The following is a 60,948-nucleotide window of genomic DNA, read 5'->3' as shown; positions in this document are numbered from 1 at the left end:
TTGATGTCAAGGGCAGTCACTCTCACCTCACCTCTGGAATTCAGCTCTTTTGTCCATGTTTGGACCAACGCTGTAATGAGGTCTGGAGCCGAGTGGTCCTGGCGGAACCCAAACAGAGCATCGGTGAGCAGGTTATTGTTGAGTGAGTGCCGCTTGATAGCACTGTCGAGGACACCTTCCATCACTTTGCTGATGATTGAGAGTAGACTGATGGGGCGGTATTGGCAGGATTGGATTTGTCCTGCTTTTTGTCGACAGCACATACCTGAGCAATTTTCCTCGTTGTCGGGTAGATGCCAGTGTTGTAGCTGTACTGGAATAGTTTGGCTAGAGGCGCAGCTCGTTCTGGAGCACAAGTCTTCAGCACTACAGCCGGGATGTTTTCGGGGCCCAAAGCCTTTGCTGTATCCAGTGCCCTCAGCCGTTTCTTGACATCACGTGGAGTGATTCGAATTGGCTGAAGACTGGCTTCTGTGATGGTGGGGATATCGTGAGGAGGCTGAGATGGATCATCCACTCGGCACTTCTGGCTGAAGATAGTTGCAAACGCTTCAGCCTTGTCTTTTGCACTCACGTGCTGGACTCCGCCATCATTGAGGATGGGGATGTTTACACAGCCTCCTCCTCCCGTTACTTGTTTCAGTGTCCACCACCATTCACGACTGGATGTGGCAGGATTGCAGAGCTTTGATCTGATCCGTTGGTTCTGGATTCGCTTAGCTCTGTCTATAGCATGTTGCTTCCGCTGTTTAGCATGCATGTCGTCCTGAGTTGTAGCTTCACCAAGTTGACACCTAATTTTTAGGTACGCCTGGTGCGGTACCTGGCATGCTCTTATGCACTCCACATTGAACCAGGGTTGATCCCCTGGCTTGTTTATTAATGGTAGAGTGAGGAATATGCCGGGCCAAGATATTACAGATTATGCTGGAATACGATTCTGCTGCTGTTGATGGCCCGCAACACCTCATGGATGCCCAGTTTTGAGCTGCGAGACCTGTTCTGAATCTATCCCATTTAGCACGCTGATAGTGCCACACAACACGTTGGATGGTATCCTCAGTGCGAAGACGGGACTTCGTCTCCACGAGGACGGTGCGGTGGTCACTCCAACCAATACTGTCATGGACAGATGCATTAGCGACAGGTAGATTGGTGACGACGAGGTCAAGTAACTTTTTCCCTCGTGTTGGTTCTCTCACCATCTGCCGCAGTTCCAGTCTGGCAGCTATGTCCTTCGGGCCTCGGCCAGCTCAGTCAGCAGTGATACGACCGAGCCACTCTTGGTGATGGACATTGAAGTCCTCCATCTCGAGCACATCCTGTGCCTTTGCTACCCTCAGTGCTTCCCCCAAGTGGTGTTCAACATGGAGGAGGATTGATACATCAGCTGAGGGAGGGCGGTTGGTGGTAATCTGCAGGAGCTTTTCTTGCACTTGTTTGACCTGATGCCATGAGATTTCATGGGGTCCAGAGTCAATGTTGAGGACTCCCAGGGCCACTCCCTCCTGACTGGATATCACTGCACCGCCACCTCTGGTCGGTCTGTCCTGCCGGTGGGACAGGACATGCACAGGGATGGTGATGGAAGAATCTTGGACGTTGGCTGAAAGGTATGATTCTGTAAGTATGGCTATGTCAGGCTGTTGCTTGACGAGTCAGTGGGACAGCTCTCCCAATTTTGGCACAAGTCCCCAGATGTTAGTGAGGAGGACTTTGCAGGGTCGACTGGGCTTGGTTTGCCTTTGTCGTGTCCGGTGCCTAGTGGTCCGATGCCGGGTGGTCCGTCCGGTTTTATTCTTATTATGACTTTTATTAGCGAGATTTTACAACTGAGTGGCTTGCTAGGCCTTTTCAGAGGGCAATTAAGAATCAACCACATTGCTGTGGCTCATTTATACTCACTCACAGTTCACATATAAACATCGCATTCATATATACTCACCCACAGTTCATATATAAACATCGCACTCATATTTTTACACCCACATTTCACATATAAACATCGCTCTCATATATAAACTCATTCGGTTTATAAAGCAACAGCGCGCTCATAAACCCACACCCAGTTTATAGTAGCAGATCGGTACCGATCGCCGATAGAGCTCTCAGATTCCGAGAGTCCGAAGTAGCAGCGACCGAACAAATTCTGGATCTCATCCTTAACACAGACCGGTCGATCCACCTGTAAAATTACATCGCACTTGGATATCAGGGAGGGTAATGGTTTCTGAGAATGTATCAGGGAGCCTAATGGCTTCTTAGTGGCGATCCATCGGGGCAAGGGGATCTCAGAGAGGGGAAGGGACTGTCAGAGGGTATCAGAGAGTGTAAGGGGATCTCAGAGCGGGGAAGGGATAGTCAGATGTCATCAGAAAGTGTCAGGGGGCTCAGAGAAGGGAAGGGACTGTCAGAGGGCATCGGAGAGTATATTAAGAACTGAGAGAGGGGAAGGACTGCCGAGTCTGAGAGAGTGTAAGGGGGCTCAGGGCAGATCTGTGCAAGGGGCACTGAGTGGGTATGAGAGAAGGTAAAGAACGCTGACAAGGTTCAAAGATGATCATGGACTCTCTGAGGTCAGAGACAGAGTGTATCAGAGAAGTTAAGGAGCTCAGCGAGAATCAAAGAGGGTAAGGGGGGCTCAGGATGTATCAGAGAGGCGAATGGATCCAGAGATATCATCTTCTAAATATTACAATTTCGAACATTCAACATTTTTGATAACAGCAATAAATGAAGCCGATTGAACCGATAATCTGCCGTGTCCCATCTGGAGGGAATGAGAAGGTAGAATCGGGAGGGACTGGATATTTGGCAACGCTCAAGGTTTCATTTCACACAGCTCAGTGTTGTGTCTGTTTTTTAACTGGATTTCATGAACTCGAGAAAAGAGGTTGCAATTTGAAAATTTTATTACCCATTGTGAAAAATAGAACACAAATCGCCCAACGTGGGGCTCGAACCCACGACCCTGAGATTAAGAGTCTCATGCTCTACCGACTGAGCGAGCCGGGCTGGTTGCTAAAATTTTTCCCATTCTATTATTGTAGAGAGACAGCTGTTGGCTTTGCTGCAGGGGTTCAGTTCTTTCTGCAATCTCAGGGTTTCTCCTTCTGTGCACCTGATTTTCATTCTGGAGTCAGTCTGATGTCTTTTGCACGTCATTCAGCACCACGCTGAGCTGAAAAGGAACATCGGAACAGGAGAGGGCCATTCAGCCCCTCTTCCTGCTGTGCCATTCAATTCGATCATGATGTGATCTGCAACTCAACTCTCCTTCCCCGCCTTGGACACAAATCCCTTGGAACCCAAACCGAGAAATGATGTATCAATATCAGTCTTGAAAATTTGAATTGAGCCACAATCCACATCATTTTGGCCGAGAGAGTTCCAGCTTTCGGCCGTATTTTGTTTGCTAAAGTAATTCCTGATTTCTTGCCTGATTGGTCTGTCTCCAATTTCAAGATTAAAACCCCTCATTATGGATTCCGCCAAAATAGAGAGAGATGACACAAAGATAGACAGAATTATAAGCAGTGCAGATGGAAGAATGAGATCACAGAGTAAATGGGCAAAACTGCGGCAAATGGATTTCAACGTAAGCAAGTTTGAGGCCGTCCACTTTGGACCTCAAAAAGTTAGATCAGAAAACATATTAATGGATGTTACTCCAAAAAATTTACCTCATGACATTTTGTGTGGATTCGCTTGTTTCTCAAGTCTGCCAAACTTTTAAAAGTTACCAAAATATTGCAATAGGAACCTTATGGCCCGTACGGGTATCGAACCCGCGACCTTGGCGTTATTAGCACCACGCGCTAACCAACTGAGCTAACCGGCCATGTATACAGTTCAGCATTATGGGCTTACCCGCGTGCTGGGTAGTTTGTGTTTATTTTTACACCAGCTGACAGGGTTTTACAACGAATATTGAATAAACCACATCCCTTAAACATTGTTACTTGTTTCTGTATATAATGTCGAGGATGTAGATCAAAATTAACAAACAAAGAGCACTTTAATGTAACAAATTAAATTCCGATCAATATTATTTTACGAACAATCAACAGCCCATCCATAAAACACTGCCCCGCTATCAAACCTGTGGGAAGGACCCTGAGCAACTGTGAAAATGATATCACCGCAACGTGATTCGATCACGCTGCGTTTTGACGTTGAGTCAGATGTCTGTCTGTCTATCTGTCTGTCCGTTTATCCGTCTGATTGGGTCTCGACCTTATTCTCAGGCCAGGCTTTTTGTTTGCTGGCTGCAGGCCTCGCTCCCCGACTGACTGAACAACGACCGAATCAATGACTGTGACTGACTGTCTGCCCATTTATGGCCACATTTCTGAGTTCCTGCCTTCGCTCTGTGTCGCAGGCCTGTCTCTGTCCCTTAGGATCACAACACACCCACAAGCTTCACGACTGAACGCAGGTTTGGTCAGTCTGTCCTCGCAGGTCCATCGGAAGCGAATGATTTTGAACTGAATTATTTTTTCCTGAGTGACTTGTGAAGTTTTGTTCAGTGATATGTTTGCGAAAGAGAACGAAGGAAATAGTTAGTGTGCAATTCGACATTTCTCTACATCGGAATAGAAAACGTGTTTGGATGGATAGAACAGTTCTGAAAGGATGGCCGATCGGCTGTGGGTGGCACCGAATTCTGCAGTGGCTGCAGTGGTTCATTACCGGTAATGAAAATGAGGTAATATACTACCACAAGCTGCCGCTGAAAATCATTCAATTTCCCAAACTTGACCCACCGAATCAAATGAAGCTGCTGGGAAAGCTACAAGACAACGCCGGTCTAGCGGGCATCGTTTGAAGCAACTGGCAGTTTAAAGTAGCATCTGCAGCCATGCAAGTACTGCCATGTGCCGCTGCGATCGCCGAGTGGTTGATGCGTTAAATTCAATATCAAATGGAGTTTTCCTTCGCAGGTTTGATTTCTGCTCGCTGAATTATTGTTTAAAGATCCGTTCAATGCTCAAGTGAATGAACTGGATCTAATTCACTTCATTTATCTCTCTCAGAGCATGAGAGATACTCGAGCGTGGCCGGCGCTTTCAATTGGGTGCCCAATGTACTCTTGCAAAATTTAAATACACAAGAAAGAATCTTGCCCAATCTGCAACTAAAATTCTGCTACTTTGCAGAACCACCCATTTATAAGCGACTTTATTTACATGAATCTCTCTATCTCTCCTTGTCTTTTGTCTCTATGTTGTCCCCTGATGGACTTCTCAGGCTTCCTGGAACGGTAAAGGCTGATCTAACCTGCAACACCAGCAGGGAAAGGTAAAGTAAAAAAAGACTGAGACGGTCGGAAAAGTAAAGGTGCAACCCAGCTGATAAATTCGTAGCTAATGTCTCCACATTTTTGTCTCTTCGCCCTCACAGTGAAAGAAAACAGCAATGTGAGTAAAATATACTTCTGGTAGCTTGTATACTCTGACGATGCCGAGACAGATGCCAATGCAGCTTCAGATTAACTAATTCTGAAAAGTATTATTTGAAAAAACAAGTCGTACATTGTAAACGAATTTAGTAAAGAGAGGCTAATATTGGTGACTGGAAATAGGTCGTGTACAACTTGATATTGCTGCAAATAGGAACAGAAAACGAGATTGGGTGGACAGAAGCGGTTGGAAAGGATAGCCGATCGGCTGAAGACTATGGTGAAATTTTAGACCGGATGCAGGGCTTTCGAGCAAGCGGCTCGTTGGTCTAGGGGTATGATTATCGCTTTGGGCGGTTTTCTAATGGAATATGCGAGAGGTCCCGGGTTCAAATCCCGGACGAGCCCTGTTATCTCATTGCTTTTTAGTGAAAAGTCACCAATTGGATTCTGACATCTTTGCAGTTGTTCGAATTGAATGATATTTGAGCTCCAGAGGACAAAGTGCAGAAGTTTCCAAGGCGCAACACACACGGAGCAAATAAAATGTCTCAAGATGATGTGGAGATTGAAGCTGAATGTGAATTTACCCCAATTTAGGCGGTCTCATTGATATTAGATGACGGGATCGAGAACCACATATTCAAGTTTGCCGATGACACAAAGATAGACAGAATTATGAGCAGTGTGGATGGAAGAATGAGATTACAGAGAGATATTACTTGATTAAGTGAATGGGCAAAACTGCGGCAAATGGATTTCAATGTAAGCAAGTTTGAGGCTGTCCACTTTGGACCTCAAAATGATAGATCAGAAAACATATTAATGGATGTTACTCCAAAAAATTTACCTCATGACATTTTGTGTGGATTCGCTTGTTTGGAAAGTCTGCCAAACTTTCAAAAGTTACCAAAATATTGCAATAGGAACCTTATGGCCCGTACGGGGATCGAACCCGCGACATTGGCGTTATTATCACCAAGCTCTAACCAACTGAGCTAACCAGCCATGTAGACATCTTAGCTTTATGGGCTTACCCACGTGTTGGGCAGTTTGTGTTTATTTTTACACCGGCTGACAGGGTTTTTGGACGAATGTTGATGACACCACATCCCTTGAACATTGTTACTTGTTTCTGTACACATTGTCGAGGATGGAGATCAAAATTAACAAACAAAGAGCACTTTAATGTAACAAATTAAATTCTGATCAATATTATTTTACCAACAATGAACAGCCCATCCACAAAACACTGCCCCGCTATAAAACCTGTGGGCAGGACACTGAGCTACTGTGAAAATGATATCACCGCAACGTGATTCGATCACGCTGCGTTTTGACGTTGAGTCAGATGTCTGTCTGTCTATCTGTCTGTCTGTCTATCCGTCTGATTGGGTCTCTGCCTTATTCTCAGGCCAGGCTTTTTGTTTGCTGGCTGCAGGCCTCGCTCCCCGACTGACTGAACAACTACCGGGCCGTGTGTCAGAATCAATGACTGTGACTGACTGTCTGCCCATTTATGGCCACATTTCTGAGTTCCTGCCTTCGCTCTGTGTCGCAGGCCTGTCTCTGTCCCTTAGGATCACAACACACCCACAAGTTTCACGACTGAACGCAGGTTTGGTCAGTCTGTCCTCGCAGGTCCTTCGGAAGCTAATGATTTTGATCTGAATTATTTTTCCTGAGTGACTTGTGAAGTTTGGTTCAGTGATTTGTTTGCGAAAGAGAACGGAGGAAATAGTTAGTGTGCAACTCGACATTTCTCTACATCGGAATAGAAAACGTGATTGGATGGATAGAAGAGGTCTGAAAGGATGGCCGATCGGCTGTGGGTGGCACCGAATTCTGCAGTGGCTGCAGTGGTTCATTACCGGTAATGAAAATGAGGTAATATACCACCACAAGCTGCCGGTGAAAATCATTCAATTTCCCAAGCTTGACCCACCGAATCAAATGAAGCTCCTGGGAAAGCTACAAGACAACGCCGGTCTATCGGGCATCGTTTGAAGCAACTGGCAGTTTAAAGTAGCATCTACAGCTATGCAAGTTCTGCCATGTGCCGCTGCGATCGCCGAGTGGTTGAAGCGTGAAATTCAAGATCAAATGGAGTTTTCCTTCGCAGGTTTGATTTCTGCTCTCTGAATTATTGTTTAAAGATCCGTTCAATGCTCAAATGAATGAACTGGATCTAAATCACTTCATTTATCTCTCTCGGAGCAAGAGAGATACTCGAGAGTGGCCGGCGCTTTTAATTGGGTGCCCAATGTACTCTTGCAAAATTCAAATACACAAGAAAGAATCTTGCCCAATCTGCAACTAAAATTCTGCTACTTTGCAGAACCACCCATTTATAAGCGACTTTATTTGCATGAATCTCTCTATCTCTCCTTGTCTCTTGTCTCTGTGTTGTCCCCTGATGGACTTCTCAGGCTTCCTGGAACGGTAAAGGCTGATCTAACCTGCAACACCAGCAGGGAAAGGTAAAGAAAAAAAGACTGAGACGGTCGGAAAAGTAAAGGTGCAACCCAGCTGATAAATTCGCAGCTAATGTCTCCACATTTTTGTCTCTTCGCCATCACAGTGAAAGAAAACAGCAATGTGAGTAAAATATACTTATGGTCGCTTGCACACTGTGACGATGCCGAGACAGATGAAAATGCAGCTTCAGATTAACCAATTCTGAAAAGTATCATTTGAAAAAACAAGTCGTACATTGTAAACGAATTTAGTAAAGAGAGGCTAATATTGGTGACTGGAAATAGGTAGTGTACAACTAGATATTGCTGGATATCGGAATGGAAAACGAGATTGGGTGGACAGAAGCGGTTGGAAAGGAGAGCCGATCGGCTGAAGACTATGGTGAAATTTTAGACCGGCTGCAGGGCTTTCGAGCAAGCGGCTCGTTAGTCTAGGGGTATGATTCTCGCTTTGGGCGTTTTTCTAATGGAATATGCGAGAGGTCCCGGGTTCAAATCCCGGACGAGCCCTGTTATTTCACTGCTTTTTAGTGAAAAGTCACCAATTGGATTCTGACATCTTTGCAGTTGTTCGAATTGAATTATATTTGAGCTCCAGAGGACAAAGTGCAGAAGTTTCCAAGGCGCAACACACACGGAGTAAATAAAATGTCTCAAGATGATGTGGAGATTGAAGCTGAATGTGAATTTACCTCAATTTAGGCGGTCTCATTGATATTAGATGACGGGATCGAGAACCACATATCCAAGTTTGCCGATGACACAAAGATAGACAGAATTATGAGCAGTGTGGATGGAAGAATGAGATTACAGAGAGATATTACTTGATTAAGTGAATGGGCAAAACTGCGGCAAATGGATTTCAACGTAAGCAAGTTTGAGGCCGTCCACTTTGGACCTCAAAAAGATAGATCAGAAAACATATTAATGGATGTTGCCCCAAAAAATTGACCTCATGACATTTTGTGTGGATTCGCTTGTTTCTCAAGTCTGCCAAACTTCTCAAAGTTCCCAAAATATTGCAATAGGAACCTTATGGCCCGTACGGGGATCGAACCCTCGACCTTTGCGTTATTAGCACCACGCTCTAACCAACTGAGCTAACCGGCCATGTATACGTCTTAGCTTTATGGGCTTACCCGCGTGTTGGGTAGTTTGTGTTTATTTTCACACCAGCTGACAGGGTTTTCCAACGAATATTGAATAAACCACATCCCTTAAACATTGTTACTGCAGAATTCGGTGCCACCCACAGCCGATCGGCCATCCTTTCAGACCTCTTCTATCCATCCAATCACGTTTTCTATTCCGATGTAGAGAAATGTCGAGTTGCACACTAACTATTTCCTCCGTTCTCTTTCGCAAACATATCACTGAACCAAACTTCACAAGTCACTCAGGAAAAATAATTCAGTTCAAAATCATTCGCTTCCGAAGGACCTGCGAGGACAGACTGACCAAACCTGCGTTCAGTCGTGAAGCTTGTGGGTGTGTTGTGATCCGAAGGGACAGAGACAGGCCTGCGACACAGAGCGAAGGCAGGAACTCAGAAATGTGGCCAGAAATGGGCAGACAGTCAGTCACAGTCATTGATTCTGACACACGGCACGGCAGTTGTTCAGTCAGTCGGGGAGCGATGCCTGCAGCCAGCAAACAAAAAGCCTGGCCTGAGAATAAGGCAGAGACCCAATCAGACGGATAGACAGACAGACATCTGACTCAACGTCAAAACGCAGCGTGATCGAATCACGTTGCGGTGATATCATTTTCACAGTAGCTCAGGGTCCTGCCCACAGGTTTTATAGCGGGGCAGTGTTTTATGGATGGGCTGTTCATTGTGAGTAAAATATTATTGAACGGAATTTAATTTGTTACATTAAAGTGCTCTTTGTTTGTTAATTTTGATCTACATCCTCGACAGTATATACAGAAACAAGTAACAATGTTTAAGGGTTGTGGTTTATTCAATATTCGTTGTAAAACCCTGTCAGCTGGTGTAAAAATAAACACAAACTACCCAACACGCGGGTAAGCCCATGAAGCTAAATTGCATACATGGCCGGTTAGCTCAGTTGGTTAGAGCGTGGTGCTAATAACGCCAAGGTCGCGGGTTCGATCCCCGTACTGGCCATAAGGTTCCTATTGCAATATTTAGGTAACTTTTAAAAGTTTGGCAGACTTTGGAAACAAGCGAATCCACACAAAATGTCATGAGGTCAAATTTTTGGAGTAACATCCATTAATATGTTTTCTGATCTATCTTTTTGAGGTCCAAAGTGGACGGCCTCAAACTTGCTTACGTTGAAATCCATTTGCCGCAGTTTTGCCCATTCACTTAATCTAGTAATATCTCTCTGTAATCTCATTCTTCCATCCACACTGCTTATAATTCTGTCCATCTTTGTGTCATCGACAAACTTGGATATGTGGTTCTCGATCTCGTCATCTAATATCAATGAGACCGCCGAAATTGGGGTAAATTCACATTCAGCTTCAATCTCCACATCATCTTGAGACATTTTATTTACTCCGTGTGTGTTGCGCCTTGGAAACTTCTGCACTTTGTCCTCTGGAGCTCAAATATAATTCAATTCGAACAACTGCAAAGATGTCAGAATCCAATTGGTGACTTTTCACTAAAAAGCAGTGAGATAACAGGGCTCGTCCGGGATTTGAACCCGGGACCTCCCGCATATTCCATTAGAAAAACGCCCAAAGCGAGAATCATACCCCTAGACCAACGAGCCGCTTGCTAACAAGCCCTGCAGCCGGTCTAAAATTTCACCATAGTCTTCAGCCGATCGGCTATCCTTTCCAACCGCTTCTGTCCATCCCATCTCGTTTTCTATTCCTATATGCAGCAATATCAAGTTGTACACGACCTATTTCCAGTCACCAATATTAGCCTCTCTTTACTAAATTCGTTTACAATGTACGACTTGTTTTTTCAAATAATACTTTTCAGAATTAGTTAATCTGAAGCTACATTGGCATCTGTCTCGGCATCGTCAGAGTATACAAGCTACCATAAGTATATTTTACTCACATTGCTGTTTTCTTTCACTGTGAGGGCGAAGAGACAAAAATGTGGAGACATTAGCTACGAATTTATCAGCTGGGTTGCACCTTTACATTTCCGACCGTCTCAGTCTTTTTTTCCTTTACCTTTCCCTGCTGGTGTTGCAGGTTCGATCAGCCTTTCCCGTTCCAGGAAACCTGAGAAGTCCATCAGGGGACAACATCGAGACAAGAGACAAGGAGAGAGAGAGAGATTCATGTAAATAAAGTCGCTTATAAATGGGTGGTTCTGCAAAGTAGCAGAATTTTAGTTGCAGATTGGGCAAGATTCTTTCTTGTGTATTTGAATTTTGCAAGAGTACATTGGGCACCCAATTAAAAGCGCCGGCCACGCTCGAGTATCTCTCATGCTCTGAGAGAGATAAATGAAGTGAGTTAGATCCAGTTCATTCATTTGAGCATTGACCGGATCTTTAAACAATAATTCAGCGAGCAGAAATAAAACCTGCGAAGGAAAACTCCATTTGATCTTGAATTTAACGCTGCAACCACTCGGCGATCGCAGCGGCACATGGCAGTACTTACATGGCTGTGGATGCTACTTTAAACTGCCAGTTGCTTCAAACGATGCCCGATAGACCGGCGTGGTCTTGTAGCTTTCCCAGCAGCTTCATTTGATTCGGTGGGTCAAGTTTGGGAAATTGAATGATTTTCACCGGCAGCTTGTATATTACCTCATTTTCATTACCGGTAATGAACCACTGCAGCCACTGCAGAATTCGTTGCCACCCACAGCCGATCGGCCATCCTTTCAGACCTCTTCTATCCATCCAATCACGTTTTCTATTCCGATGTAGAGAAATGTCGAGTTGCACACTAACTATTTCCTCCGTTCTCTTTCGCAAACATATCACTGAACCAAACTTCACAAGTCACTCAGGAAAAATAATTCAGTTCAAAATCATTAGCTTCCGAAGGACCTGCGAGGACAGACTGTCCAAACCTGCGTTCAGTCGTGAAGCTTGTGGGTGTGTTGTGATCCTAAGGGACAGAGACAGGCCTGCGACACAGAGCGAAGGCAGGAACTCAGAAATGTGGCCATAAATGGGCAGACAGTCAGTCACAGTCATTGATTCTGACACACGGCCCGGTGGTTGTTCATTCAGTCGGGGAGCGAGGCCTGCAGCCAGCAAACAAAAAGCCTGGCCTGAGAATAAGGCCGAGACCCAATCAGACGGATAAACAGACAGACAGATAGACAGACAGACATCTGACTCAACGTCAAAACGCAGCGTGATCGAATCACGTTGCGGTGATATCATTTTCACAGTAGCTCAGGGTCCTGCCCACAGGTTTTATAGCGGGGCACTGTTTTATGGATGGGCTGTTCATTGTTAGTAAAATAATATTGATCGGAATTTAATTTGTTACATTAAAGTGCTCTTTGTTTGTTAATTTTGATCTACATCCTCGACAGTATATACAGAAACAAGTAACAATGTTTAAGGGATGTGATTTATTCAATATTCGTTGTAAACCCCTGTCAGATGGTGTAAAAATAAACACAAACTACCCAACACGCGGGTAAGCCCATAAAGCTAAGATGTATATATGGCCGGTTAGCACAGTTGGTTAAAGCGTGGTGCTAATAACGCCAAGGTCGCGGGTTCGATCCTCGTACGGGCCATAAGGTTCCTATTGCAATATTTTGGTAACTTTTAAAAGTTTGGCAGACTTGAGAAACAAGCGAATCCACACAAAATGTCATGAGGTCAATTTTTTGGAGTAACATCCATTAATATGTTTTCTGATCTATCTTTTTGAGGTCCAAAGTGGACGGCCTCAAACTTGCTTACGTTGAAATCCATTTGCCGCAGTTTTGCCCATTCACTTAATCTAGTAATATCTCTCTGTAATCTCATTCTTCCATCCACACTGCTTATAATTCTGTCTATCTTTGTGTCATCGACAAACTTGGATATGTGGTTCTCGATCTCGTCATCTAATATCAATGAGACCGCCGAAATTGGGGTAAATTCACATTCAGCTTCAATCTCCACATCATCTTGAGACATTTTATTTACTCCGTGTGTGTTGCGCCTTGGAAACTTCCGCACTTTGTCCTCTGGAGCTCAAATATAATTCAATTCGAACAACTGCAAAAATGTCAGAATCCAATTGGTGACTTTTCACTAAAAAGCAGTGAGATAACAGGGCTCGTCCGGGATTTGAACCCGGGACCTCCCGCATATTCCATTAGAAAAACGCCCAAAGCGAGAATCATACCCCTAGACCAACGAGCCGCTTGCTAACAAGCCCTGCAGCCGGTCTAAAATTTCACCATAGTCTTCAGCCGATCGGCTATCCTTTCCAACCGCTTCTGTCCATCCCATCTCGTTTTCTATTCCTATATGCAGCAATATCAAGTTGTACACGACCTATTTCCAGTCACCAATATTAGCCTCTCTTTACTAAATTCGTTTACAATGTACGACTTGTATTTTCAAATAATACTTTTCAGAATTAGTTAATCTGAAGCTACATTGGCATCTGTCTCGGCATCGTCAGAGTATACAAGCTACCATAAGTATATTTTACTCACATTGCTGTTTTCTTTCACTGTGAGGGCGAAGAGACAAAAATGTGGAGACATTAGCTACGAATTTATCAGCTGGGTTGCACCTTTACATTTCCGACCGTCTCAGTCTTTTTTTCCTTTACCTTTCCCTGCTGGTGTTGCAGGTTCGATCAGCCTTTCCCGTTCCAGGAAACCTGAGAAGTCCATCAGGGGACAACATCGAGACAAGAGACAAGGAGAGAGAGAGAGATTCATGTAAATAAAGTCGCTTATAAATGGGTGGTTCTGCAAAGTAGCAGAATTTTAGTTGCAGATTGGGCAAGATTCTTTCTTGTGTATTTGAATTTTGCAAGAGTACATTGGGCACCCAATTAAAAGCGCCGGCCACGCTCGAGTATCTCTCATGCTCTGAGAGAGATAAATGAAGTGAGTTAGATCCAGTTCATTCATTTGAGCATTGACCGGATCTTTAAACAATAATTCAGCGAGCAGAAATAAAACCTAAGAAGGAAAACTCCATTTGATCTTGAATTTAACGCTTCAACCACTCGGCGATCGCAGCGGCACATGGCAGTACTTGCATGGCTGTGGATGCTGCTTTAAACTGCCAGTTGCTTCAAACGATGCCCGATAGACCGGCGTGGTCTTGCAGCTTTCCCAGCAGCTTCATTTGATTCGGTGGGTCAAGTTTGGGAAATTGAATGATTTTCACCGGCAGCTTGTGGTAGTATATTACCTCATTTTCATTACCGGTAATGAACCACTGCAGCCACTGCAGAATTCGTTGCCACCCACAGCCGATCGGCCATCCTTTCAGACCTCTTCTATCCATCCAATCACGTTTTCTATTCCGATGTAGAGAAATGTCGAGTTGCACACTAACTATTTCCTCCGTTCTCTTTCGCAAACATATCACTGAACCAAACTTCACAAGTCACTCAGGAAAAATAATTCAGTTCAAAATCATTAGCTTCCGAAGGACCTGCGAGGACAGACTGTCCAAACCTGCGTTCAGTCGTGAAGCTTGTGGGTGTGTTGTGATCCTAAGGGACAGAGACAGGCCTGCGACACAGAGCGAAGGCAGGAACTCAGAAATGTGGCCATAAATGGGCAGACAGTCAGTCACAGTCATTGATTCTGACACACGGCCCGGTGGTTGTTCATTCAGTCGGGGAGCGAGGCCTGCAGCCAGCAAACAAAAAGCCTGGCCTGAGAATAAGGCCGAGACCCAATCAGACGGATAAACAGACAGACAGATAGACAGACAGACATCTGACTCAACGTCAAAACGCAGCGTGATCGAATCACGTTGCGGTGATATCATTTTCACAGTAGCTCAGGGTCCTGCCCACAGGTTTTATAGCGGGGCACTGTTTTATGGATGGGCTGTTCATTGTTAGTAAAATAATATTGATCGGAATTTAATTTGTTACATTAAAGTGCTCTTTGTTTGTTAATTTTGATCTACATCCTCGACAGTATATACAGAAACAAGTAACAATGTTTAAGGGATGTGATTTATTCAATATTCGTTGTAAACCCCTGTCAGATGGTGTAAAAATAAACACAAACTACCCAACACGCGGGTAAGCCCATAAAGCTAAGATGTATATATGGCCGGTTAGCACAGTTGGTTAAAGCGTGGTGCTAATAACGCCAAGGTCGCGGGTTCGATCCTCGTACGGGCCATAAGGTTCCTATTGCAATATTTTGGTAACTTTTAAAAGTTTGGCAGACTTGAGAAACAAGCGAATCCACACAAAATGTCATGAGGTCAATTTTTTGGAGTAACATCCATTAATATGTTTTCTGATCTATCTTTTTGAGGTCCAAAGTGGACGGCCTCAAACTTGCTTACGTTGAAATCCATTTGCCGCAGTTTTGCCCATTCACTTAATCTAGTAATATCTCTCTGTAATCTCATTCTTCCATCCACACTGCTTATAATTCTGTCTATCTTTGTGTCATCGACAAACTTGGATATGTGGTTCTCGATCTCGTCATCTAATATCAATGAGACCGCCGAAATTGGGGTAAATTCACATTCAGCTTCAATCTCCACATCATCTTGAGACATTTTATTTACTCCGTGTGTGTTGCGCCTTGGAAACTTCCGCACTTTGTCCTCTGGAGCTCAAATATAATTCAATTCGAACAACTGCAAAAATGTCAGAATCCAATTGGTGACTTTTCACTAAAAAGCAGTGAGATAACAGGGCTCGTCCGGGATTTGAACCCGGGACCTCCCGCATATTCCATTAGAAAAACGCCCAAAGCGAGAATCATACCCCTAGACCAACGAGCCGCTTGCTAACAAGCCCTGCAGCCGGTCTAAAATTTCACCATAGTCTTCAGCCGATCGGCTATCCTTTCCAACCGCTTCTGTCCATCCCATCTCGTTTTCTATTCCTATATGCAGCAATATCAAGTTGTACACGACCTATTTCCAGTCACCAATATTAGCCTCTCTTTACTAAATTCGTTTACAATGTACGACTTGTATTTTCAAATAATACTTTTCAGAATTAGTTAATCTGAAGCTACATTGGCATCTGTCTCGGCATCGTCAGAGTATACAAGCTACCATAAGTATATTTTACTCACATTGCTGTTTTCTTTCACTGTGAGGGCGAAGAGACAAAAATGTGGAGACATTAGCTACGAATTTATCAGCTGGGTTGCACCTTTACATTTCCGACCGTCTCAGTCTTTTTTTCCTTTACCTTTCCCTGCTGGTGTTGCAGGTTCGATCAGCCTTTCCCGTTCCAGGAAACCTGAGAAGTCCATCAGGGGACAACATCGAGACAAGAGACAAGGAGAGAGAGAGAGATTCATGTAAATAAAGTCGCTTATAAATGGGTGGTTCTGCAAAGTAGCAGAATTTTAGTTGCAGATTGGGCAAGATTCTTTCTTGTGTATTTGAATTTTGCAAGAGTACATTGGGCACCCAATTAAAAGCGCCGGCCACGCTCGAGTATCTCTCATGCTCTGAGAGAGATAAATGAAGTGAGTTAGATCCAGTTCATTCATTTGAGCATTGACCGGATCTTTAAACAATAATTCAGCGAGCAGAAATAAAACCTAAGAAGGAAAACTCCATTTGATCTTGAATTTAACGCTTCAACCACTCGGCGATCGCAGCGGCACATGGCAGTACTTGCATGGCTGTGGATGCTGCTTTAAACTGCCAGTTGCTTCAAACGATGCCCGATAGACCGGCGTGGTCTTGTAGCTTTCCCAGCAGCTTCATTTGATTCGGTGGGTCAAGTTTGGGAAATTGAATGATTTTCACCGGCAGCTTGTATATTACCTCATTTTCATTACCGGTAATGAACCACTGCAGCCACTGCAGAATTCGTTGCCACCCACAGCCGATCGGCCATCCTTTCAGACCTCTTCTATCCATCCAATCACGTTTTCTATTCCGATGTAGAGAAATGTCGAGTTGCACACTAACTATTTCCTCCGTTCTCTTTCGCAAACATATCACTGAACCAAACTTCACAAGTCACTCAGGAAAAATAATTCAGTTCAAAATCATTAGCTTCCGAAGGACCTGCGAGGACAGACTGTCCAAACCTGCGTTCAGTCGTGAAGCTTGTGGGTGTGTTGTGATCCTAAGGGACAGAGACAGGCCTGCGACACAGAGCGAAGGCAGGAACTCAGAAATGTGGCCATAAATGGGCAGACAGTCAGTCACAGTCATTGATTCTGACACACGGCCCGGTGGTTGTTCATTCAGTCGGGGAGCGAGGCCTGCAGCCAGCAAACAAAAAGCCTGGCCTGAGAATAAGGCCGAGACCCAATCAGACGGATAAACAGACAGACAGATAGACAGACAGACATCTGACTCAACGTCAAAACGCAGCGTGATCGAATCACGTTGCGGTGATATCATTTTCACAGTAGCTCAGGGTCCTGCCCACAGGTTTTATAGCGGGGCACTGTTTTATGGATGGGCTGTTCATTGTTAGTAAAATAATATTGATCGGAATTTAATTTGTTACATTAAAGTGCTCTTTGTTTGTTAATTTTGATCTACATCCTCGACAGTATATACAGAAACAAGTAACAATGTTTAAGGGATGTGATTTATTCAATATTCGTTGTAAACCCCTGTCAGATGGTGTAAAAATAAACACAAACTACCCAACACGCGGGTAAGCCCATAAAGCTAAGATGTATATATGGCCGGTTAGCACAGTTGGTTAAAGCGTGGTGCTAATAACGCCAAGGTCGCGGGTTCGATCCTCGTACGGGCCATAAGGTTCCTATTGCAATATTTTGGTAACTTTTAAAAGTTTGGCAGACTTGAGAAACAAGCGAATCCACACAAAATGTCATGTGGTCAATTTTTTTGGAGTAACATCCATTAATATGTTTTCTGATCTATCTTTTTGAGGTCCAAAGTGGACGGCCTCAAACTTGCTTACGTTGAAATCCATTTGCCGCAGTTTTGCCCATTCACTTAATCTCGTGATATCGCTCTGTCATCTCATTCTTCCATCCAAACTGCTTATAATTCTGTCTATCTTTGTGTCATCGGCAAACTTGGATATGTGGTTCTCGATCCCGTCATCGAATATCAATGAGACCGCCGAGATTGGGGTAAATTCACATTCAGCTTCAATCTCCACATCATCTTGAGACATTTTATTTACTCCGTGTGTGTTGCGCCTTGGAAACATCTGCACTTTGTCCTCTGGAGCTCAAATATAATTCAATTCGAACAACTGCAAAGATGTCAGAATCCAATTGGTGACTTTTCACTAAAAAGCAGCGAGATAACAGGGCTCGTCCGGGATTTGAACCCGGGACCTCTCGCATATTCCATTAGAAAAACGCCCAAAGCGAGAATCATACCCCTAGACCAACGAGCCGCTTGCTAGAAAGCCCTGCAGCCGGTCTAAAATTTCACCATAGTCTTCAGCCGATCGGCTATCCTTTCCAACCGCTTCTGTCCACCCCATCTCGTTTTCCATTCCTATATTCAGCAATATCAAGTTGTACACTGCCTATTTCCAGTCACCAATATTAGCCTCTCTTTACTAAATTCGTTTACAATGTACGACTTGTTTTTTCAAATTATACTTTTCAGAATTAGTTAATCTGAAGCTGCATTGGCATCTGTCTCGGCATCGTCAGAGTATACAAGCTACCATAAGTATATTTTACTCACATTGCTGTTTTCTTTCACTGTGAGGGCGAAGAGACAAAAATGTGGAGACATTAGCTACGAATTTATCAGCTGGGTTGCACCCTTAGTTTTCCGACCGTCTCAATCTTTTTTTTCCTTTCCCTTTCCCTGCTGGTGTTGCAGGTTCGATCAGCCTTTCCCGTTCCAGGAAGCCTGAGAAGTCCATCAGGGGACAACATCGAGACAAGAGACAAGGAGAGATAGTGAGATTCATCTTAATAAAGTCGCTTATAAATGGGTGGTTCTGCAAAGTAGCAGAATTTTAGTTGCAGATTGGGCAAGATTCTTTCTTGTGTATTTGAATTTTGCAAGAGTACATTGGGCACCCAATTAAAAGCGCCGGCCACGCTCGAGTATCTCTCATGCACTGAGAGAGATAAATGAAGTGAGTTAGATCCAGTTCATTCATTTGAGCATTGAACGGATCTTTAAACAATAATTCAGCGAGCAGAAATCAAACCTGCGAAGGAAAACTCCATTTGATGTTGAATTTAACGCTTCAACCACTCGGCGATCGCAGCGGCACGTGGCAGTACTTGCATGGCTGTAGATGCCACTTTAAACTGCCAGTTGCTTCAAACGATGCCCGATAGACCGGCGTTGTCTTGTAGCTTTCCCAGGAGCTTCATTTGATTCGGTGGGTCAAGTTTGGGAAATTGAATGATTTTCAGCGGCAGCTTGTGGTCGTGTATTACCTCATTTTCATTACCGGAAATGAACCACTGCAGCCACTGCAGAATTCGGTGCCACCCACAGCCGATCGGCCATCCTTTCAGACCTCTTCTATCCATCCAATCACGTTTTCTATTCCGATGTAGAGAAATGTCGAGTTGCACACTAACTATTTCCTCCGTTCTCTTTCGCAAACATATCACTGAACAAAACTTCACAAGTCACTCAGGAAAAATAATTCAGTTCAAAATCATTAGCTTCCGAAGGACCTGCGAGGACAGACTGACCAAACCTGCGTTCAGTCGTGAAGCTTGTGGGTGTGTTGTGATCCTAAGGGACAGAGACAGACCTGCGACACAGAGCGATGGCAGGAACTCAGAAATGTGGCCATAAATGGGCAGACAGTCAGTCACAGTCATTAATTCTGACACACGGCCCGGTAGTTGTTCAGTCAGTCGGGGAGCGAGGCCTGCAGCCAGCAAACAAAAAGCCTGGCCTGAGAATAAGGCAGAGACCCAATCAGACGGATGGACAGACAGACATCTGACACAACGTCAAAACGCAGCGTGATCGAATCACGTTGCGGTGATATCATTTTCACAGTCGCTCAGGGTCCTGCCCACAGGTTTTATAGCGGGGCAGTGTTTTATGGATGGGCTGTTCATTGTTCGTAAAATAATATTGATCGGAATTTAATTTGTTACATTAAAGTGCTCTTTGTTTGTTAATTTTGATCTACATCCTCGACAGTATATACAGAAACAAGTAACAATTTTTAAGGGATGTGATTTATTCAATATTCGTTGTAAAACCCTGTCAGATGGTGTAAAAATAAACACAAACTACCCAACACGCGGGTAAGCCCATAAAGCTAAGATGTATACATGGCCGGTTAGCTCAGTTGGTTAGGGCGTGGTGCCAATAACGCCAAGGTCGCGGGTTCGATCCCCGTACGTTCTATAAGGTTCCTATTGCAATATTTTGGTAACTTTTAAAAGTTTGGCAGATTTGAGAAACAAGCGAATCCACACAAAATGTCATGTGGTCAATTTTTTGGAGTAACATCCATTAATATGTTTTCTGATCTATCTTTTTGAGGTCCAAAGTGGACGGCCTCAAACTTGCTTACGTTGAAATCCATTTGCCGCAGTTTTGCCCATTCACTTAATCTAGTAATATCTCTCTGTAATCTCATTCTTCCATCCAAACTGCTTATAATTCTGTCTATCTTTGTGTCATCGGCAAACTTGGATATGTGGTTCTCGATCCCGTCATCTGATATCAATGAGACCGCCGAGAATGGGGTAAATTCACATTCAGCTTCAATCTCCACATCATCTTGAGACATTTTATTTACTCCGTGTGTGTTGCGCCTTGGAAACGTCTGCACTTTGTCCTCTGGAGCTCAAATATAATTCAATTCGAACAACTGCAAAGATGTCAGAATCCAATTGGTGACTTTTCACTAAAAAGCAGTGAGATAACAGGGCTCGTCCGGGATTTGAACCCGGGACCTCTCGCATATTCCATTCGAAAAACGCCCAAAGCGAGAATCATACCCCTGGAAAGCCCTGCAGCCGGTCTAAAATTTCACCATAGTCTTCAGCCGATCGGCTATCCTTTCCAACCGCTTCTGTCCACCCCATCTCGTTTTCTATTCCTATATTCAGCAATATCAAGTTGTACACTACCTATTTCCAGTCACCAATATTAGCCTCTCTTTACTAAATTCGTTTACAATGTACGACTTGTTTCTTCAAATAATACTTTTCAGAATTAGTTAATCTGAAGCTACATTGGCATCTGTCTCGGCATCGTCAGAGTATACAAGCTACCATAAGTATATTTTACTCACATTGCTGTTTCCTTTCACTGTGAGGGCGAAGAGACAAAAATGTGGAGACATTCGCTACGAATTTATCAGCTGGGTTGCACCTTTACTTTTCCGACCGTCTCAATCTTTTTTTCCTTTACCTTTCCCTGCTGGTGTTGCAGGTTCGATCAGCCTTTACCGATCCAGGAAGCCTGAGAAGTCCATCAGGGGACAACATCGAGACAAGAGACAAGGAGAGATAGTGAGATTCATCTTAATAAAGTCGCTTATAAATGGGTGGTTCTGCAAAGTAGCAGAATTTTAGTTGCAGATTGGGCAAGATTCTTTCTTGTGTATTTGAATTTTGCAAGAGTACATTGGGCACCCAATTAAAAGCGCCGGCCACGCTCGAGTATCTCTCATGCTCTGAGAGAGATAAATGAAGTGAGTTAGATCCAGTTCATTCATTTGAGCATTGAACGGATCTTTAAACAATAATTCAGCGAGCAGAAATCAAACCTGCGAAGGAAAACTCCATTTGATCTTGAATTTAACGCTTCAACCACTCGGCGATCGCAGCGGCACATGGCAGTACTTGGATGGCTGTCGATGCCACTTTAAACTGCCAGTTGCTTCAAACGATGCCCGATAGACCGGCGTTGTCTTGTAGCTTTCCCAGGAGCTTCATTTGATTCGGGGGGTCAAGTTCTGGCATCCTTTCCTTGTTGGCTCCGGAACTAATACAAACACCGCCCTGTGTTACTTTGTTGTTTAATTCACAAACTGGGTCAATATCACATCGGAGGCTTAAGACAATAAAGGACCTGACCAAACGGGCACTTTGAGCAGCAAAGCCACGAAGCCAAATCAAGCTGCAAATTCACCACCTCCTCTCACTGAAACCTGTCGGATACTGACCACTGTCTGTTGGAGTTTGAGGCCGTTTTGTACATTTCTATATCTCTTGTCTGTTTCGCTGTGTTCAGCGATACTGTTTGTGTCTCTCGCTGTGTTGACCTCTCTGTGTCAATCTATGGGTTGGTTCTGAATGAAAAATGAAATAAAACACACCAGCTATCACCTGGGCCAGTGGCGCAATGGATAACGTGTCTGACTACGAATCAGAAAACTGTAGGTTCGACTCCTACCTGGCTCGGATTTATGCAATTTTCCCTCTGACAGTGGGGAACGAAAAATCAAACTTCATTGTAAGATATTATTTATGGTGAAGTCGCAAAGAAAACATTCCATCTTCAATGATTTAGGATCAGTTCTGTACAGACAGAAACTGTGACCACAACGTGTTTCGAACATGCCGCCTTTTCAGTTGATGTCAGGCACGCTTTTTATTGCAGAACGAGGTGTGGACATCCGCGCTGATGACCTTCAGGTGTCTCCGGGCCTTTCAGACACTTCATGTGAAACAAGAGCTTTCCAATCCCCGCCAACTCCTGGACACCGAGACGTCCGTTCGAAGCAGCATTCACCACTAGGACCGATATCGCGCTCCCTTTGCCGATCTGCAGGAAATCCGATGCTGAAAATGCAAAGCAGGACGAACAGTATCTGGAAAACAGTTAAGCTTTCAGTGTTCAGACTTTGGTGAGAACTATAAACAGGAGTTTGGGTAGATATTAACTAGGTGTGTCGTCGGAGCGCGATGTTCATATATGAACTGTGGGAGTGTAGATATCAGTGCGATTTTTATACATGAATTGTGGGTGTGTATATCTGAATGCGATGTTTATATTTAAACTGTGGGGTGTATATATGAGTGCGATGTTTATATATAAACTGTGTGTGTGTGTGTATATATGAGTGCAATGTTTATATATAAACTGTGTGTGTGTCTGTGTGAGTGCAATGTTTATATATGAACTGAGGATGTGTTTATTTGAGTGCGATGTTTATATCTGAATTGCGGAATGACCTGAAGGGGCAATTCCTCCTGGGCTTATATGTTCTTCAAACTAATGACACAAAGTTCAATTAACAGTTGGGCGGAAATCGCTCAGTTGGGAGGGCGTTAGACTAAAGATCTCGGGTTTCGGCAGTTCGTGTTATTTCGTTTCTGCTTCTTTGAATCCTAGAAACATAGAATGGTTATAAGAAGGAAGGAGGCCATTCGGCACGTCGAGTCCGTGCTGGCACTCTGCAAAACCAATCCAGCTAGTCCCACTCCCCCGCAGTTTACCCACAGCCCTTCTCGTTTTTCCCTTCAAGTATTTATCCAATTCCCCTTTGATTGAATCTGCCTCCAACATTCACTCAGGCAGTGAATTCCAAATCTTAGCCACTCGCTGTGTAAAAGCATTTTTCCTCATGTCGCCATTGATTCTTTTGTAATCACCATAAATCTTTGTCCTCTGGTTCTTGCCCCTTCTGCCAATGGGAGCAGCTACTCTGTCTAGACCCTTCAAGATTTTATCTACCTTCCCCTTAAATGGATCTATGTTATTTGCCTCAGCTACTCCTTGTGGTAGCGCACTCCACATTCCGAACACTATTTGGGGAAAGAAGTTGATCCTGAATTCCCAATTGGATTTAATAGTGACTATCTTATACTTGTGACCTCTAGTTTTGGACTCCCCATAAGGTCAGGTTAAACCATTTCCTCTATGTCTACCCGATCAAACCCATTCATTATCTTCAAGACTTCTATCAGGTCATCCATCGGCCTTCTCTTTTCTGGAGAAAAGAACCCGAGCCTGTTCATCCTTTCCTGATAAGTGTATCCTCTCAGTTCTGGTATCACCCTTGTGAGTCTTTTCCACCTTCCCCAATGTCCCTATATTCTTCTTATAACATGGAGACCAGAACTGTGCCCAGTGCTCCAAGTGTTCTCTAACCAAGGTTCACTACGAATATAACTTATTTGCTTTTCAATTCTATCCCTCTGGAAATGAACCCCAGTGTTTAGTTTGTTTTCACGTGGCCTTATTAACTAATGTCACTACTTTTCGTGATTTGTGTATCTGTGCCCCAAGATCCCTCTGCTCCTCTATCCCATTTAGACTCTTATTCTCCAAGCAGGATTTGGCCCAATTATTCTTCCTACCGAAATGCACCACCTCACACTTGTATATATGGAAATTAATTTGTCATTTACACGCACGTTCTGTAAGTTTACGAATGACTGCCTGTATTTTTCGCATTTTTCCTTTGTATTAACTGGAGCTCCCAATTAGGTTTCGTCCTCAACTTTTCAAAATGTACTTCCGATTTCCGTGTCCAAATCAATAATGTAAATTTTTAACAACAACGGCCCCAGCACCGTTAAATTGTGAACAACAGTGATCCCAGCACCGATAAATTGTGAACAATAGTAGTCCCAGCATCGATAAATTGTGAACAACAGTGATCACAGCAATGATGAGTTGTGAACAACAGTGGTCCCAGCACCAATAAATTTTGAACACCAGTGGTCCCAGGACTTTTGATCTTGAACTGCAGTTGAAACTTCTGCAGAAAAGGAAAAGAAGCCCCCGAATCGCTCCACGTGAATCTCAAACACTTTTGGGAAGAAGTTCAGTGCAAACAATCAGGAATTTAAAGGCACTTCAATGGCCTGCACTTTCTTTGAGTAAGTTTTGTTCGACATTTCATTCGAACGTGAAATCGGTCTGGGCTTTCATCTCACCGAAGCACAGTGTCGCCGCTTTGTATCTGTCTGCCTGTAAGTGATGAGGTTGGACTAGGCACGGGTTTTATCCAATTCTTGAAATCTCACCAAGCGCCAGGGAAAGGAAACTTAGAGTCGAACTGTCCCTGTAAGCGATGAGTTGAAGGGAATGTCGCTCCAAGCAGATCGGGTCAAAGCGCAGTACAGCCACACAGGAGCTCCAAATCCACCCTCTCGCCACTCGGCAATCACAAATTTTAACTGAACTATCCATTGGCCCAAAGTCACCCGCTGAAATCGAGTCTTTCTCGGACACATTTTTTTCATAACATTGGTTTAGAATTGAAAACTGCGGTCCACTTCAATGCAAGTGCAAGAGATAACTGTGTAGACGCTGCCCGCGTGCAGTAAGACCTGGACAACATTCAGGCTTGGGCTTTTTTTTTTAATCGTTCACGGGATGCGGGCGTCGCTGGCGAGGCCGGCATTTATTGCCCATCCCTAATTGCCCTCGAGAAGGTGGTGGTGAGCCGCCTTCTTGAACCGTTGCAGTCCGTGTGGTGACGGTTCTCCCACTGTGCTGTTAGGAAGGGAGTTCCAGGATTTTGATCCAGCGACGATGAAGGAACGGCGATAAATTTCCAAGTCGGGATGGTGTGTGACTTGGAGGGGAACGTGCAGGTGGTGTTGTTCCCATGTACCTGCTGCTCTTGTCCTTCTCGGTGGCAGAAGTCGCGGGTTTGGGAGGTGCTGTCGAAGAAGCCTTGGCGAGTTGCTGCAGTACATCATGTGGATGGTACACACTGCAGACACAGTGCGCCGGTGGTGAAGGGAGTGAATGTTTAGTGTGGTGGATGGGGTGCCAATCAAGCTGGCTGCTTTATCTTGGATGGTGTCGAGCTTCTTGAGTGTTGTTGGAGCTGCACTCATCCAAGCAAGTGGAGAGTATTCCATCGCACTCCTGACTTGTGCCTTGTGGATGGTGGAAAGGCTTTGGGGAGTCAGGAGGTGAGTCACTCGCCGCAGAATACCCAGCTTCTCACCTGCTCTCGTAGCCACAGTATTTATATGGATGGTCCAGTTAAGTTTCTGGTCAATGGTGACCCCCAGGATGTTGATGGTGGGGGATTCGGTGATGGTAATGCCGTTGAATGTCAGGGGGAGGTGGTTAGACTCTCTCTTGTTGGAGATGGTCATTGCCTGGCACTTATCTGGCGCGAATGTTACTTGCCACTTATGAGCCCAAGCCTGGATGTTGTCCAGGTCTTGCTGCATGCGGGCTCGGACTGCTTCATTATTTGAGCGGTTGCGAATGGAACTGAACACTGTGCAGTCATCAGCGAACATCCCCATTTCTGACCTTATGATGGAGGGAAGGTCATTGATGAAGCAGCTGAAGATGGTTGGGCCTAGGACACTGCCCTGAGGAACTCCGGCAGCAATGTCCTGGGGCTGAGATGATTGGCCTCCAACAACCACTACCATCTTCCTTTGTGCTAGGTATGACTCCAGCCACTGGAGAGTTTTCCCCTTGATTCCCATTGACTTCAATTTTACGAGGGCTCCTTGGTGCCATACTCGGTCAAATGCTGCCTTGATGTCAAGGGCAGTCACTCTCACCTCACCTCTGGAATTCAGCTCTTTTGTCCATGTTTGGACCAACGCTGTAATGAGGTCTGGAGCCGAGTGGTCCTGGCGGAACCCAAACTGAGCATCGGTGAGCAGGTTATTGGTGAGTAAGTGCCGCTTGATAGCACTGTGGATGACACCTTCCATCACTTTGCTGATGATTGAGAGTAGACTGATGGGGCGGCAATTGGCCGGATTGGATTTGTCCTGCTTTTTGTGGACAGGACATACCTGGGCAATTTTCCACATTGTCGCTAGATGCCAGTGTTGTAGTTGTATTGGAACAGCTTGGCTAGAGGCGCAGCTAGTTCTGGAGCACAAGTCTTCAGCACTACAGCTGGGATGTTGTCGGAGCCCAAAGCCTTTGCTGTATCCAGTGCACTCAGCCGTTTCTTGATGTCACGTGGAGTGAATCGAATTGGCCGAAGACTGGCTTCTGTGATGGTGGGGATTTCGGGAGGAGGCCGAGATGGATCATCCACTCGGCACTTCTGGCTGAAGATGGTTGCAAACGCTTCAGCCTTGTCTTTTGCACTCACGTGCTGGACTCCGCCATCATTGAGGATGGGGATGTTTGCAGAGCCTCCTCCTCCCGTTAGTTGTTTAATTGTCCACCACCATTCACGACTGGATGTGACAGGACTGCAGAGCTTTGATCTGATCCGTTGGTTGTGGAATCGCTTAGCTCTGTCCATAGCATGTTGCTTCCGCTGTTTAGCATGCATGTAGTCCTGAGTTGTAGCTTCACCAGGTTGGCACCTCATTTTTAGGTATGCCTGGTGCTGCTCCTGGCATGCTCTTCTACACTCCTCATTGAACCAGGGTTGATCCCCTGGCTTGTTGGTAATGGTAGAGTGAGGAATATGCCGGGCCATGAGGTTACAGATTCTGGTGGAATACAATTCTGCTGCTGCTGATGGCCCACAGCGCCTCATAGATGCCCAGTTTTGAGCTGCTAGATCTGTTCTGAATCTATCCTATTTAGCACGGTGGTAGTGCCACACAACACGTTGGATGGTGTCCTCAGTGCGAAGACGGGACTTGATCTCCATGAGGACTGCGCGGTGGTCATTTCTACCAATACTGTCATGGACAGATGCATTTGCGACAGGTAGATTGGTGAGGACGAGGTCAAGTAAGTTTTTCCCTCGTGTTGGTTCGCTCACCACCTGCCGCAGGCCCAGTCTAGCAGCTATGTCCTTCAGGACTCGGCCAGCTCGGTCAGTAGTGGTGCTACCGAGCCACTCTTCGTGATGGACATTGAAGTCCCCCACCCAGAGTACATTTTGTGCCCTTGCTACCCTCAGTGCTTCCTCCAAGTGGTGCTCAACATGGAGGAGGACTGTTTCATCAGCTGAGGGAGGGCGGTAAGTGGCAAGTAGCATTCGCGAAAGAGAAGTGACAGCCAATGACCATCTGCAACCAGAGAGAGGCTAACCACCTCCCCTTGACAATCAAGGGCATTACCATCACCGAATCCCCCACCATGAACATCCTAGGGGTTACCGTGGACCAGAAACTTAACTGGACCAGCCACATAAATACTGTGGCTACAAGAGCAGGTCAGAGGCTGGATATTCTTCGACGAGTGACTCATCTCCTGGCTACCCAAAGCCTTTATACCATCCACAAGGCACAAGTCAGGAGTGTGATGGAATACCCTTCACTTGCCTGGATGAGTGCAGCTGCACCATCAGTCAACAATCTGGACACAATCCAGAACAAAGCATCCCGCTTGATTGGCAGCCCTTAAACCAACCTTAAAAATTCACTCCCTTCACCACCAGCGCACCGTGGCTGTAGTGTGTACCATCCACAGGATGTACGGCAGCAACTCGCCAAGGCTTCTTCGACAACACCTCCCAAACCCGCGATCTCTACCACCTAGAAGGACATGGGCAGCAGGCGCAAGGGAACACCACCACCTGCACGTTCCCCTCCAAGGCACACACCATTCCGACTTGGAAATATATCGCCGTTCCTTCATCGTCGCCGGGTCAAAATCTTGGAACTCTCTTCCTAACAGCACTGTGGGAAAACATTCATCACACGGGCTGCAGCGGTTAAAGGCGGCGGCTCACCACTAACTTCTTAAGGGCCATTAGGGATGGACAATCAATGCTGGCCTTGCCAGCGACGCCCACATCCCATGAAAACAAAGAAATTGTAGAAAGGTTACAGCATGGGAGGAGGCCATTCGGCTCTATTCAAGAGCAATCCAGGTAATCCCACTCCATCGCCCTTTCTCAGTAGTCTTGCATTTTTTTTCCTTTCATGTACTTAACCAGTTTCCTTTTGAAGGCCGTGATTGATTCTGCCTCCACCACACCCTCGGGCGATGCATTACTGATCCTAACAATTAGCTGTGTAAAAAAGTTTTTCCTCATGTCACATGCGGTTCTTTTGCCAATCACTTTAAATCTGTGTCCTCTGCTTCTTGAACATTCCGCCAATGAGAACAGTTTCTCACTATCTCCTTCGTCCAGACCCTTCATGATTTTGAATACCTCAATTCAATCTCCTCGCAACCGTCTCTGTTCCAAAGAGAACAACCCCAGCTTCTCCAGTCTATCCACGTAACTAAAGTCTCTCATCCCTGGATTCATTCTAATAAATCTCTTCTGCACCCTCTCTAAGGCCTTCATGTCTTTCCTAAAGTGCGATCCCCAAAACTGGACACAATACTCCAGTTGTGGCTGAACCAGTGTTTTATTGAAGTTCATCATGACTTCCATACTTCTGTACTCTATGCCTCCTTATATAAAGCCCAGGATCCCGTATGCTTTTTAATGGTTTTCTCAACGTGCTCTGCCACCTTCAACGATTTGTCCACATAAACCCCCAGATCTCTGTGTTCCTGTGCCCCTTTTAGAATTGTGCCCTCTAGTTTATATTGCCTCTCCTCGTTATTCCCAGCAAAATGTATCACTTAGCATTTTTTAGCGTTAAATGTCATCTGCCACTTGTCCGCCCATGCCACCAGCCTGTCGATAACCTCTTCAAGTCGATGACCATCCTCCTCACTGTTTACTACCCTTCCACGTTTTGTATCATATGCAAATTTTGAAATTGTGCTCTGTGCACCCAAGTCCAAGTCATCACTTTATATCAAGAAAAGCAATGGTCCCAGCACTGACCGCTGGCAACACCACTGTGCACCTCCCTCCAGTCCAATAAACAACCGTTCACCACGACTCTCTGTTTCCTGTCCCTTAGCCAATTCTGCATCTGTTGCTACTGTCCCCTTTATTCCATGGGCCGCAATCTTAATGATAAGCCTACCGTGTGGCACTTTATCAAACGCCTTTTGAAAGTCCATACACACCACATCAACTGCATTACCCTCAACTACCCACTCTGTTGCCTCATGAAAAAACTCTATCAGGTTAGTTAAACACGATTTGCCTTTAACAAATCCGTGCCGGCTTTCCCTAGTCAATTCGCACTCCTACAAGTGGCTGTTAATACTTTCCCAGGTTATCGTTTCTAAAAATTTCCTCACTGCTGAGTTTAAACTGAACGGCCCATTGTTGTTGGGTTAATCCTTCCACCCTTTTTTGAAGAACGGTGTAACATTGCAATTCTCCAGTTCTCGGGCACCACCCCCGTATCTATGGATGTTTGGAAAATTATGGCAAGTAGCTCCGCCACTTCCACCGTTACTTCCCTCAGCTAATTGGGATGCATCTCACACGGACCGAGTGATTATCTAATTTAAGTACAGCCAGCCTTTCATGTACCTTTTCTTTATCAATTTTTAGCCCATCAGTATTTCAAGTATATCTTCCTTTAGTGAGACTCTGGCAGCATCTTCTTCCTTGGTAAACACAAACACAAAGTACTCATTTCGGATTTCGGCCATCTCCTCTGCCTCCATGAGCAGATTTCCTTTATGGTCCCTAATCGGCTCCACCCCTCCTCTTACGACCCGTTTAATGTTTACATGCATGTAGAAGACTTTTGAATTCCCTTATATGTTGGACGCCAGTCTATTCTCATACTCTCTCTTTCCCCTCTTATTTCCTTTTTCACTTCCCCTCTGAACTTTCCATATTCGGCGTGGTGAATGAATGAATAAAAAAAATGTTAGGATTTCCTTCAGTCTAAAACAGAAGTTACTGGTTGATTAATGGCGATTTGAACAAACATTCGTCTTTTTAACAGAGCTAATGAGTTTTGCGTAATTGCTACAGTGGAACATTTTGTAAAAGTTAATTCCCTGAACGGGAACCGGAGCCGTCTCCCGCACTGAGAGAGTTTGCAGAAGGCAGCTATCTTCTGAGTTTTTCCTGTAATAGTTCCAACAGTAGAGTTTCCGTAATGTAGTGGTTATCACGTTCAACTAACCCGGGAAAAGTCCTCTGTTCAAAACCAAACTAAAATATTTTTTAAAATTAGTCCACTCAAAATCAATAAATGTAAAAAAGGAAGAATTCACTCTATGTTTAGATATGAACAACGCCCCACAGAACCGGTAGAGTTTCATTACTCTGCCCAGTTCTACACACACTCAAGCGCTGCACATATACCGACAGTGTCTCTCCCTCACTCCCGTTTCCTGCCCTGACGGTGCAGAAAGCCTCTCTCAAAGCTGCACATTGCGACTGGTTTCAGTTGATTTGTGAGAGATCATTAAATGATCCTGCAGCGCTGCCTCGGTTAATAACTACAGTTATAAACAGCATTGCAGCTGCGGCAACAAACACATCAGTTTTTCGATGTTCGATGTTCCCGAGCTCCCGGATTGAGTGAGGCCACGACAGCAACAACATTCAGGTCGCCTGTCCGGCCTCACTCTCTCCACTCATAAGTTAGACCAAGAGAGATAGGAGCAGGAGTAAGCTATTCGGCCTCTCGAGCCTGCTCCGCCATTTAATGAGATCATGGCTGAACTGATTATTACCTCAACTCCACTTTCCAGCCCTTTCCCAATATCCTTTGACTCCCTTGCTGATCATTTTTTTGAACTCATCCTCGAACGTATTCAATGAGTTGGCCTCCACAGCATTTTGGGGTAAAGAATTCCAAAGATTCACGACCGTCTGGGAGAAGAAATTCCTCCTCATTTCCGTCTTAAACGGGCGACCCCTTATTTTGAGACTATGCCCCTTAGTTTTAGATTCCCCCATGAGGGGTCACATCCTCTCAGCATCGACCCCATCGAGTCCCCTCAGAATCTTGTATGTTTCATAAGATCTCCTCTCATTCTTCTAAACTCCAATGAGTATAAACCCAACCTGTTCAATCTTTCCTCATAAGACAAACCTTCCATACCCGGAATCAACCTCGTGAACCTTCTCTGAACTGCCTCCAATGCAAATATGTTCTTCCTTCGTTGCTGGCGGAAATCAGAAAATTCCGCTTCAGACAAAGTATTACTGCCCATCCCTGGGAAACAAGATGCCACGGAAGCTTTGACAACACATCGCAGGCATTGTCTGTCCCGCAGTTCTTGCTCCGATGCAAAGCAAAACTTTGCAAAGCCAGCTGTTTCAAAGTTTAAAGCCTTAACAGGGACTTGAACCCTGGACCCTCAGATCACTACCCACCATAAAAGTCTGATGCTCTACCGGCTGAGCTACGGAGGCGCCATTTTCGGACAGTTTCCATTATACAGATTCATGGCAGGACTCTGACTTATCCCTCGGAGACGTCGAACCATGGTGATTATCCGATTTTCAAATTCTCAGCAACGTGTTGAACAGGATGTAAGAAACATGGACACCGAACTCGTGAATTTAGAATATTTTTTTGCCAAATATCTTGTTATTATTTTGCATCAATTAAAAAAACACTTTACCCAGCGGCTCAAAAGCTAAATTGTCCCACACGGGGAGCTGGAAAAGGCCTCTCAACCTTTCAGCGTATTAACATCTGTAAGCTGAATAATTTCTCCCGTTACACAGTGACACCAGGCAGCAAATTTCCCTTCCAAATTTTCCTTACACGAAATTTCCAACCGATGAATATCCGCTTAACGAAAAGAAGAATTTTGTCTTTGGTTCTTTAGATTTAAAGATCTCGTACCGGCCCCTTTGTCATATGAACTGCTGCTTTTTGCCCCCCTCTCCCCCAATAAACAAGCAAACTCGCACCTGCTATTGCAAGACGGTAGGCCAGAAGAACCCAACTGGGAACACTAAGAAGTAGATGCGAGATGGAACATATCAGTTGTATCTTGAACTCCGGTCAAAATGTTTGAAGCGAAAGATTCGACTGTTATCGGTGAGGTTCGCACTCACAACCTGAGCATTTCTGGCGCACCAGAAAAGTTTCGCGGACTGATCGATTGCGCTACAAGATCACAAAAGCGTTTATCTTTCGGTCTCTCGACTATCGTTTCGTGACAAACAGAAGCCTCCGATCAAGATGCGCTTCGTTCAATATCCGCAGTAAACTTTAAAAGCCGTGGAATCTGAAACAAAACCCCAGAAGATAAGAACTTTTAATTTTATTATTATTAACTTAAGGAAAATTTTTGATGGTACTTTAAGAAGGATTTGGGGAAAATGTGAGATGAAACTAACAAACTCTCTCTGGGCTGTCGTTGATTGAAGAGATGAGCGTTATTTGACTTGAAAACTGAGGTTCGGAACTTTCTGATGGAGAAGTGTGACAGAAGATTGTGGTTAGTGACAGTTGCCGGGGAGATCCGGAGGAGAGGGAGAAAAGTCAAAGTCACAGCTGTGACAGCTCAAGTGTTCTGCTTATCTGTAATGTTTAAAAAGTAATGTACAGTACGGGACAAACCGATTTGGTATCAGTTATCAAAAATATTAAAAGACATAGGTTCAAAGACGGATTTGTGAAGAGGGAACGGATTTAACCGCCAGGCCGAAATCATTCCACATGAATCTGAAGCGTCTTGGGGAAAACGGCAGCGCCAACTGTTATGTTCGTGTCATGACTTGAAAGACCCTCCAATTACCGACAGTATCTTTGAACCGGTTGTGCAGCAAAACCGCGATTGAAGCCACTTTGTATTTGTCAAACGTGCAGGTGATGATATTGGGGTTGATAAGGGTCGAGTTCAATTTTATGAAATCTAACCATATGACCCGAAAATTGACTGTAAAATCGAGTTTTTCCTTTAAGTCGTGAATTGAAGTGAAAGGCGCATCAAACAGATCAGGGAAATTAAGAGCAGAATACGTGGATGGAACTTTCACGAGTGAAAATCCCTCTTTGTCGGAAGACTCAGTCCCCAGTTGCGGAGAGGATTGACATTTCGAGCTTTTATTCACCAGCCTCAACTTCAGCAATTTCCCGTTTGCTGACAATGACATGAGTCGAAATGAGCAGGTCCAACGAGCCGGTCTGTAACACAGGCCAGTGACTCAGTTCAACTCGTTAACCAGTCACTGGGCTCCGTTATAGTCGCTCCAGTCAGTAACACACAAAGATGAATCTGAAACAGAAAGAGATAATTTTTAACACTTTATATCAACCACCGGCGTTTCCCTCTTTCCGGCTTTTAGAACAATCTGTTTCACAGTTTGTCAAACCCGAAACAGCCTCTGGGATTTGCTGATTGAGAATTTCAGTAGAAATTGGGACCATCACTAAGTATTGGAACAAACATTCACGCTGAGGTTTCGGGGATGTTACTGGTTTATTTATATCAGTGAGTGACCGATTTTAAACTAGGTGAAGGTCTAAACCTAAGGTAAGAGCCTGGGATAGACAAGAGATTCTTCAATGTGTCAAGTTAAATTACACTGATTCCACCAACACTGGACATCACATCCCTTAAACATTGTTACCTGTTACTGTATAAAACTGGTGAGGGTGGAAATGGAAAATAACTGAAGAAACCTTCATTGTATCAAACTTAATTCTGATTATTATTATGCAAACATTGCACAGCTTATTCCTTAAAAAAGACCCAATAAAAAAAAACAGTCGCCAGTCCCAAAGCCTGTGCTATGATTTGCACCCGCTTCTGACTGACTTGAGATCAGACGCACTCCCGTCCAAAGGAAACGGATGGAGCCGGATTCATAACAGAAAAATGAGGACCGATCTCCGCGGTTCTCCAAGAGTGCGGGAGGCGGAATAACAGCAGCACACAGAGTGATCTCTCTGAACCAGCCGCTGCCGCAGGAGAGAAGCGAGTCCTGTTCCGAGCCGTGTCTGCCAGGTGCCTGCCGACCCTCTCTTCACTGCAGGGGACCGATTCAGCATCAACTCATACACACACCATTGGATCGTTTAATCATCTTCAATACCTGAATTACATCACCACTGAATCTTCAATACACAAGGAAATTCAAGCCTTGTCCACGCAACTTGTCCTCATAATGTAACCATTTTAGCCCCGGTATCATTCTGGTCTTTCTGCGCTGCACCTCCCGCAAGGCCAATATATCCTCCCTGAGGTCTGGTGCCCAGAACTCAATGCCGTACTCTAAATTTGGTCTCAACAGAGTTTATATAATTACAACATAACTTCCACCCGTTTGAATTCCTGCTCCCTTGAGATAAAGGCCGACATTCCACTCGCCATTTTAATTATTTTTGCACCTGTCTGCCAACTCTTCTTGATTTCCCAAGATATCACTGCCCACCAACAGTTCCTAGCTTCTCACCATTTCGGAAATACTCTGGTTTATCTTGCTTAGGGCCAAAGTGGATGGCCTCACATTTCCCCATATTGAAACTTTGAACAGTCTGGGGCTTTTTTTTTATAGAAAATAGAAGGCTGAGGGTGACCTGATATAGGACTTTAAGATTATTCAAGGGTTTGATCGGTCAGATGTAGATTAGGCATTTGTACTTTTGGGAGTGGGGACTTCAAAACTTAGGGCCATGAATATAATAGTCATCAATAAATCAAATATCGCATTCAAGAGAAACATATTTATCCAGAGAGTCGTTAGAATGTGCAACTCGCTACCACAAGGAGTAGTTAAGACAAATAGCATGGAGACATTTACGGGGAAGCTAGATAAACACATGGAGGAGAAAGGAATTTTCGGGTTTGCTCATCGGGTTTGATGAAGAGAGGTTGGAGGAGGCTCGTCTGCAGCATTAACACCGGCATAGTTTGGTTGGGCCGAATTGCCTGTTTCTGTGATGTACATTCTATGTAATTCTATGTAAGCTCCATCTGCCACACTTTTATCAACTCACCTAATTTGTTAATTTCCCTTTACAACTTTATGCTCCAATCTACACTACTCACTGTGTCACCTAACTTGGTGTCGTCGACAAACGTGGATATACGGCTCTCTATTCCTTTATCTACCTCATTTATACATATAATAAAAAGATGATTCGCCGGTACAGATCCCTGGAGGACACCACTAATCAAATCCTGTCAATTTGTGTACATACCCATTAACCCTACTCTCTGTCTCCTACCTCCTAACTAACTCCCTCCCCATGTCAATGGGTGCTTTGAATTCCACATGTTCTCATTTCTGTTAACAGTCTCTGATGCTAAACCTTATCGAATGCCTCTGGAAGTCAATATACATATATCACCCATAGACACTCCATTATTTACTACGTTAGTTACATCTTCAAAAGGTTCAACTGGTTTCGTTAGACTTGACTTAAACTTTACAAATCCAAGCTGGCTTTCTCTGATCAACTCATGTTTATCCAAGTGCTCAGTTATTCTTTCCCTAATGACAGATACTGGTAACTTCCCCACAAGAGACGTCAGACGAATAGGTCTATAATTTCCTGCGTTATATCTCCCACCCTTCGTATATAATGGAATGACATTTGAAATTTTTCAATCCGTGGAGCAATTCCTGAATCAAGAGAGTTTTGAAAGATCATGACTAAAGCATGTACAATGTCCTCACCTATTCCTTTTTATCCCCTCGGGTGGTAAACATCATGTCCTGGAGATTTGTTTATCTTTCGTCTAATTATTTTCTCCGTTATCATTATTTTACTTACCCTTGATTTATTTTCAGTTTTCCTCTGTCTGTGGTATATTGTCCTTATGCCTTTCTGTGAGTATCAGCAAGTCTGCCATTTCCTGATTTTCAATTACAATATCACCTCCCTCTGTCTTTAAGGGTTCACTGTCTTTAAGGGAACAACGTTCACCTGAGGAAGGAGGAAGCCTCCGAAAGCTTGTGAATTTAAAATAAAATTGCTGGACTATAACTTGGTGTTGTAAAATTGTTAACAATTGTCAACCCCTGTCCATCACCGGCATCTCGACATCATGTCTTTAAGGGGCCCACATTACTCTTAGTCACCCTTCTTTCTCTTAATATACGTGTAAAAACCTTGAAAGTTGTCCTTAATTTCAATCACAAGTTTTTCTCGTTTTCCCTCTTTGCACCTTCTACGATTTTTTTTTAGTTTCAGTACCACAATAAACAACACTTCGCTGTGAAATTTGCTTAATTAGTTCATCAGTGTCAGAGCGAGAATTGTCCATCACTAATTTTTATTTAAAGTAACAAACAAACACAAGCACACATATTCATTCGTGTATCAAAGCACTGATGGACACAGAAAGATAAACACAGCTTGAAATGCAGGCAGTATCGGGATTCACAGGTGAACTGGCAAGCGAAATGGACAAAGATAAAACAGTCTGAACCCCCAACAGAATGTGACGTGTAGCTGATAGATATTAATGAGGAGGTGGGAAACAAGCCGGTGAATTCGCACCGTGGCTTCGTTGGTTAAAGCACGCTGTTTAATAAACAGCAGATCCTTTTTTGTAATTCACGGTGTTTAGTGAATTTGAGAAGCACACAGTGCTGTGTTTTTTTCAGGAGCCAACATGGAACTGATCAGAAAGTCTCTTCAGAAATGTCTTTTCATCATACGGACAGCCCTCTCAGAGAATGTGTCGGTGACACGTTCTTGTTTCTGCGCTCTTCAAGGTCGTGGTATAATTATTGATTCGATGGTTCATACCCCGGAGAAACCCTAATTTAGCCCCAGATTTTGGATCTTGAGCTGCGGTTCAAACTTTTGCAGAGGGAAAAGGAGTTCCCAAATCAGTCCACCTGAATCTCAAGCGCTTTCGGAAGAAGTTCAGTTCAAACAATCAGGACTTTAAAGGCACCTCAATGATCTGCACTTTCATTGAACGAGCTTTGCTTTCAATTGCATTCGACCCTGAAACCGCTCTGGGCTTTCATCTCACTGAAGCAGAGTGTGGCCACTTTGTATCTGTGAGCATGTCGGTGACGAGGTTCGCTTTGATATTGGTCGCTTTCAATTTTTAACATCTCCCCAAGCTCAGGGAAAAGAAACCGAGAATCGAATTGTCCCTGTAAGTGATGAAGTGAAGGGATTGGTGCTCCAAGCGGACCTGCAAATTGCGCAGTGCGGTCGCTCAGGAATTCCAAATCCACCCTCTCGCCACTGGGCGATCATATGAACTGAACTTTACTCTAGCCCAGTGTCACCTCGCTGAAATCGAGTATTTCTCCGGCACGTTTCTCTTAACTTCATTGTTGCTGGTTTAAGAGTGAAGACCGGCTCGTTCGATTTTCACTCTTGCAAGCTTCAACTATTGATTTTGCAAAAGTGAACTGACATTGACAAGTGTTATATAGCGTGTTGCCGCCTCAAGGTTCAGCTCAGTGAATGACGCATTTAGCAGAGGGTTTTTCCGCCTGTTTCAGTGGTGCGAAAGTTTGATGTTCGAGTTCTTATTTTATTTTTCCTCAGGATTCATCGCCTCAAAATTCCAGGGTTTCAATGTGTGTTTTGTCTGCAAGAAAATGTACCGTGATCATTACCAGCTGAGCAGGGCTGATAGTCCGCCATTTACCCTGCGGTCGGAAATCAGGCACATGAATCATATAAAGGAATGGAACATTGGCTTCACGGAAATCACAATTCATCTTGAGAGACAAGCCCCCGAAAGGCCCGAAGGGAGGCCGCACTAGCTGCAGGAGAGACGGTTCGTTGTGACATAGAGATTTCTGTGATGAGCGAGACCAGACTCTTTCTATGTTCAGAGAAGAAATGTCACACCCTTTATTTTGGAAAAGCAAAACGGTGGCGATTTTTGTCATCGCCTGATGCCTCTCCTGTTGTATCAGATGTTCCTCGTTGCGTTACTTCCATCTTGATTGTAGAACCGGTTCGGGTGTTCCTGTGATAAACGGCGACAATTGCCTGTTAATTTGAAATTTAACAACGGCTGCACTGAGCTTATAATCGCACTCTTAAGATGCAGTCTATAAAATGAAGAAATTTCATCGCATGCAAAGCACAAAAATCTTATTAAAGTTTTGACTGTCTCTCGGTAATCAGGTCAGTATGTCCTTCAGCCTGAAATAGAAAGTTATCGGTTGATTAATGATGATTAAAACAGTCATTCAACTCCGAACAGAGTTTAATTAGCTTCATGTGTTTAATTTAATAAGTTCATAACTCTTGTTGAAGTTAATTCCCTGATTGGGAATGGAACCACGCGGCGGTGGGAGCACTGAATTTTAACCATCAGTCCATCGGGGAGCTCCCAGGATTGCGCACGAGATAAAGTGGAACTGATGACATTTATTTTTCTTTCACTCTTCCGTGATTCATTCAGCTCTGTGTTTATTCTCAGGCCGCTTATCTCTCCCTTCTTTTCAGCTTCTGATTGCGGATATTCCTGTCGTTAAATATGAATAATATAGAATATCTCACAGCCCCGGTATATTTGCTCCTTCTCTGTACAGTTCAGTACAAAATCAAACTGTACGCAGGTACCGACAGCGTCTCTCCCTCACCCCCGACAGGAGCAGCAGGAAATGCCACTTTAAACTGCCAGTTGCTTCAAATGATGCACGATGGACCTGCGTTGCCTTGCAGTTTTTCCATTGATTCGGTGCGTGAATTTTGGAAATGGAAACATGTCCATCAGCAGCTTGTGGGAGTATTTTACCTCACTTTCCATTTCATGTACATGCCTACTTGCACTTGGTGCTGTCATTGCCTGAACATCACCTTCTGTCGCGATAGAAGTTCGAACAGAAAATGCCATTTTTTGCGAGCAGCTTGTCTGGCACAAAAATGAGCTGAATTACAAAGGGGCAAGTGGGAAAGGCCGCGTTGCTCTGCTTGTTCGCAGCAAAGAATTTTCATGCGTTTCCTTGCGGTCCAGTGTTTAGGATTCGGCGCTTTCATCACCATGGCAACGGTTCGATTCGTGTCTGTCTCAACATCCGCATATTATACACTCTACCATAAGTGTACTGTACTCAAATTGCTGATTTTTTCACTGTGAGGGCGAAGAGACATAAATGTGTGGACATTAGTTACGAATTCATCCGCTGGGTTGCACCTTTGCTTCTCCCCCCATCTCAGTGTTTCCATCTTCACCCTTCTCTGCTGGAGTTCCAGGTTCAATCATCCTTGGCCGTTCAAGGATCCCTGCCATGTCATGAGGGGAAAACACAGAGAGTCAGAGACAGGGACAAGGTGAGATCAAAGTATGGGAAGAAATCGTATAAATGTCAAGTTCTGCGAACGGGCTGAATTTGAGATGGAGCTTGGGAGAGATTCCTTCACGTGTCTTGCAATTTTGCAAGAGACCATTGGGGTCCCAATTAAAAGCATGTGCCGTGCTGAAGCATCTCTCTGAGAGAGGGAATGTTGTTCGTCAACTCCAGTTCATATTTATTTGTGCAGTGAACATAACTTTAAGAAATAGCGCTACGAGCAGGATTCGAACCTGCGCAGGAAAATCCCATTGGATTTCGAGTCCAACGCCTTAACCACTCGGCCATCGCAGCCACACACGTTTGGGGTTCACGGCTGTAAATCAGAATGCGTGGGTTTATCACAAGCGATCTGTGATACGATGCTCTCTCCGACAGGTTTCCAACTTGATTGTTGGAGCTTGTCAACGCGCGGGCATTGCTGTTTTTGTGATGGAATCCTCCTCTGTCACGTGGTGAGGTTGGGCTTCGATTTCCGCTCAATTCAGGATTATTTTCATTCTCCATTCATAAAATCGCGTGAATTGGGATCTATTCGCACTCTGCTTCAATCTGCTCACCATTCTGAAATATCTTCCTTTCTCAACGTGTGTTGCGTCGAAGCTGGGTAGGAAAATCACATTGCGAGTCCAACGCCTTAATCTTTGGGTCATCGCAGCTTCAAACGACGAAGCCTCCACGGCTTCAGATCAGAATGCGGAAGGTTATCGCAGGAGATCTATGAGACTGTATGTTCTTGCAGAGCGGTTTCCAGCTGGACACATGCATCCCACTCCTGTGCGGGCATTGATGTTTCAGGGGTAAAATTCTCGCCTGCCATGCGGGATGTTCGCGTTTCTTTACCGACCAATGGAGGAGCATTTTCATTCTCTATTCATGAGGTCACGAGAATTGGGATACATTTACATTCAGCTTCAATCTGAACACCATCTTGAGACATTTTCCTTTCTCCATGTGTGTTGTCGTCGACAGAACCTCGGCATTCTGTCCTCCATGCACTGGAATTAAGTCAATCCTGCCGACTACACCGCTGACAAGACGTGAGAAGCCAATTAGTGATTTTGCACTAAAAATGGTAACACGGCAGGGCTCGTCCGGGTTCTCTCATATGTCAATCAGCAAATACTCAAAGCGAGAATCATCCCAAGATCAACGAGCCACTGATAACAGAGGGGTGCAACCAACCCAGAATTCGGTGCCACCCACAGCCGACCGGTCCATCTGATCAGGTTTTCTATTCCGATGTACAGCAATGTCTAGTTGTATTCTATTTCATATCAACAATATTAGCCTCTCTTTACCACATTCGTTTTGAATGTGCGACTTGTATTATCAAGTGAGACTTTACAGAATTAATTGCTCTAAAGCTACATTGTTGTCTCCCTCGGCATCCGCAGGTTATCCACTCTCCCACAAGTATAACAGTGACTACACTTCAAAAATACTTCATTGTCTGTAAAGCGTCTTGAGGTCGTGAAAAGCGCTTTATAAATACAAGACTGTCTTTCCTTTTATACTGGGCTAAAATTACTGTGAGGACAAAGAGTCATGAATGCGTAGACGTTAGCTACGAATTCCTCTTCTGGGTTGGCCGTTTACTTTTCCTACCGTCTCAGTCTTTCTATCTTTACCCTTCTCTGCTGCTGTCGCTGGTTCGATCAGTCTTCACCGTTCAAGGAAGCCTGAGGAGTCCATCAGGGGAAAACATAGAGAGAGACAGAGACAGAGAGATAAAAGTATGGAAAAAATAACCTAAATATCAAGTGAGCAGAATTTAAGATGGAGCTTGGGAGAGATAAAATCATAGAATCATAGAATCGCTTTAGCACAGAAGGAGGTCATTTGGCCCATGGAGCCTGTGCCGTCTCTTTGTCAGAACAATCCAGTTAGTCCCATTCCCCCGTTCTTTCCGCGTAGACCCGCAAATATTTTCCCTTCAAATATTTTTGAAAGCCACGATGGAATCTGCTTCAACCCCCCTTTCTGGCAGCGCATTCCAGTTTATAACTACTCGCTCAGTAAAAAAAGGTTTTCCTCATATCGCCTTTGGTTCTTCTGTCAACCACCATAAATCTGTGTCCTCTGGTTCTGGACCTTTCTGCCAATCGGAACAGTTTCTCTTTATTTACTTTATCTAAACACGTCATGATTTTGAACACTTCGATCAAATCTCCCCTCAACCTTCTCTGCTCTAAGGAGAACAATCCCAGCTTCTCCAGTCTATCCAGACTCCAGTTGTGGATTATTGTGAAGTTTCCTTCACGCATCTTGAAATTTTGCAAGAGACCATTGGGCTCCCAATTAAAAGGCTCTGCCGCGGTGGAGGATCTCTCTGAGAGAAGGAAATGCGGCCCGTTATCTCCAGTTCATATTTATTTGAGCATTGAACAAAACTTATATAAAATAGCACCGGTAGCGCGATTCCAAATTTGTCCAACGCCCTACTACACGACAACGGCAGTTGCAAGCGTTTCCACTGCAGGGATGTAAATCAGAATGTGCAGGGTAAGCAGAGGAGATTTGTGAGACTAAATGTTCTTTCAGACAGGTTTCCAACTGGACACATGCAGCCCGCTAATGTGTGGACGTAGCTGTTTCACTGGTAGAATTCTCACCTGCCACCCGAGGAAACGGAAATTGATTCCCGGCCAATTAAAGGAGCATTTTCATTCTGCACCGATGAGATCGCCTGAATTGTGATAAATTCACCTTCCGCTTCAATCAAAACACCGCCGAGAGACATTTCAGCGCTGCAGAAAACAGGATTGACTTAATTCTAGAGCATGTTTGACGTTTAGGGGCCAGAACGCAGAGGGTTTGTCGACGCAACACACATGGAGCTGTGCTCCAGTGTTTTATAAAGGTTCAACATAACTTTCTTGATTTTGTTCTCTATGCCGCTATTTACAAAGCCCAGGGACCCGTTTGCTTTTTTAACCACTTTCTCAACCTGTCCTGCATCCTTCAACGATTTGTGCACACATACCCCCTGTTCCTGCACCCCCTTTAGAATTGTGCCATTCTTCCTGTCAAGACCTATCACTTTGCACTTCTCTGCGTTTAATTTCATCTGTCCGCCCATTCCACCAGCCTCTTGAAGTCTATTACTATCCTCCTCACTGTTTACTGCATTTACAAGGTTTGTGTCATGTGCAAATTTTGAAATTGTGCCTGCACACCCAAGTCCAAGTTATTAATATAGATGAAAAAAGCAGTGATCCGAGTGCCGAGCACTGGGGAACACCACTGTATACCTTCTTCCAGTCCGAAAACCAAAAGATCACCACTGCTCTGTTCCCTGTCACGAAGCCAATTTCGTATCCATGCTTTTATTCCATGGGCTTCAATTTTGCTGACAAGCCTCTTCTTTGGCATTTTATCAAACGCCTTTTGAAAGTCCACATACACATCAACCTTCACACGGTCCGGGAGGTTAGACGGTCAGTCTGGGATGGAGGCCTGCAGCCCGCAAACAAAAAGCCCGAGAATAAGGCAGAGGCGCAATCAGACGGATAAACAGACAGATAGACAGACAGACAGACATCTGACAACACGTCAAAACGAAGCGTGATAGAATCACGTTGGGGTGATATCATTCTCACAGTAGCTCAGGGTCCTGCCCTCAGGTTTTATAGCGTGGCAGAGTTTGGGGGATGGGCTGTTCATTGTTAGTAAAATAATATTTATCAGAATTTAATTCTTTACAGTAACGTGCTCTTTATCTGTTAATTTTGATTTACACCATGGTTAGTTTTATACAGAAAGAAGTAACAATGTTTACCGGATGTGGTTTATTCAATGTTTGTGCAATAACCCTATCACCCTGTGCAAAAAATAAAACACAGACCACCCAAAACACGTGGCTAAGCCCATGACCATGGCACTCCTTCCATGGCCGGTTAGCTCAGTTGGTTAAAGCGTGATGTTAATAACACCATGGTCGCGGGCTTGATCCTTGTATGGGCCGTGAGATTTCTCTTATGTTGTTTTGGTAACTTTTCAAAGTTTGGTAGACTTTACAAACGAGCAAATCCAAACAAAAAGTCATAAGGAGTATTTTTTGAATAACATCCATTACAATGTTTGACATGTCTTTGCCCTTGGGGCGGAGAAAGACATCTTCTTATTTTTCTTTTCACCTTCTTTCCCCACTCACCTTTCTGTGTCTCCATCCCTTTCTATCTGTCTCTTTTCTCTCTTTTTCTATCTCTCTATTTCTTTCCATTTCCAGAATCATTTCTCCGGTTATGTTCATTGACACACATTACAATCTGTGTCACTCAGTATCCGGGTATGTTGACTGAAACACATTACAACCTGTGTCACTCAGTATCCGGGTATGTTCACTGACACACATTACAATCTGTGTCACTCAGTATCCGGGTATGTTTACTGACACACATTACAATCTGTGTCACTCAGTATCCGGGTATGTTTACTGACACACATTACAATCTGTGTCACTCAGTATCCTGGTATGTTTACTGACACACATAACAATCTGTGTCACTCAGTATCCGGGTATGTTTACTGACACACATAACAATCTGTGTCACTCAGTATCCGGGTATGTTTACTGACACACATAACAATCTGTGTCACTCAGTATCCTGGTATGTTTACTGACACACATAACAATCTGTGTCACTCAGTATCCGGGTATGTTTACTGACACACATTACAATCTGTATCACTCAGTATCCGGGTAAGTTTACTGACACACATTACAATCTGTGTCACTCAGTATCCGGGTATGTTTACTGACACACATAACAATCTGTGTCACTCAGTATCCGGGTATGTTTACTGACACACATTACAACCTGTGTCACTCAGTATCCGGGTATGTTTACTGACACACATTACAATCTGTGTCACTCAGTATCCGGGTATGTTTACTGACACACATTACAATCTGTGTCACTCAGTCCACACCGTTCACCTGACGAAGGAGGAAGCCTCCGAAAGCTTGTGGAATTTAAAATAAATTTGTTGGACTATAACTTGGTGTTGTAAAATTGTTTACAATACTCAGTATCCGGGTATGTTTACTAACACACATTACAATCTGTATCACTGAGTATCTAACAATGTGAGGCATCGAGTTTTATTCCCGCTGTGTTATCTCTCTGTCGATTTGCTGATAGACGTTTAACTCGGGGCCTGTTCCCTTTAATGGTCACAAGGAGTAACAAACAGACAGAGCGTGTCTGACCGCTCCGAGATGTGGAAAATGCATCAGTTTTGGAATCAAATGCTTCAAATCAAATGTTCGCCTGGCACCGAGAGGCAAAAAACAGAGAAAAATGCAGAAGGAAATAGAGAAAAAAAGCTAAATAAAGATGCTATCAGTATTTCTCATCCTTGATGCCTCTCTACTACTTCCCCAAGCCTCCAGTGCCGGTTAAAGTTTCAGTGTAAATAAATGCGAGTTTAAACCAGAAGGACGAAAGCAAAACAACCAAATATTGCGGAAATTCGGAATTGAAACGGGGACTTTTAGATTTTCCCATTCCCAATTTCGGCTCCATCGCAAGTGGGAGTTTTTGGCATCGCCTTGGAAGAAAACATAAACCGGGCGGAATTGCCTCTCCCGCTCATTCCTTACTTCGGGGGAATGGGACCCGACCAGATCTCGGAGCTCAGGTTATGTTCATGTTCTGCTGAGGATATCTTAATATTATCTTGTGTTTGGCCACTTTTAACCAGGTTTGTGGACACGTTCTTTCATCATCCCGTCTCCCACATCGCGCCTCTCTCTCATTCATTCTTTCCTCCATTCAATCCATCAGGGAGCGGGAATCAGAGCTCACCCTCAAACCCCCTACACACAAACCCCCGGTCAATAATTTACACTCTTTATAAACACAAAATACTCAAACACCAGGGGAGACCTCACAGTTTTGGACACGGAACGAAATACACTGAAGTGTTTATAAACACAGAAAGTGGACACACCAGGGGAGGACTCACAATATTGGACGTGGAGTGAAAAATACTGAAGTGTTTATGAAAAGTTGAAGAAACATTACGTGTGTAAAGTTTCCCTTGTTTTCTCTGCACTGATGGGCTGTGAAGGGAGAGACGGGCCCGAAGCCACTCTGATGGGCTGTGAAGGGAGAGACGGGCCCGAAGACCCTCTGATGGGCTGTGAAGGGAGAGACGGGCCCGAAGACCCTCTGATGGGCTGTGAAGGGAGAGACGGGCCCGAAGACCCTCTGATGGGCTGTGAAGGGAGAGACGGGCCCGAAGCCCCTCTGATCCGCACTGACCCCGAGCTGCAGGTGAATTGAAATAAAGTTCAATCTGTAGCAGCGAGCGGTTGGAGAGAGATCAATGTCCAGAATCAAGGAGGACATTTATAATACTGCCCTTGAATCTAATTTATATCAAATACTCCTTGAGCTCTCTGCCTTTGGAATTTCGAACTGCGGATCGCCTGTGAAATCAGCCTAAAAATTAAAACACAAACCACCCGAAGTGGGGCTCGAACCCACGAGCCTGAGAACAGCTAACTCCGCACAGGCCTGGGACTAAGCCTGGGCGTTTCCTGCTTTCTGATGCTTGATACCACTCCGGGTGAGATCAGGTCACGCACCCCAGACCAGAAACTGTGCTTTTCCTGTTCCGTGTGGAGCAGGTGAACGTCCTCTCCCCGGTGTGACTGCGTCGATGAGTTTCGAGCTCAGAGAGTAATTGAGTCCCTTCCCACAGTCCCCACATTTCCACGGTTTCTCCGTGTTGCGGGTGTCCTTGTGTCTCTCCAGTTGAAGCCTCGTCCACACACAGAAGAACGTGTACGGTTTCTCCCCGCTGTGAATGGTGCAATGTTTTTTCAGGCTGTGTAACTGGTTAAAGCTCTTTCCACAGTCAGTGCACTGGAACACTCTCACTCGGGTGTGTGTGTCTCGGTGCTTTTCCACTCACACTGATGTTTTCAAATCCTCAACTTCTCATACCCTGTAAAAGGAGTTTACAAAAGTCAACACTGTAAATACAGGATAGAAATTCAGAACAGACAATTCTAGTCTCTGTGGAACATTCGTTCCTCTCTTGTTCCCCAAAGCTGTAAATCCCCGTCCCACACACTCTCCCTCCTCCCTGTGCTGAAAACCAAACCGATCCCACCATCTCCAATATTTCTTCCCTCCACTCCCAGTTTTCTCCCTCCCTCTCCTCTGATTGGGTTCAGTTCTACACCCGCTGTGGGCAGAGTGAGCATAAAATAAATGAGGCACTGGGACCCTGAAGCCCCGCCCACTCTTTGTTCCCGGTCACTGGGACCCTGAAGCCCCGCCCACTCTTTGTTCCCGGTCACTGGGACCCTGAAGCCCCGCCCACTCTTTGTTCCCGATCACTGGGACCCTGAAGCCCCGCCCACTCTTTGTTCCCTGTCACTGGGACCCTGAAGCCCCGCCCACTCTTTGTTCCCGATCACTGGGACCCTGAAGCCCCGCCCACTCTTTGTTCCCGGTCACTGGGACCCTGAAGCCCCGCCCACGCTTTGTTCCCGATCACTGGGACCCTGAAACCCCGCCCACTCTTTGTTCCCTGTCACTGGGACCCTGAAGCCCCGCCCACTCTTTGTTCCCGGTCACTGGGACCCTGAAGCCCCGCCCACTCTTTGTTCCCGGTCACTGGGACCCTGAAGCCCCGCCCACTCTTTGTTCCCGGTCACTGGGACCCTGAAGCCCCGCCCACTCTTTGTTCCCGATCACTGGGACCCTGAAGCCCCGCCCACTCTTTGTTCCCTGTCACTGGGACCCTGAAGCCCCGCCCACTCTTTGTTCCCGATCACTGGGACCCTGAAGCCCCGCCCACTCTTTGTTCCCGGTCACTGGGACCCTGAAGCCCCGCCCACGCTTTGTTCCCGATCACTGGGACCCTGAAACCCCGCCCACTCTTTGTTCCCTGTCACTGGGACCCTGAAGCCCCGCCCACTCATTGTTCCCTGTCACTGGGACCCTGAAGCCCCACCCACTCTTTGTTCCCGTTCACTGGGACCCTGATGCCCCGCCCACTCTTTGTTCCTGGTCACTGGGACCCTGAAGCCCCGCCCACTCTTTGTTCCCTGTCACTGGGACCCTGAAGCCCCGCCCACTCTTTGTTCCCTGTTACTGGGACCCTGAAGCCCCGCCCACTCTTTGTTCAATGTCACTGGGACCCTGAAGCCCCGCCCACTCTTTGTTCCCGGTCACTGGGACCCTGAAGCCCCGCCCACTCTTTGTTCCCGGTCACTGGGACCCTGAAGCCCCGCCCACTCTTTGTTCCCGGTCACGGGACCCTGAAGCCCCGCCCACTCATTGTTCCCTGTCACTGGGACCCTGAAGCCCCGCCCACTCTTTGTTCCCGGTCACTGGGACCCTGATGCCCCGCCCACTCTTTGTTCCTGGTCACTGGGACCCTGAAGCCCCGCCCACTCTTTGTTCCCTGTCACTGGAACCCTGAAGCCCCGCCAACTCTTTGTTCCCGGTCACTGGGACCCTGAAGCCCCGCCCACTCTTTGTTCAATGTCACTGGGACCCTGAAGCCCCGCCCACTCTTTGTTCCCGGTCACTGGGACCCTGAAGCCCCGCCCACTCTTTGTTCCCGGTCACGGGACCCGGAAGCCCCGCCCACCCCTTGTTCCTGGTCACTGGGACACTGAAGCCCCGCCCACTCTTTGTTCCTGGTCACTGGGACCCTGATGCCCCGCCCACTCTTTGTTCCCGGTCACTGGGACCCTGAAGCCCCGCCCACTCTTTGTTCACGGTCACTGGGATCCTGAAGCCCCGCCCACTATTTGTTCCTTGTCACTGGGACCCTGAAGCCCCGCCCACTCTTTGTTGCCTGTCACTGGGGCCCTGAAGCCCCGCCCACTCTTTGTTCCTGGTCACTGGGACCGTGAAGCCCTGCCCACTCTTTGATCACGGTCACTGGGACCGTGAAGCCCCGCCCACTCTTTGTTCACGGTCACTGGGATCCTGAAGTCCCGCCCACTCTTTGTTCCCGGTCACTGGGACACTGAAGCCCCGCCCACTCTTTGTTCCCGGTCACTGGGATCCTGAAGCCCCGCCCACTTTTTGTTCCTTGTCACTGGGACCCTGAAGCCCCGCCCACTCTTTCTTCCTGGTCACTGGGACCCTGAAGCCCCGCCCACTCTTTGTTCCCTGTCACTGGGACCCTGAAGCCCCGCCCACTCTTTGTTCCCGGTCACTGGGACCCTGAAGCCCCGCCCACTCTTTGTTCCCGATCACTGGGACCCTGAAACCCCGCCCACTCTTTGTTCCCTGTCACTGGGACCCTGAAGCCCCGCCCACTCTTTGTTCCCTGTCACTGGGACCCTGAAGCCCCACCCACTCTTTGTTCCCGGTCACTGGGACCCTGATGCCCCGCCCACTCTTTGTTCCTGGTCACTGGGACCCTGAAGCCCCGCCCACTCTTTGTTCCCGGTCACTGGGACCCTGAAGCCCCGCCCACTCTTTGTTCCCTGTCACTGGGACCCTGAAGCCCCGCCCACTCTTTGTTCCCTGTTACTGGGGCCCTGAAGCCCCGCCCACTCTTTGTTCCTGGTCACTGGGACCCTGAAGCCCCGCCCACTCTTTGTTCCCGGTCACTGGGACCCTGAAGCCCCGCCCACTCTTTGTTCAATGTCACTGGGACCCTGAAGCCCCGCCCACTCTTTGTTCCCGGTCACTTGGACCCTGAAGCCCCGCCCACTCTTTGTTCCCGGTCACTGGGACCCTGAAGCCCCGCCCACTCTTTGTTCAATGTCACTGGGACCCTGAAGCCCCGCCCACTCTTTGTTCCCGGTCACGGGGACCCTGAAGCCCCGCCCACACTTTGTTCCCGGTCACTGGGATCCTGAAGCCCCGCCCACCCCTTGTTCCTGGTCACTGGGACACTGAAGCCCCACCCACTCTTTGTTCCTGGTCACTGGGACCCTGATGCCCCGCCCGCTCTTTGTTCCCGGTCACTGGGACCCTGAAGCCCCGCCCACTCTTTGTTCACGGTCACTGGGATCCTGAAGCCCCGCCCACTTTTTGTTCCTTGTCACTGGGACCCTGAAGCCCCGCCCACTCTTTGTTGCCTGTCACTGGGGCCCTGAAGCCCCGCCCACTCTTTGTTCCTGGTCACTGGGACCGTGAAGCCCTGCCCACTCTTTGATCACGGTCACTGGGACCGTGAAGCCCCGCCCACTCTTTGTTCCCGGTCACTGGGACACTGAAGCCCCGCCCACTCTTTGTTCCCGGTCACTGGGATCCTGAAGCCCCGCCCACTCTTTCTTCCTGGTCACTGGGACCCTGAAGCCCCGCCCACTCTTTGTTCCCGGTCACTGAGACCCTGAAGCCCCGCCCACTCTTTGTTCCTGGTCACTGGGACCCTGAAGCCCCGCCCACTCTTTGTTCCCGGTCACTGGGACCCTGAAGCCCCGCCCACTCTTTGTTACCGGTCACTGGGACCCTGAAGCCCCGCCCACTCTTTGTTCCCGGTCACTGAGACCCTGAAGCCCCGCCCACTCTTTTTTCCCGGTCACTGAGACCCTGAAGCCCCGCCCACTCTTTGTTACCGGTCACTGGGACCCTGAAGCCCCGCCCACTCATTGTTCCCGGTCACTGGGACCCTGAAGCCCCGCCCACTCTTTGTTACCCGTCACTGGGACCCTGAAGCCCCGCCCACTCTTTGTTCCCGGTCACTGGGACCCTGAAGCCCCGCCCACTCTTTAATACCGGTCACTGGGACCCTGAAGCCCCGCCCACTCATTGTTCCCGGTCACTGGGACCCTGAAGCCCCGCCCACTCTTTGTTCCGGACCAAGATGGCCGCGCATGCGCCATAATTCCACCATGACTTCCTCTCCCAAGATGGCGGCCAGTCACACTGCTCATCCGCGCGGCCGCCGGACAGGCCTGTCACCGAAGTGCAAACACGGGACCTTTTTACTCTTATTTGTGGCCTCAAGCCGCCCCCAGGTGTTTGTGAAACTTCCCCGCCCACCCACAGATCCAATTCCTCCCCGGCCTCAGTGTGTCTCCACCACTCGCACTGCGCATGCTCAGAGCACGGGGTCCGGTCCTGCACCTGCGCACTGGTCTCCTGTCGTCATTGATAGGGCACATTCTGAACCGCGGGCGATTCTGGGGAAATACTCCGCCATTGCAAGCCGGAATTGGTGAACAGAAAATTAATTATTGTCATCCCATCGAGGTCAGTGCCAGGGAGGCAATGAACAAAATAAATAAATAAATTATACAGAAACCCGAGTGCACGGGCCCTCCCCCGTGGTGCCGCCACTTTTCAGTTGCTAATTCGCACCTCAGGCCCGCCCCGCCCAATCTGGTTTAATTGCGAAATGTTCTCGAACTCGAATTCAGACCTGTCATTCTCAGGGAAACTTAGGAGGTCAATTTTTTTCTGTGCCCTACCGAGAGCCGGTTAATGGCATTAATAAGCTGGCAACAATTTTTATAAAGGTGGAAAGAGGAGAAAAATGCCACGAGCGATGCCTCGAAACACAAGGGACCACTTACACTGTGACACCAAATCCAGGGACCACTTACACTGGGACACCAAATCCGGGGACCAATTACACTGGGACACCAGATCTGGGGGCCAATTACACTGGGACACCAAATCTGGGGACCAATTACACTGGGACACCAAATCCGGGGACCACTTACACTGGGACACCAAATCCCAGGACCACTTGCACTGAGACACCAAATCCGGCGACCACTTACACTGGGACACCAAATCCCGGGACCACTGACACTGGGACACCAAATCCGGGGACCACTTACACTGGGACACCAAATCCGGCGACGACTGACAATGGGACACCAAATCCCAGGACCACTGACAATGGGACACCAAATCCGGCGACCACTTACACCGGGACACCAAATCCGGCGACCACTGACAATGGGACACCAAATCCCGGGACCACTGACACTGGGACACCAAATCCGGCAACCACTGACACTGGGACACCAAATCCCGGGACCACTGACACTGGGACACCAAATCCGGCGACCACTGACACTGGGACACCAAATCCGGCGACCACTGACACTGGGACATCAAATCCAGGTACCACTTACACTGGGACACCAAATCCGGCGACCACTGACACTGGGACACCAAATCCCAGGACCACTTATACTGGGACATCAAATCCAGGGACCACTTATACTGGGACATCAAATCCAGGTACCACTTGCACTGGGACACCAAATCCCAGGACCACTTACACTGGGACACCAAATCCAGGGACCACTTATACTGGGACATCAAATCCAGGTACCACTTGCACTGGGACACCAAATCCGGCGACCACTGACACTGGGACACCAAATCCAGGGACCACTTACACTGGGACATCAAATCCCGGGACCACTTGCACTGGGACACCAAATTAAGGGACCACTTACACTGGGATACCAAATCCCGGGACCACTTGCACTGAGACACCAAATCCAGGGACCACTTACACTGAGACACCAAATCCAGGGACCACTTACACTGGGACACCAAATCCAGGTACCATTTGCACTGGGACACCAAATCCGGCGACCACTGACAATGGGACACCAAATCCAGGGACCACTTACACTGGGACACCAAATCCCGGGACCACTTGCACTGGGACACCAAATCCCGGGACCACTGACACTGGGACACCAAATCCAGGGACCACTTACACTGGGACACCAAATTAAGGGACCACTTACACTGAGACACCAAATCCAGGGACCACTTACACTGAGACACCAAATCCAGGGGCAACTTCCATTGGGACACCAAGTACAGGGAAAACGAAGATGGTGACATCCATTTGAATCCTTTTTTTGCACCTTCTCCAGTATCTCCATATCCTTTTTATAATATGGAGACCAAAACTTTTCACAGTACACCAAGTGCAGTCTAATCAAGGTTCTCTACAAGTTGAACATAACTTCTCTGCTTTTCAATTCTATCCCTCCAGAAATGAACCCCAGTGCTTGGTTTGCTTTTTTGTGGCCTTTTCAAACTGTGTCACTACTTTTAGTGATTTGTGTATCTGTGGCCCTCGAACCCTTTGCTCTTCTAACCCCCTTTTAGACTTATTATCCATGCATTATGTGGCCTCCTTGTTCTTGTTACCAAAATGCTCGACTTCACACTCATCTTTTCAAAATTCCTTTGCCAATTACATCCCCATTCTGCAAGTTTATTAATGTCTTCTTGTATTTTGTCTTAGTCTTCATCAGTATTAATTATACCCACCCCGCCAATCAGGTGTCATCTGTAAATTTTAAATTGTACATCCGATTCCCGAGTCCAAATCGTTTATATAAATTGTGATCATTGTGCAACACCAACTTCCACCTTTTACCAGTCTGAGTAGAGCAGTGATCAAGAGAAACTTCTTAACAGAGGGAGTTGTGAGACTGTGGAATTCACTTCCAAAGTTCTGTCGTGACAAGTTCTCCTCGTGTTTTTATCCAAAGCAGGCCTCAGCCCAGTCATTTACTCCAAATGTTGATGGAATGATTCAAGCTAAGAGGCGCCAGGTATCGGGAGCAGCAGCAGCTGTAAATAAAATCTAAATGTAATTAAGTACCAATATAGTTCATCATCATCTATTTCTAGTTTAATAACTTTTGCTGAATGTGGCCCAGGCCAAGTGCCAGGATATCGGGTCAGGCTCACCATAGAAAATGAGTTTGACACCCCTGAGATAGACAATGTGAACCAGATTACCCTCATACACAAACCCAGCAACTTCTTCAAAAAACTCAAGCAAGTTTGAAAGACACAAACTTCTTTTCCAGAAGCCGTGTGGAGCATCTCGAACGGTCCCTTCTCTTTCCCTGTGATCATAAACAGCATCTCTTAGGATCCATTCAAGCATCTTCCCTCTGATCGAGGTCACACTGAAGGGCCTGTCATTCCCTGGCTCTGACTTATCCCCTTTCTTGAAAATGGGAACTACGTGAGCTACCTTACAATCTCAGGGGACAATCCCTGACTCTATTGAGCAGTTGAAGATACAGGCATGGGGCTCACAGAGCACCTGTCCCATCTCTTTAAACACCCGTGGGTGGATATCATCTGGATCTGGAGCACAAAGTATTTTGAGATTTCATATTTTATCCAAGATGACATCCCTTTCTATTTTAATATTTATGATGTTATTGTCGACAGCACATCCCACAGCTGGAATCCGAGCCTCATCCACAGGAGTGTAGGCTGATGAGAAATAGTCATTTAACATCTCTGCCATAGCCCGGGAATCTGTCCTGAACTGTCTCTCAGTGGCCCTAAAACCATCTTTAATGGTCTTCTGAATCCTGACGTAGCTGGAAAGGCGTTTGCTATTATTCCCACAATTGTGCACCATCTTCTTTTCCAAAGATCTCTGAGTTTCTCTAATGGCTGCTTGTGTCTCCCTCGATTGTGGGTGGTATTTGTCCCAATTCTCCTGTAAACTGAATTCATCCTGATCCGTTCTGGGTTAAATGTAAGACAGTTCAGGGAGTCAGGAATCATTCACCCCGAGACCCACACTGACAGGTAAAATCCCAGACGGTTCCTTAGTAAGGATTCCTCTGGTTCCTCGGCATATATTTATCAGGATACTGAAACCCAGCTTTCTTACAGTCCACTCCTGGAGGCCCCACTCCCTGAGTCTGCAACCTTGAGCAGGGTCAGTGGTGGAGTTCTGCAGTGGGAGTGATCACAGAGTAACTGTCGGGATCGCCCCCACCCTGTGGATGGTCAGGGTTGTGTATTTTTAGTGATCCTGGTGTCTAACACGCACACAGCAATAAAACCATGAATTCTGGAAACACACTGCAGGTCCTTCTTTATCTGGAGATCGAATGACTGTTGTATAATTGTACTAGCAGTTAACAGGCTCCTGTAAACTCCTCCCTCTGCTATTTTAATGCAGACTTTAACATTTATTTTTAACGGGTTTATTTTAAATGAGTTAACGCCTGCCTTAAATGGTAGACTCAGGACTGTCACACAAACAGTTGAAATCTCCATCGAATAATTACCACAGTCAGTTTTAGACTAGACGCCGCACAGTGACTTTGCTGTCAGTTAAGAGAGATGAGAAAGACCAAAGTGCCGTTTGCCCCTCTCAGTGTGCCCTGAAGGACTGTGTCCAGGCTGAAGTTCTGCTCCCCCCGGACGATCCTCCCCCCAGATGGTCCTTTCTGAGCTCCAGTCAGGTGATGCTAAACACTCAGGTGGGAAAGACCAAAATCTACAACAAGGGTTTAAAATAAAGCTGATTTATTTTGCAGATATCCAGAATATTAAACTCCAGCCCAGTTATCGCAGTTATTAACATCAGCAGAAACAAACCCCAACTGTCAGAATGAACATGGTTCAGTCCTGGATGGGATTAACAGCAGAATCCAACCCCTGCAGTCAAATGTGAACTCGCTGGTGTCTCAGCACGTGTGATGACTGAGTGAATCCCTTCCCACACACGGAGCAGGTGAACAGTCTCTCCCCAAAGGGCGTGAGTTGATGTGTCAGCAGTTCATTTCTGCTTTCAAAGCTCTTCTCACAGTCAGTGAATTAACAGGTCACTCAATAGTGTGAACAAGTTGATGTCTCAGAAGGTGGGGTGAATTCGTGAATCCCTTCCCACACACGGAGCAGGTGAACAGTCTCTCCCCAGTGTGAGTGTGTTGGTGTTTCAGCAGATCGTTTGTGCTTTTAAAACACTTCTCACAGTCAGAACATTTAAAGGTGTTTCCCCAGGGTGAGTACGTTGGTGTGTCAGAAGGTGGGATGACCGAGTGAATCTCTTCTTACACACGGAGCAGATGAACGGCCTCTCCCCAGTGTGAATGCGTTGGTGTCTCAGCAGTTCGTTTCTGCTTTTAAACCTCTTCTCACAGTCAGAACATTTAAAATGTCTCTCTTCAGAGTGAACTCGCTGGTGTGTCAGCAGGGTGGATGACCGAGTGAATCTCTTCTTATGCTGAGAGCGGGTGAACGGCCTCTCCCCAGTGTGAGAGCGTTGGTGTTTCAGCAGTTCGTTTCTGATTTTAAATCTCTTCCCACAGTCAGAACATTTAAAAGGCCTCTCCCCAGTGTGAAATCGCTGGTGCAACAGCAGTTCAGATGAAATAGTGAATCCCTTCCCGCACACAGAGCAGGTGAACGGCCTCTCCCCAGTGTGAGCGCGTTGGTGTGTCAGCAGATTCCTTTTGCTTTTAAAACTCTTCCCACAGTCAGAACATTTAAAAGGTCTCTCAACAGAGTGAACTCGCTGGTGTATTAGCAGGGTGGATGACTGAGTGAATCTCTTCTTACACACAGAGCAGGTGAAGGGCCTCTCCCCAGTGTGAACTCGCTGGTGTGTCAGAAGGCTGGATAACTGAGTGAATCTCTTCCCACACACAGAGCAGGAGAACGGCCTCTCCCCAGTGTGAACTCGTTGGTGTGACAGCATATCGTTTCTGCTTTTAAATCTCTTCCCACAGTCAGAGCATTTAAAAGGTCTCTCAACAGAGTGAACTCGCTGGTGTGTCAGAAGGTTGGATGACTGAGTGAATCTCTTCTTACACACGGAGCAGGTGAACGGCCTCTCCCCTGTGTGAACTCGCTGGTGTGTCAGAAGGTTGGATGAATGAGTGAATCCCTTCCCACACACGGAGCAGGTGAACGGCCTCACCCCAGTGTGACTGCGTCGATGAGTTTCCAGCTCTGACGGGTAATTGAATCCCTTCCCACAGTCCCCACATTTCCACGGTTTCTCCGTGGTCCGGGTGTCCTTGTGTCTCTCCAGGTTGGATGATCAGTTGAAGCCTCGTCCACACACAGAACACGTGGACGGTTTCTCCCCGCTGTGAATGATGTGATGTTTTTTCAGGCTGTGTCACTGGTTAAAGCTCTTTCCACAGTCAGTGCATTGGAACACTCTCACTCGGGTGTTTGAAATCTTCTCCCAGAGACAGAACAGACGAACATTTCTCCTTCCACATTCAAAGGCCGATGATATTCAGGTCCTGATGATTCGAATGACTCTGTCAGATCTTGACATTTAGAGGTTTAAAAGTCATCACTGTAAATACAGGATCAAAATTCAGAACAGGCTATGTTAGTGTCTACGGAACATTCTTTCCTCTCTTGTTCCCTCAAAGCTGCAAATCCCCCATCCCGCGCACTCTCCCTCCTCCCTGTACAGAACTCAAAAACCCATCGCATCTTCTTTCAGTGGTCCTAAACCATGAGTGAGAGGGTGAGAGAGTGAATGTGAGAGAGTGAATGTGAGAGTGTGAATGTGAGAGAGGGAATGTGAGAGTGTGAATGTGAGAGAGGGAATGTGAGAGAGGGAATGTGAGAGGGTGAATGTGAGAGGGTGAATGTGAGAGGGTGAATGTGAGAGGGTGAATGTGAGAGAGGGAATGTGAGAGAGGGAATGTGAGAGAGTGAATGTGAGAGAGTGAATGTGAGAGGGTGAATGTGAGAGGGTGAATGTGAGAGGGTGAATGTGAGAGGGTGAATGTGAGAGGGTGAATGTGAGAGAGGGAATGTGAGAGAGTGAATGTGAGAGAGTGAATGTGAGAGGGTGAATGTGAGAGAGTGAATGTGAGAGGGTGAATGTGAGAGGGTGAATGTGAGAGGGTGAATGTGAGAGAGTGAATGTGAGAGAGCGAATGTGAGAGGGCGAATGTGAGAGGGTGAATGTGAGAGAGTGAATGTGAGAGGGTGAATGTGAGAGGGTGAATGTGAGAGAGTGAATGTGAGAGAGCGAATGTGAGAGAGTGAATGTGAGAGAGTGAATGTGAGAGGGTGAATGTGAGAGAGCGAATGTGAGAGGGCGAATGTGAGAGGGTGAATGTGAGAGAGTGAATGTGAGAGAGTGAATTTGAGAGGGTGAATGTGAGAGAGTGAATGTGAGAGAGTGAATGTGAGAGAGCGAATGTGAGAGGGCGAATGTGAGAGGGTGAATGTGAGAGGGTGAATGTGAGAGGGCGAATGTGAGAGGGTGAATGTGAGAGAGTGAATGTGAGAGGGTGAATGTGAGAGAGTGAATTTGAGAGGGTGAATGTGAGAGAGCGAATGTGAGAGAGCGAATGTGAGAGAGCGAATGTGAGAGAGTGAATGTGACAGTGCGTGTGAGGGCGAATGTGAGAGGGTGAATGTGAGAGAGTGAATATGAGAGGGCGAATGTGAGAGAGTGAATGTGACAGTGCGTGTGAGGGCGAATGTGAGAGGGCGAATGTGAGAGGGTGAATGTGAGAGAGTGAATGTGAGAGTGCGTGTGAGGGCGAATGTGAGAGGGTGAATGTGAGAGAGCGTGAGAGAGTGAATGTGAGAGGGTGAATGTGAGAGAGTGAATGTGAGAGGGCGAATGTGAGAGGGCGAATGTGAGAGGGCGAATGTGAGAGGGCGAATGTGAGAGGGCGAATGTGAGAGGGCGAATGTGAGAGAGTGAATGTCACATTCACTCTCTCACGCACTGTCACATTCACTCTCTCACATTCACTCTCTCCGTTATTTCATTGACGAACTCAATCAAATTAAATGATTTTACTTTTAACAAATCTACTTTTTACAAATCTATTAATTTTGTCCCGGATTCTGGCCTCTAGAAGTTTCCCACCACCGACGTTAGGCTGACTGGCCTGTAATTGCCGGGTTTATCCCTCACCCACATTTTTGAACAGGGGTGTAACACTTGCAATCCTCCAGTCCTCAGACACCACTCCCACATCCAAGGAGGATTGGAAGATTGTGGTCAGAGCCTCCGCTATCTGCACCCTTACTTCCCTCAGTAATCTAGGAGGCATCCCATCTGGACCGAAAGACTTTTTTACTTTGAGCACTGCCAATCTTTTAAGTACCTCCTCTTTATCTATTTCTATCATCTCCAATATCACTACGACCACCTCCTTTACTGTACAATGGCAGAATCCTCTTCTCTGGTGAAGACGGATGTAAAGTACTAATTTCGTGCCTCAGCCATGCCCTCTGCCTCCACAAGAAGATCTCCTTTTTTGTCCCTAATCGACCCCACCCTTCCTCTGACTCCCCTTTTACTGTTTGTATGTTTATAAAAGACTTTTGGATTCCCTTTTATGTTAACCACCAATCTATTCTCATACTCTCTCTTTGCACCTCTTATTCTCTTTTTTAGATCTCCTCTGTACTTTCTTTGTTCAGCCTGGTTCTCCACTGTATTATGAACCTTACATTCGTCATAAACCTCCTTTTTCTGTTTCATTTTAATCTCTATCTCTTTAGTCATCCAGGGAGCTCTAGCTTTGGATGCCCTTCCTTTCTCCCCCGTGGGGATCTGTCTGCTCTGTACCTGAACCAACTCCTCCTTCAAGGCCTCCCATTGTTCAATTACTGTTTTGTTGCCAATTTTTGATTCCAATCCACCTGGACAAGATCCCTTTTTAACTCACTGGAATTCGCCCTCCTCCAGTTAAGTATTTTCATATTTGTTTGTTCCTTGTCCTTTTCCGTAACTATTCTAAACCTAATGAGATTATGATCACTGCTGCCCCACTGAAACATGCTCCACCTGCCCCACTTCATTCTCCACACCGAGCCCACTGCTGTACTCACATTCACCCTCTCACATTCGCTCTCCCACATTCGCTCTCCCACATTCGCTCTCTCACGGAGTGACTCGATGTTGTGTACATGGACATTTAAAAGGCGTTTGGTAAAGTGCCACCTAATGGACCTGATGGTAAAATTGAAGCCCATAGGAGCATGGATACAAAATTGGCGGAGAGACGGAATGCAGAGAGCAGTGGTGAACCATTGTTTTACAGACTGGAAGGAAGTATACAGTGATGTTCCACAGGGGATGGTATTAGGACCATGACTCTTTTTGATATACATTGATGGCCTGGGCGTGTAACTGGTGGGGTGCCGCAAGGATCAGTACTTGGGCCTCAGCTATTTACAATATTTATCAATGACTCAGATGATGGGACCGAGTGTAATGTATCCAAGTTTGCTGACGACATGAAGCTAGGTGGGAAAGTAAACTGTGAGGAGGACACAAAGAGTCTGCAAAGGGATATAGACAGGTTAAGTGAGTGGGCAAGAAGGTGGCAGATAGAGTATAATGTGGGGAAATGTGAGGTTACTCACTTTGGTAGGGAGAATAGAAAAACAGAATTTTTTAAATGGTGAGAAACTATTAAATGTTGGTGTTCAGAGAGATTTGGGTGTCCTCGTACAAGAAACACCGAAAGATAACATGCAGGTACAGCGAGCAATTCGGAAGGTAAATGGAATGTTGGAATTTATTGCAAGGGGGTTGGAGTCGAAGAATAAGGAAGTCTTGTTGCAATTGTACAGGGCTTTGGTGAGACCACACCTGGAGTACTGTGTACAGTTGTGCTCTCCTTATCTAAGGAAGGGTATATGCAGCGAAGGTTCACTAGATTGATTCCTGGGATGAGACGGTTGTCCTATGAGGAGAGATTGAATAGAATGGGCCTATACTCTCTGGAGTTCAGAAGAATGTTAGATATTTTATCAGTACATTGAGAACAAGAGGATAGCTCAGGAAAAGGTGGGACCTATCAGGGACGATAAGGGTAACTTGTGTGTAGCAGCAGAACATGTGGGTAGGGTTTTAAATGAATATTTTTTCTCTGTATTCACAAAGGAACAGGATGATCCAGACATAGTAGTTAAAGAGGACAGTTGTGAAATATTGGATAAGGTAAACATAACGAGAGAGGAAGTACCAGAGGGACTGGAATCCTTGAAAGTTGATAAATCACCAGGGCCGGATGGATTGTTTCCTAGGCTATTAGAGGAAGCCAGGGAGGAAACAGCGGATGCTCTGAGGATCATTTTCCAATCCTCATTAGATACAGGGGAGGTACAGGAGGACTGGAAGACTGCAAACATAAGACCATTGTTTAAAAAGGTTACAAGGGAAAGACCGAACAATTATAGGCCGGTCAGTCTTACCTCGGTGGTGGGAAAACTATTACAATCAATACTGAGAGATAGGATAAACTGTCACTTGGAAAGGCATGGTTTAATCAGGGATAGTCAGCATGGATTTGTTCAGGGAAGGTCATGCCTTACAAATCTGATTAAATTCTTTGAGGAAGTGACAAGGAGGATTGATGAGGGTAGTGCTGTTGGATGTTGT

General features: G+C 46.0%; 1 protein-coding gene and 17 non-coding genes across 18 annotated transcripts in view; 7 read left to right on the top strand and 11 right to left on the bottom strand.

Annotated features, from left to right (window-relative positions):
* Positions 1 to 2,942: 2,942 nt before the first annotated feature.
* On the bottom strand, positions 2,943 to 3,015 carry trnak-cuu (transfer RNA lysine (anticodon CUU)). Its single transcript has one exon. It is a non-coding gene; the product is annotated as a tRNA-Lys (tRNA).
* Positions 3,016 to 3,767: 752 nt separating this feature from the next.
* On the bottom strand, positions 3,768 to 3,841 carry trnai-aau (transfer RNA isoleucine (anticodon AAU)). The gene has a single exon. It is a non-coding gene; the product is annotated as a tRNA-Ile (tRNA).
* A 1,878-nt stretch (positions 3,842 to 5,719) lies between these two features.
* trnap-ugg (transfer RNA proline (anticodon UGG)) lies at positions 5,720 to 5,809 on the top strand. Its single transcript is given in 2 exon segments — positions 5,720 to 5,755; positions 5,774 to 5,809. It is a non-coding gene; the product is annotated as a tRNA-Pro (tRNA).
* A 526-nt stretch (positions 5,810 to 6,335) lies between these two features.
* trnai-aau (transfer RNA isoleucine (anticodon AAU)) lies at positions 6,336 to 6,409 on the bottom strand. The gene has a single exon. It is a non-coding gene; the product is annotated as a tRNA-Ile (tRNA).
* Positions 6,410 to 8,298: 1,889 nt separating this feature from the next.
* trnap-ugg (transfer RNA proline (anticodon UGG)) lies at positions 8,299 to 8,388 on the top strand. Its single transcript is given in 2 exon segments — positions 8,299 to 8,334; positions 8,353 to 8,388. It is a non-coding gene; the product is annotated as a tRNA-Pro (tRNA).
* Positions 8,389 to 8,914: 526 nt separating this feature from the next.
* Positions 8,915 to 8,988, bottom strand: trnai-aau (transfer RNA isoleucine (anticodon AAU)). The gene has a single exon. It is a non-coding gene; the product is annotated as a tRNA-Ile (tRNA).
* Positions 8,989 to 9,935: 947 nt separating this feature from the next.
* trnai-aau (transfer RNA isoleucine (anticodon AAU)) lies at positions 9,936 to 10,009 on the top strand. Its single transcript has one exon. It is a non-coding gene; the product is annotated as a tRNA-Ile (tRNA).
* Positions 10,010 to 10,535: 526 nt separating this feature from the next.
* trnap-ugg (transfer RNA proline (anticodon UGG)) lies at positions 10,536 to 10,625 on the bottom strand. The gene is given in 2 exon segments: positions 10,536 to 10,571; positions 10,590 to 10,625. It is a non-coding gene; the product is annotated as a tRNA-Pro (tRNA).
* A 1,884-nt stretch (positions 10,626 to 12,509) lies between these two features.
* trnai-aau (transfer RNA isoleucine (anticodon AAU)) lies at positions 12,510 to 12,583 on the top strand. The gene has a single exon. It is a non-coding gene; the product is annotated as a tRNA-Ile (tRNA).
* A 526-nt stretch (positions 12,584 to 13,109) lies between these two features.
* On the bottom strand, positions 13,110 to 13,199 carry trnap-ugg (transfer RNA proline (anticodon UGG)). Its single transcript is given in 2 exon segments — positions 13,110 to 13,145; positions 13,164 to 13,199. It is a non-coding gene; the product is annotated as a tRNA-Pro (tRNA).
* Positions 13,200 to 15,089: 1,890 nt separating this feature from the next.
* Positions 15,090 to 15,163, top strand: trnai-aau (transfer RNA isoleucine (anticodon AAU)). Its single transcript has one exon. It is a non-coding gene; the product is annotated as a tRNA-Ile (tRNA).
* A 526-nt stretch (positions 15,164 to 15,689) lies between these two features.
* On the bottom strand, positions 15,690 to 15,779 carry trnap-ugg (transfer RNA proline (anticodon UGG)). The gene is given in 2 exon segments: positions 15,690 to 15,725; positions 15,744 to 15,779. It is a non-coding gene; the product is annotated as a tRNA-Pro (tRNA).
* Positions 15,780 to 17,663: 1,884 nt separating this feature from the next.
* Positions 17,664 to 17,737, top strand: trnai-aau (transfer RNA isoleucine (anticodon AAU)). Its single transcript has one exon. It is a non-coding gene; the product is annotated as a tRNA-Ile (tRNA).
* Positions 17,738 to 18,264: 527 nt separating this feature from the next.
* trnap-ugg (transfer RNA proline (anticodon UGG)) lies at positions 18,265 to 18,354 on the bottom strand. Its single transcript is given in 2 exon segments — positions 18,265 to 18,300; positions 18,319 to 18,354. It is a non-coding gene; the product is annotated as a tRNA-Pro (tRNA).
* Positions 18,355 to 22,239: 3,885 nt separating this feature from the next.
* trnar-acg (transfer RNA arginine (anticodon ACG)) lies at positions 22,240 to 22,312 on the top strand. The gene has a single exon. It is a non-coding gene; the product is annotated as a tRNA-Arg (tRNA).
* Positions 22,313 to 31,910: 9,598 nt separating this feature from the next.
* trnak-uuu (transfer RNA lysine (anticodon UUU)) lies at positions 31,911 to 31,995 on the bottom strand. Its single transcript is given in 2 exon segments — positions 31,911 to 31,946; positions 31,959 to 31,995. It is a non-coding gene; the product is annotated as a tRNA-Lys (tRNA).
* An 8,042-nt stretch (positions 31,996 to 40,037) lies between these two features.
* On the bottom strand, positions 40,038 to 40,119 carry trnas-cga (transfer RNA serine (anticodon CGA)). The gene has a single exon. It is a non-coding gene; the product is annotated as a tRNA-Ser (tRNA).
* Positions 40,120 to 55,071: 14,952 nt separating this feature from the next.
* LOC137318764 (zinc finger protein 300-like) overlaps positions 55,072 to 60,948 on the bottom strand; it is a 7,220-nt gene continuing 1,343 nt past the window's right edge. Inside the window, exon 2 of the mRNA XM_067981414.1 lies at positions 55,072 to 56,874. Coding sequence (XP_067837515.1) covers positions 55,501 to 56,262 — 762 coding nt within the window. The 5' untranslated portion in view covers positions 56,263 to 56,874 and the 3' untranslated portion in view covers positions 55,072 to 55,500. The remainder of the gene's footprint in view (positions 56,875 to 60,948) is intronic.

The sequence above is a fragment of the Heptranchias perlo genome, unplaced genomic scaffold (genome assembly GCF_035084215.1).
Source record: "Heptranchias perlo isolate sHepPer1 unplaced genomic scaffold, sHepPer1.hap1 HAP1_SCAFFOLD_73, whole genome shotgun sequence".
NCBI classification, from domain to species: domain Eukaryota; kingdom Metazoa; phylum Chordata; class Chondrichthyes; order Hexanchiformes; family Hexanchidae; genus Heptranchias; species Heptranchias perlo.
The sequence above is the reverse complement of the archived record's forward strand: the minus strand, read 5'-3'. Positions and strand labels throughout refer to the sequence as shown.